General features: G+C 41.1%; 1 protein-coding gene across 1 annotated transcript; it reads right to left on the minus strand.

Moving 5' to 3' along the window:
* Window positions 1–19878: 19878 nt before the first annotated feature.
* Window positions 19879–26469, minus strand: slitrk4 (SLIT and NTRK-like family, member 4). The gene is made up of 2 exons (XM_032555219.1): window positions 25293–26469; window positions 19879–24661 (listed from the first exon to the last, which is right to left on the minus strand). Exon 2 carries the CDS (start codon window positions 24617–24619, stop codon window positions 22058–22060), a length of 2562 nt encoding a protein of 853 aa, XP_032411110.1. The 5' UTR covers window positions 24620–24661; window positions 25293–26469; the 3' UTR covers window positions 19879–22057.
* Between the last annotated feature and the right edge of the window lie 45620 nt (window positions 26470–72089).

The raw sequence follows: 72089 nt of genomic DNA on the forward strand, positions 1-72089 counted from the left end.
TCTCGCTGAATATTTTCTTTTCTTTCACACCGTAAGTTGTGTAGATGAACAGTTTCTGAAACACTCAGACCAGCAGCCACAGTCAACGGTGTTCAAACCGCTTCCCTTCCCACTCAGACGGTCGCTTTGGACTTCGGTAAAGCCCTCAACTCATCTGCTCGGCTAAATTGGTCGTGTTGAGTTGTATCTGTGAACGACAGTCGCATATTTTTTTTGTTAAGAATTTGATCTGTTAACAAAAGGAAACATAAAATGTTTTGCTGAATAAGAGAAAACTCCCATTAGCACTTTTTAACCCTGTTCTTGCGAAGCAGAAAGCTGTTTTTGCACAGGGAGCAACACCACGGAGACTGTGAAAACAGTCATGAAGCCGTTTATGAGTCTCTAAAAGAGCTTTGTCAGGTTGGAGGGAAAATAACCCAGGAGATGGAAATTGCTCTATTTTGGACACAGAATTGGAAAGCCTTTATTACCAATTCAGGAGTTTGGAAGCTGTAGAAATCCACCAGGCAGCGGGGGGCGGCAGGGGATCCAATAAGAGAGGCTGTCAGGTTGATTCAGAGTAAAGTGTGGGATCATTTTATTTGGAGCTTCTTCCACTGTGGGGAATAAAAAATAAAAAAAAATCAGGATTTTTCTGCCTGAGTTCCAGCAATTTGAGCAATTATTTTCAAAATGTGTTCCTTCCAACTACCTCTGCTTTACTGAGGAAAATCCTTGGCAGATAGTTAAAAAAAAACAGTTGGACAATGAGCAACGATTTCTCTGAAGGCTCCAACATAGTTAGGTATCTTAGTCAAATAGCTTCCTGAGAAAGAAACATTTGTTTCCTTTGAGTCCTTCTGTAGCGGATATTTTTGGATCTGTGTGGTGCTTAAAGCTGCCTTTCACTTTCTTTTTCGTTCCATCGCTGACTTTTAAAGTGCATTTGTTTTCAGATGCAGCCTTGAAAGTGAAGTTTCTAAGGCAACGAGATTTCTATTTTATCTATTCGGTGCTGGGTGATCAACAGACAGCAGAATGAGAACCGAATGCGAAATTTTTAAAAACGAAAGCTCAACTCTGACACAAACGGACAAAAATAATCTGTTCTGTAGCAATCAGCAGTCAGACTGAAGTCAGTAGCTGAAAAGGACCCAGCAACGTGTTACATACAGTTGGAACCGTAGTTTTCTCTATGTCTAAAGAAGTAATTTTGGTAATTCTAAATAACCTAAAACAAGAGACGTTTGGTCTCATTTAACTTCAGAAAGCGAGGGGAACACAAGGTGTATGTAAACTTGTGGCTGTACATGCCTCAGTTCAATCTGCCTCCAGACTCCAGCAGAGTTTTTATTTTTATTAGGGACTGTCCAGCAGCGCGCCGGGGGAACCGTCACGTCAGGCCGGTGAGTCGAAATCTTTTTGGCCCACTTTGGAAAGTTATAATTTTAGACGCAGCGCTGCAGCGGGATGTGGAAGCCAGAGGCTTGGAGTGGCTGTGAGAGGGAGCTGAAAGCTGAGCCCAGTGAAAACAACAGAGATCGGAACAGAAGCTGCAATATGTCAGATCAGCCCTTACCGAAAACATGACTTCATTTGAAGCTACCAGGGTGTGGATTTCTGCCTGCCGTCATCATAATGAACGGTTTTGTTCGTCGTTCAGCTCTCTGTAGAAGCGGTTTCTGATACAGGGAGAGGTGGGCGGCGGCCCAGGGCGGCTTCTCATCTTGGGCAGCATGAGCTCTGTTTCCATTTAGCTGCTTAGGATGACATAGTTGGTTTTCACCACAATTTTTTTTTTACAGTTTTCAAGATTTTATTTCTTATAAAATACATAAAAGTAAAGCTGTAATTGCTAATGGGAATAATGTTGTGATGTAATATGGACCGTAAATAGCCATTAACTGGAAGAGCTGTTGATTGGTCTCCCAATCTGAATATTTCACAAATTGGAAATATATGCAGGATTGTTTATTGTCTTAGTTTTAAGCAGTTCTCTGTGTCAGTAAAACAGACTTTTAATCACTTCCTATTATTTGGGAGAATTATATTAGCCTGCTGCAACCACTCTATCGCATTAGCCTTCAATAGCAACCATTTTCTAGCCTATTAAATAGTGATACAGCACTATAAAAACTTGGGCGATGGCCAATGTTTACCAATATTATTTCAATTATATCATTTCCATGCACTTTTAACAATGTGAAAGTGACCACACTGCCTGCATTCTCTGCTTCAGAAGAATGGAAGCCGGTCAGATTTGATGGGAAGAGGGATGGTGAAATGGTCTTCCTGGAAATGCTTGCATTTAAAGGAACTCAGGTTGGACCTTATAGGTCTTCAATGTTCTCTGCTTTTCTGACTGACTGAGAGGTGAAGGTTGATGTCTCTAGTAGAGGGTGTCAGATGTAGCAGCAGCTGTGTGCATGGTGGGGGTGTGTGTGTGGGTGTGTGTGTGGGAGGCAGTGAGATGTAGAACACTAGTTTTAACACTGCAATGAAACTAAGCTGATACCAAAACTCTATTTGCTAAGCTTCCTTCCTCTTGCCCGTCTGTCCGAGAGAAGGACTTACTAAGACTCTCTATCTTTCGTTCACAATCCTGCTAACATGAAATTATTACATTACATTGAGGCTGAACTTTTTTTAAACTCTTGAAATTAATCAAATTTAAGAAAGAATGTTTGCTTGTTAATACACTGAATTCAAAAAAATTAAAATGATCTATTTTTTTTTAAAGTGAAACAGATTTATCTAATTTTGTTCTTTCGTTGATCCTACTGATGATTATTTTTCTTCATTAAGGAGTTCACCGACTTTTAACCTTAATTACAACTGAAGTGAGTAACCAGCTGCATACAAACGCCAGCACAGTGCAGAGAGAGATTAGTCATTGAGCGGGGAGCGTTTACAGAGCAACACGTATCACAGTGAATCACTACAGATTGACTTTCAGGCTGAGTGCAGACATTTAATTATCAGGGAACTTGCCATTTAGATTGCTGTGTTTACGGGATCGGGCGCCTGATGTTCTCGTCTTGCCTTTTAACTCTCAATCATACGTTTCCCTCACCGAAACGATGCGGTTTGTGTTTATCTGCCTATAAAGTCAGTAAAACGTTCATTTTGATCATGACCTTTGACGACGTAGGTGGCCGAGGTTTTCAATGGGACCTGCTGAGGATTCGCACTTCTTCCAGTTTTCATACCGGATAGAAAACAAACAAAAAGAAACTACAAATAGAAACACTTTAATAAAATTTCAACAGTGACATTTCAAGACATTTAGGTTGGTCTCTGTTCACCAGTCAGTCTTAAAAATAAGAGTTTTCCAGTCTGTCCTTCATGTCTCAGTTAAACCTTATAACAAGGGCATCTTAATTTGGTCTGACGTCCAAACCAGTTGCGTTTGCCCCCCGGTCCCTGCTGGTTGTGGGGTTGCTGCCGACTGAATTTGAGAAAGCTTTCCCAGCGGAGATTGGCCTGAGGCTTAAAGGATTAAACCACATTAATGACATGTCCAACACTGACAGATTTTTTTTTTTTTCACACACTGAACAGACATAGGAAAACGTATTTTAACTGCAGCCATGTTTGTATTTATTTGAAATCAAAATCCACTGTTGTCTTTGTGATTTACGTTGTTCTTGGAACAAAACAGAGATCAAGAGGAGCTTAATTGTTTTTTTTACAGAGACGTCATAATTCATTTTATTTATGGTTTCGATTGTAAGTGGAGGTTTTTACCATTTTATCTGCTGTTTTTGGTTGCCGTGTTTTATTTTGGAGATTTAAAATATCTTCCAGTTCCAGTGTTTAGTGTTCTTGTCAAGACTAAAGTTTATTGGCCTTTGAGTCCGTGAACTTTGTTTTGTCGAACTTTCAAATAACAAAATGATTGTTTATCGCAAAGAATCCCTGGACAATTTATCGTCCAGAGAAATTTGTTCTTGTGGCAGACCTAATCAGAAGATGTGTTTAAGGTCTAAAGAGATGGAAACCAATCACGTGAGAAGAAGAAGAATCAAGCAGAAGTGGCCGACACAAACTGAACGTCTTCGTTCATTTCCTCCACTGCTATTACCTAACTACAACCTTAGATAGGCAGACTATGATTCTAACGCAGTGCAGAAAAGATGCTTTCACCGGTGTATATACTTTCACTCTGAGGCCAGTGTATTGAGCTAAAGTACAGTGTTATCATTTCCAGCATACAAAACACTCAGCATTTAGCTCAAATTTGATCTCATGTGACTAAATCATCCACATGTTTGATATACTTTCCATAATGCAAACTTCAAAAATTACTCCTCATAGTCTTATTTCAACAGTCTGTCTTCTTTCTGTTTTCCAAGATGGCCATATAGACTTGTAGAGTATGGGCGTGCCGTGGTGGCGTAGGACACAGCGCGACCCATGTTTGGAGGCCTTGAGACCTCGACGCGGCTGTCGTGGGTTCGACTCCGGGACCCGGCGACATTTGTCACATGTCTTCCCCCTTTCCTGTCAGCCTACTTTCAAAACAACATAAGGGACACTAGAGACCACAAAAAGACCCCTGGTGGGGTACAAAATATATATATACTGTATATACACAGTACAGACCAAAAGTTTGGACACACCTTCTAATTCAATGGGTTTTCTTTATTTTCATGACTATTTATAAGGCAAGAAATCCCACTTATTAACCTGACAGGGCTCACCTATGAAGTGAAAACCATTTCAGGTGACTACCTCTTGAAGCTCATCAAGAAAATGCAGAGTGTGTGCAAAGCAGTAATCACAGCAAAAGGTTGCTACTTTGAAGAAACTAGAATATAAGGGGTATTTTCAGTTGTTTTACACTTTTTTGTTTAGTGCATATTTCCACATGTGTTATTCATAGTTTTGATGCCTTCAGTGTGAATCTACAATGTCAATAGTCATGAAAATAAAGGAAACTCATTGAATTAAAAGGTGTGTCCAAACTTTTGGTCTGTACTGTATATATACAGTATATAAGACTTGTAGAGTATAACACAAGTTGATGTACTGTCCTTTTAAGAATTGAACTTAAAAAAAACAACGATTAGCAAAAAGTTTCTTCCACTTTATGATTATGAAGTACACTGTCATTGATCATCGCGTAAAATCCCAATAAGTCAGGTAGATCAGTTCTATCTTCGCCCTTTCTGTCTCCTTGGCAACTGATGTATGGACTGGTCTTAATTATATCACTGCCACATATTTCTTCAGATGACTGTCCGTGCTTTTCTCTCAAAGAGTTCACAACATTTCTACATGAGAAAATCCAATGGCATCTCTCCAAGTACATGGAGTTTTAACACCGTTTCAGACCACTGCAGGCACTACAGTGGACAGACTCTTTGTTGCTATATTATGCAGTCTGTCACCATAGAAATTAGCTTTGCTGAATGTATAATGTAGAGACAAGTCCATGCTGCAACATAACAAAGCTAAAGATTTTTTAGACTCTTTTTTTTTTACTTAACACATGCATAGAGCACCTGCCTGCGTTATCTATATAACCCACATTTAAGCTAAAAATGATTAATTCCCATAGCAATAATAGATCCAAAGTCATCTATTGATTTGCCAAACAGGTTTTTTTTCTGATTGGAAGCTACTGTATATTGCTCCACCAGAGTCAACTAGAATTCAGAGAACTTTTGGGCTGATCTAAGAATTAGGGTGACAGCAAGGAGGCCTGTCAACTTCAAAGATCATTGCATCAAATGAATAACTGCGAGAAATGTCACATGTTTTTACTAAGCACCTTTCAAAACAATAGTTGGCCAAAGTTCTTCACAAACACACCAACCATTGATGCCAATTAGTGCTTTTCTGTCGATTATTAAGGAGGGGATCAATTATTTTAACATGCCAATTTTGATTTCAATTTAAAAGGAATAGAGAAGTCCAAAGACTTCTCCCTGGCATTGTTTTATTATACTCTTAAAGACATTTCAAGAGTCTTCTGTCAGAAACCACTGTGTCAGTTGAGTGAAAATATTCTGCCATGGGGTATGAATAGTTTCAGACTTACCTGTACATCAGACTTAAAGCTTTGATAAGCTGTGTGGAGATCCTGGTCCAGACCCAGAACTAGCTAGACGGTCTGTGTATCTCTACTGGCCTGGGAACACTTCAAACCTTATCATTGCTCAATTAGTTGACCTAACTAAGGTGCTTGTATTTGAGCGCTTAATGGATCCATCTGGCCCAATGCAACTTGGCATATCTGTAAAGACACTACGACAGGCAGCATTAGCGTATTCTGCAAAACATGGGAGCATATGGACACTCTATTATAGAAAACAAGTCAACTGTGCAATGTGTTATTAAACCTAAGGCTTGCAGCTGCACTCAGGAAGAGGTAAAGTGTCTCTGTTTGCAATCAGTAGCATGTTTGGCAGATAATACTAATCTATAATGAAGGAAACAGGCGAAAATATAGAAGTTTGAAGGTTTGTAGAACAGCAGCGAGGAGAAGAAATGGTGATATGATCTACGTCTGTAAACTACACAAAAAACACTTTACAAAGAACCTGTTCACACAAGCACTGCTTTGATGTGTGGGCAAAGACTCACTCACGCACAGAGAGAAGGAGAGAGAGAGAGCATTTGGAAGCTTGTATAATTCTCTCTGTGGGTGTCAATTAAATATCTCAGCTCTGTCAACAGAACAGCATACACACACACACACACACGCGGACACGCCCACCCACACACTAAACAGCTCGTGCTTCGTCAACACCGGCTGGCTTGGCAAACAGGAGAGAGCAAGAGAGCAAAGAGCTGATGGAGAGAGGGAACGAATGATAAGAGATGGAGAACATGAGAGCATGAAAGCACTGCAGGTAAGGAAGAACTGCGCGCGCACACCATCACCCGCGCACACGCCGCAAAGAAAGAGAAAGAGAAATTCTGCTTTTTAGGTTGGAATTATCCTGAGATGTAGATGCTAACTGCAAAGATACCTACTTACACAACTAATAGCATCCCAGAGACACATGCAAACTAGCCGTGTCAAAACTGTGTGGAATAACGCAAACCAGTTATGTCATCTTGTCCCAGTTCAATTAAATCAAAAAACATGACACGGCATAGACACAAAGCTGGATGAATTCACACTGTCACACTCAGGGAAAGCATCACCTGGTCTATTCTCTGAGTTCAACCAAATTGAACTTGTACTGTAGCTTGAAGGCTTCAAGGGTCTGAGGGATTTACAGCAGAATGTTGGCAGGTGTCCTCATAAAGACTCTACCCTCGGCCAGGTGTCGCTCTGAACCAAAGGAACAAAATGGCTCCCTACAGGATGCTGATATTGGAAATCGGTGAAATCAAACGGTGTTTGGTTTAACTGAATGTGCCACCGTCATTAGTCTTAAAAAACCTAAAGCTGTCAATAAAGCCATTGATTCCAAGGGCGTCGATTAGTTCAAAAGCTTGTCTGGATTGTTGAAATTAGAAAATGCAGACATTCATTGAGTCTTTACCAGTCTTTAGTCCAAAATACCGTAATTACATCCAAAAATGAGGCATAGCGTTATGGTTGGTGAAGTGATGAACACCTGGTAGTGGGTGGGATATATTTAATCAGCAAGGAAACATTTTGTGCTCAAGGTTGATGTTTCAGAAGCAGAGAAATGAAAGTAAGGATGTGACAATGACTAGACTGTAATAGAGCCTCTTCAAAATGCCGGCGTCTGTTGGCTGTTCCTAGTCAGAATCCATTGAAAATGGTCCAAGGAAGGCACAGTGTTTGTTGATTTACATGTGATTTGATCCAACATTTGAGCTACTATAGATCAAATTGTTGAAGCAAATCGGGCATCCCAGTTTGTTTTGTGTGGAGTTTCACTGACGTAGACTTGTCTGGGTGCTAATGCTTGTTCAGACACAGTTTTAAGGACAGGTTTGAGGTGTTGTCTAGGCCTCTAAATTTCCTGAATCTCAATCCAGTTCAGCATCTGCAGGACAAGCAAGTACAACCGATGGAGGCCCAACTTCACAACATACAAGACTCAAACGATTTGCTGTGAACAGCTGGACTTTTGGAGGATCTAGCGAAGTCCATGTACGGGGTCATGCCTGTTTTGGCAGGAAAACACATGTCTACACTACTTGTAGTGTCTACACTACAAGATCAGTGTAGACCACTGATCTTGATGTAAATCAGATGATGGACAATAGACTGCTTAGACATTTTTGTTCTGAACGCATGATGGGTTTGATTCTGATTCTTACTGATATCCAAACATGAGTAGGGAGGAACTTTCTCTTTCTTCAAAGAGTCTTTCTCATTCCTTTGGATAGAATTAACTGGTATTAGCTGTATCAGACTATTGTATCAGAACTGGAGCACCAGGGTTAAATGAAGTAGATGGACGACGATTCACTGACTAAAATCAGTTCCTGCCAGCATGATCTTACTGAGAGGACTTCAAAACCACCAAGAGTTGTGGATTGTTTGTTATTTTTAAAAAAAAAAAAAAACATGAAAACCTCAGCCTATGAATATTCAAAAAACAAGTGGAGATGAAATCATGTTGCTCTTTTTTAGAGTTACACCTTCAATATTTACTCCATCAATTGTTCAACAATTAATTAAAAACTCTGAGTTAACCGAGATAGTCAAGTTGGACTTCCTGTTCATTTTCTGCTTTGGAAATTTGAGATCTAATACGTTTCTGCGTGTCATTTATAAAAGCTCAATTAGCATGATGGCAGTGCATCTGGTTCCTGACTATTCTGTGTACTCACACACTTGGTTGAGCATGACGGGCCTTCGCAGCCGGTGCCGACTCAGCTTCCATTCAGCAACGGGGATTAACGCGTAGAACAAGCCGACATAGCCCGGCTTAACGAGAGACAACTGACTGTCAACCGAGGCAACATTTAATACTGGGATCGTATTAAACGTGTCACTTTAAATTAACGGCTAATCAACGTTTTATTTTTCTTAACACAAACTCAAAAGTGAAAAGAAGAGCTGACGGATATCTTTAGATTGTAATTTAAACAATGTTATGCTATGACGGTACTATGTATGGTACTGGGACCATATATCTGCTGCCACTACAAAAGGAACAATGCAAACACAACTGCATGTATTTGTAGATGCCTCTTTTTATGCTGATAATAGTTTTGCTGCAGAAACGGCTGACGAGAAAGAAGAAATTCTGCTCCTCCAAAACGTCTCCGCAATTTCTCAGATCTGGCAAGAAAATGATTCAGAATTTTGCCAATCAAGATGTTTTCACAGTAGCAGCCAATCATTTGGATTGTACACAACCCATACACTGATTAACACAGGACAGATTAACTCTGAGACTAAAACCAAAAAAGAGACATAGGCCCAATCTCAAATCAAATTTCTTTTCAGTCCTATTTGATATACAGTATGCATGGCATTTTTATAACAATGGAAGCAACTCGATTGTGCTACAAAAATATATAATAAACATAATACTGCCCTATAAATGATTAAATGCTGCCCATTTGTTTTTGTTCCTTGCCCCCAATAATACCCCCCCTCCCCATCCTTTCTCAAATGTTTTTTGAATTGATTTATTTTAAGTGTGACATACGACACAACTCTGTATTTAAACAGATGGCGACCTTCGAGAGATGCGTCTTGACGCATGTAGTCCCTTGGGAAGAAATTAAAATGAAGGAAACTTTATATTTTGACATGTTTTGATAGTGTTAAGAGTAGTTAAACTTACAGCTGGCTAAAATAAAACATTTAAATGCAATGACTTGTTTGTTCAACTGGAGCGATGTTAAATCCCAACCGAAAACCACCGCCATGCCTAAAACGCTCAAATTGGCTCTGAGTGGTTTTCAGACTCCCGACGCGTCTCGATGCGAATAACCTTGTTTGCAGTATCTTCATAAAAAAACACAACAAATCGCTGAAATGTGCTCAGAAAAATGAGACAATATCTAAAAAGCAATTAGGATTCCAAATGGAGGCTATTTAAAAAATTACACCTCCCCCCACAGCTCCCCCACCCCCCAACAAGCTCACTGCTAAGACCAAATCCAAATAAACAGTGTAAGCGCTAAATCTGTGGTGTCAGGAGTCTTTAAGCTGCCTTCAGCAGAGTCCACATTATTACCAAAGCTGGCCTGCTGCACGTCCTTGAGGGTCCAATTCATTAGTTAGCTGAAAAGCCCAATCAATCACAATGTATCTGCTAAGACTATGGATCATAATTCAGCTCAGGTACAGCAAAGAGAAAGAGAGAGAGAGAGAGGAAGAAGGATGAATGCAGCTATAACTGGAGGCAGCTCAGGGCGGTTTCCAAGGAGATTCTTGGTGTTGCGGTGATTAAAGATCACCTGTCAAAGAGTCTTTGCGGATCTTCGGACATCTTGCCTAAAAACAGCAGGACATTGCTGCGCCGGCGATAAAAAGGAATATGTAAGAACAAACAGGAACATTTCCCCCGACTTCTCTTGAGGTCACTCTAATTGCTGGCGTGTGCGCGCGTGTGTAAACGTTAACAAGCGGCACACATTACATGTTGACTGTCTTTAGTTCTTTTTTGTTGTTGTTTTTTTTTAGCCATCTCTTTGGGAATGCTTTTGAAGGGTTGGGTTCCATTATGTGATATAAGTTATTGATTAGGGACAGAGGGAGCAAAAAGAAAAAGCCTAAACCCCCCCCACACACACACACACGCCCAGAAGAGGCATGGAGCAACTAGGGGTAGTCTCTAAGGTCTCCTCCACTTGTCTGCGATTGTTCCCTCGTCTCCATCGATCCCTCGCCAATCAATGCAGTGAAACGGAAACAGGTGTACGTTTGCAAGCAGAGAAAACATGAGCAGATTAATCACAACCCTTTTGCCCTCATACACAAATAGTTGCCCTACACCTCACACAAATTGGTTTATCAATGATTTTTCAAGGTCTATCTCCCAAATAATAGGGAGTTTAATGATCTCTTAAAGCATAACCATGACTCTGCGATATAGTTTGGATGTTTTATTATGTCCCGCTTTAGCTGTTCGCTCTGTTTAGCCAAGCCAAATCCACAAAGTAATGAAATGACAACACGAATCAGACAATGTTTAGAGAGAAAAATTAACAACAAAAAGCCTCATATTTCTTTACTTTGCTGGTAAATTTTTACCTGAGAAGTCAGTCAAGAAGAAGAGGAAATTGAACCCAGGACCTTCTTGCTGCAAGGCAACAGCTCTTCCAACTGCGCCACTGTGCAGCCCCGTGATTTTGTCAGTTTCTTTAAAACTACAGACGTTCGCTACAACAAATGGTATATGTCTAATTAGCTTGTTAGCCTACCACTACATGAAGAATGCAAGATACCATTTCCAGCTAGCTCACGGTGATATGACACCATTTTAAAAGCGTCAAGCTAACTATTAGCAATAAAACATCACAGAACCTTTAAAGCATCCAAGCTAACGCACAAAGGAACTATGACCAACAAGACCAATGACAGGTTGACTTCAACCCTCCCTGCTAACTCAGGCTGGTTACTTTCTGTGTTCAGATAGCAAACAAACACATTTTAACGTTCATAAAAGTGCCAAATGTTATCCATCGGTGTTGCTACAAGGTAGCCAAACTAGCAGCTCATGGGTTCTTTGGAAACAGCTGAACAGAAAACACGGCCCATCAGATCCAGTCCTTTTTATCTCGTCTGATTCAGGCAGCTCATCACAGAGCTCTGGAAACAAAAAGATTAGCTTTAAAAAGCCCAGAGATAAAGATGCTACGAGAAAATAAAACGGAAGATACATTGTACATTCGTGCCAATTCGATGTAATGAAATGAATCATTACAGTCCCAGATTACACATTTAGTATCTTTAGATTTTCTTTTCCCCCTGGAATGTCAATGTTGAAAGTGTGTGTGTGTGTGTGTGGGGGGGGGAAATAGAAGGATCTGGTGACTGAATGGAATTATGCCCACTAAAGAAATGTCGGCTTCATTCAATTATTTGGCCGTAGAAGGTGTCACTCCTTAAGCAGGAGAATATCTCCCCTTTGGTCACAATCTCATTGTCCTTTACAGACCTCCAAGTTTAAAAAAGAAATAAGAGCGGGGGGTCGGGAGGAATCTCATTTACAGGGCAGAGCTAGAATGAAAAATTAAATTAAATTAATAGCGTCGACATGGAGCAAAAAGAGGCCCTGGAGGAGCGGTGTGAACGCTCTCTCTCTTCCGCTGTGTTCAATTAAAAGGCAGGACAGGAAGAAGGAAATGGAAGACTTTTAAAACGTGTCGCATTGCTGATGCTCTGCAGAACCAGTTCAAAACTTCTTTCTTTTTTTTCTTTTTTTTTACAATGTCGCTTGAGTAAGACAGAGAAGACATAAATCAGAATCTACGTTTCAAAGGCTGCGACGGCTTCTTCTAATATGAGGTAACAGGTGACTTCCTGAAATTGGGCTTCCACTGACGGCGCAGCGTTAAACTCGTCCGTCTGTCTGTTTCTAACAAAGAGGCCGACAGAGAGGAAATTGCTCTTTAGTTTTCCCTTTAAAATGGACACACAATGTAAGGTGAAGCGCCTGGGGGAGATACCGTCGCTGGCATTAGGTGGCCGCCTTAAAGACGGAAACCCGGTTTGGAGTCTCGGTGTCGTCGTTGGGTTTCGGTCGGCGACAGAAGCACTTCAAATGACTTTCTAGTGGCAGCATGACGACACATACTGTCCACAGTCATATTCAGTAAATTAGAATACGTATGGTCCAATGAGGCTCATTTCTCAGTTGGAAAACAACTTTTACCCAGGCATTCAACAGACGTTTCATCAAGGCTACATTTCTGTATTAAAAATGTTTTTTTTAATGGTCTCATGTAATATTCTAATTTTAAGTCATGTCATAATTAATGGACATAAAGGCTTTCAAACATCTATTTGTGTGTATTTAATCTATACAATGTGTCTTGACTTAGTGATAAACTTCCTAAAATAAATGAAGTTTTCAATAATATTCGGATTCATTGAAACGATCTATATGCTAATGTTAATTATTTGCCTGATTAACTCAGGCTGCGTTGATGATGATGAACTGGTAAGTAAGTTTAAATATGGTGAAAATGTTAAACAGTTCATTTTGACACCAGTGCTCTTTGCTAGTTTTGTTCTTATATTTCCACTAAGAGGTTTCCAGCAAACCTGCTGAAATATATATTCATTAACCCATTCAATGTTGCCTCCTTTTAATTCGATTTCACTTATTATTCATTTTCCAAACCATAAAATTGTCGTCTTACCTAAATTTGTTGACAATTATGAATAGGATTTCAGAAGTTTACGAACTCGTTCATTCCTGGCTGTTTTCACGTTTATTGGTCGTTAGTCTCGATGTTTGCAGTTTTCTGGAGCGCAACGCAAAGCTCGACTTCATGCACAGGTATTTATATTAATTTGAAATTAACAAAGACAAGCGCGATGGATCATCCGGAAATGATGGACAGCGAGAGCCTGACTGTAGCTCAGACTAATTCTGGGGCTCATTATGTGTCTCTACTTATTTCCAAGCCCAAATAGGCAACCTCACGTTCAAAAGCAGCCCGCGATTCCTAAGATTTGCGAGCGACTTTAGAAAAAAGCAAGCCCAACGCTGCTTAGAATAATTGGACTTGACGACAGAAACTCAAAATAGTTCCTGTTTTTCCAGCAACAAAATGCGCATCGCGATCCATTGTTTGTTTCTGTCGCTGCTGATACTGTCGCACTGAAACGGCGATAACTCCTCAAGACGCTGGAGGAAATAAAATGAAATTACAAAAGAAAATTGTAACGCACAGCAACACGAAGTGATTGGGATAAGTAACTTTAATCTGATTACTGGATTTGAAATAGTAACGCGTTAGATTACCCGTTACTGACATCTCTGTTCATCAGTTGGTAGAAACTGTTTTTTAAGTAACTCACAATCCTGCTCAGTCCAGCTGCTTTGATTCAACAATATTGGCATCAGATTATTGGTTTATTAGTGGATTTGTTCTGTGAAAATAAGTCATTTAAATTTCCTTTAGAGTACTCGCTCTCTATGATCAACCAAGTAAAACAGTTTGCTTTCACACACCGTGACCTTTCCCTTTTTTACATTTTGTCACATTACAATCACAAATTACAAAAAACAAACAAAAACAAAAAAAAGAATTTAAAAAAAAAAGTAATTTGTTGCAAAGTCCAGCATATTTTAAAGTGGAGGAAAACAATAGACTGTTTTAAATGCTGGGAGCAAATAAAAATCTAGTCAAGTGCAACCGTTCCTACAATGGAATAGCTCAAAAAACACAGGTGTTATTGTTGGCCTATTCAAAGTAAAGACCTAAATCCAATTGAGAATTTGTAGTAAGACTTGGAAATGTATGTTTACAGACTATATCTAACACATATGGTCGAGCTTGAGTGAGGCAAAGCAGGCGGTACAAAACGCTAAGTTTCAAACATTTTTTTAGCTTTTCTTTTGCATAAAACATTAAAAACTATAAATGATTTGCTTTCCAGTTCACAAATATGCAACACTCCGTGTTCAGCTGTGAGGTAAAATCCCATTAAAATAAACTGTAATATTAAAACCAAACAGATATGAATACTCTTGTAGTCACTGTATGCTTTTAGAGATTTTCCTAATCTTCTTACTATTTAATTTTAATAACATATTTTTAAAGACGCTTTTTACATAAATAAAACCGTTTTGCAGGTCATTAGACACATTGAGGATGATTTCCTCAATAAGCGGGACGCAGAATACAACAGAAGATTGAGTTATTAAAAAAAATATTCAGAAAAATAAAGCATTGAAACTTTAGGACAGATGTAAAAAATAAAATGGATAGGCACTGGCAAAAAAAAAAAAAGGAAAAAGAAAGATGTGTGTTGGGATGAGTAGAGTTATTTGGACAGAGATTTTTTTTAAAAAATCCTAAAATTTAAAAAAAAAATTTAAAGTCCACTTACACCAGAAAAATGGAAGGACATTTATACAAATGTCCAGTTGGTACCAAGTTCATGGAGATAATTGAAATAGTAACAATTGGTATTTCAGGACACCAGAATCATAAAAATATTCTCAAACTATTCAAGTATTTGTTGGAAAAATGTATTTTCAAACTGCGTCCATATATGCACATATATCACTAATTGTGCCTAAAACGTCTTGCATTTAAAGTCGTCGATGCTACATATAGGATCTTTCACCTGCCTGTCGTCATGGAGACGGAGGTGGGCTTGGGTTAGAGCACAGCAGGAGTTCAAGGGCCGCGATTATTGTCAACAGCAGCACAAAGAGTCTCGATGTAGAGATTAAAACCCAGAAATGTACATCTTGAAACACAAAAAGTTATTCCTCAGACATCTTTAGCCGACGATAGCGGCCTGATACCGTAATACTGAGATAACAGAGAAAAAGATGGTAATATATGTTGGAATAAAATATACTTGGCTTTTTTTCCTCTTCACTTTTCTGCTGTTGTTGGTTTTGTGTTTTTATCTGCTTTGTTGGCAGCAGATCAGTGTTTGTCCTGCAGTAATCTGTGGTAAACCAACACACTGCTCAATTATCCACACAGAATGAAACTACGACCTTGTCGGTGCATAGAAACAGCGTGTTGTCGAGGCGCATGGGTTTATTTGAAACGTTTTGCACATCTTGACACCAAATGGATTAGATAAGAGTGCATAAAATGTCAGGGTAGTCGCTTCTTATATAAACACATGAAGTGGAAAACCATGTTAAAAATGTTCATGAAAAGACCTAAGAAGTAAATGAATTGAACATCAACGGTGAGCGTATGCAAACTTCTGACTGGGACCATGATTCGGAACATTTTCACCACGACAAAAAGACGGAAAGAAACTAGCTGTACTCCACATGACACTGAGAAAATTCACTGAGTCTTTTCTCATTATGGTTCATTATTGTCAGAACAATGTCTTTTTAACACATTTTAAGGGTGAAATTAAACAGCAACTTTTTACAGTAACATAATGAAATTTAGCTGCTGGTTAAAAAGGATTTATATTTGGTTGGCATGTTTGGTTGCTTCCTGCTACGACGGTTCATACAATCTGCACTCAGAGTTCCTGTGTAGCGCTGGAAAGTCTGGAAAAGAAACACATTTGATTTTGCTGTTTTTTTAAGTCTGAACAGCTACAGAAGTTGGTTTTATTTTCCGGACTTGTTTCGTTGTCCAAAGATTTTTTGCAGTGGGGGGTCAAAGGCCCCAACATAATTATTTACTTTTCTTCAAATTAATCTTTTTGGCAATGAGCTAACAGGCAGCATTTCAGTAAAACAGGCAAAAAAATAGTAATGTCTTTTTTTGAAAGGGAATCTTTAAACAGGCACAGATTCAAACCTGAAAAAAAGCTCAAGCATGTTAGTCATTAGGAAAGTAAAGCATACATGTTTCTAATTGATATCATTTATAATATTCAGTCATAACCCTAAAACCTTTGATCCAAACATAAAACATATGACCTCTGAAAGGATTTTCTTTTTAATCTTAACATATTTAGATAATGTTTTTTTACCCACTCTAGCAATAATGTTTTGATCAAGATCTTGATTGTTTTGTGTTATTTAATTTGGTCACAAAAGGTCTACAGACAAATACAGTCGTACAAAAAAGGAAATAATCATTTCACTGCTTTCTGGGCCGCCAGGTTTGTTTGGATCAGGTTTTTAAACTGATCTGAACCCGGCGGTTCCTAAACCGGATCCAGTTTAGATGTTTGACAAATCACTAACACGATAACAAAACCACAAGTCACAATGTGAAGAAATAATAATAATAATAATAATAAAAAAAAAAACAGCTTGCCGTAAACATGTAAAGTTTTACGCCGTTTCTTTGGGACTTCATCTGAAAGCAGTAATCAGCTGTATTTATTTTTTACATAAATACCTGGAAATTAAAATGAGCTTCATAGAAAATAAATAAATAAAAACCATTAAAACTGTTTAAAAAGAGAGTTAAAGTCACAAAAGCAACATAAATGTGCTTTTCATTCTTCGGCTAAAAGCTTTTCTAGCTGAAACTTCTTCAGCTCAGCTGCTTGGTTCTATATCTAAAGTGCACAGCGCCCCTAGTGGCCGATTCCACATCTCTGTTTCTAGCAGTTCTCCATCAGTTGCTCCCTTTCTGTAACCCTCCAATCAGTCATGATGCCTGTAAAAAAATGACTCTATAGTTAACTAATATGTACTGGTCTGAAACAGGGAGATTTCTTTTTTTTTTTTACAGTAAGCATTCAGTACAGGATTACATAACTGCCTATGCAGCAGGTGGGATGATAAGAGCAGAGAAAAGAGAGAGAAACAAACACAAATAAATGGGAAAAAAAAGCCACAAGGCTTTTCTCCATGTTTTCTGTTTCTACTCCTGTGTAATGAGTTAAATTGGGAATAAAATCATTTCTCCACCCTGCAAGTACCTCTTGATCTCACACAGAAACAAAGTCACTGTGGTAAAAATGCTGGACTCAAAACCCTTTTTTTTTTTTTTTTTTTGCAAAATGCCTATCTTTATTTTATTTTTTTCATTTTTTGCCATTTCTGGATGATTTATCTCGTCTCTGACGAGCGCGGCGTGACCAACGGGTTTGACAGAACGGGAAGGAAAAGGATGAGACAAAAAAGTTTGGACGTATCAGATTCCCTCACCCAACTCCCCACATGGCTTTTTTTAGTTCATAACTGCCAAGGGTTTTAATTATTAACGAGGACAATTCTCTGGCGTGTGGGATGAGTCATGCTTTCTGCTGCCGGGTCTTTCACGAGCCCCGAAAAGGTTGGATCACCACAGACAAGAAGAAGAAGGGAATTTTTAACCCTAAAAAGGCATGAAAGTTTGATAGAAGTGTCTAAAAACGTCCGGCGCTCAGGCGGCGGGACGAGGGCGGCTGGCTGGGAGGAGGAAGTGGCTCCAAAAAGAGGATAGAAGAAATCCCAGTACGAAGCAGGTCAAAGTTGAATACCGCACTGCATTTTTTTAATGTCATTTCTAATGGCTAAATAGGATTTTTGGAGCAGGTGTTTTGTTGGAATCCTGTGAGTTGTCAGTATCTTACCCAGACCCGTTTTAATCTCTTCACTTGGTGGAAATCAGATTCGCCAAAAGAAACTGAACAAAGCAGATTGAACCATCTCAACGCAGCGATTATGATCGCACAAGTCTTGTGAAAGTTTATGTCAACTCTGCTTTTACAGAACTACATGAAATCAGTCAATATTTATTTAATCAAAGGATCCAATCGGTCAGCTCACAATTTGGCCTTTTTAGTGCCCGTTTGGGACAAATGCAATACAATTTGATTCTTCCCTACGTCCATTTTCTTGAAAAGTACGTTTTTGAATAAATTACAGGAATAAATATTTGTAAATCTCACCCAAAATTACTTCTAAAAGTGTTTCATTGTAGTCTCTTTCTCACCCTTTTAGGTCTGACCTCTGTATGGAACTTTCCCTTACTGTAAAATGTAAGCATATAAAAGTTCACGGCCACATGTCGGACCCAAAGAAGTCGGGTACAAAAAGATCAAACTCTACAAACACACAAAATGGAAATGGCCCACATTTTTGCTAATTTACTAAGGATATTCTATGTTGTTTCATTGTTTCAAGCATTAAATGCAAGTTTCAAACAAAATATATAAAAAGTTTATTAGATCTATATTTTCCATATGGTGTTTTAGCTGAGATGATGTAAAAACTGAGGAGATAGGATTTACTAAAACTGCTTGTACACTGTTTACCTTATTAGCAAGAAGCTAATAAGACCCAGGAAGCTTTCACCACCACTGGCTTCTATGTAAATAACAATTCAGTGGTGCAGGTTGCAAAACAACATTTTGTGCCACCTGCTTTGACATTTTTGAAATTTTATTAGTTTAAAAAATGTAATAAATAAATAGAACATAAAAATAAAAAAAATCACTACATTATGTCTTGTCTGTTCAACTGACCCAACAGCTTCAGTGTTTGAGAAAATAAAATCAGTTTCTTCCGAATACAAGAATTATATTCCCTGCTAAGTTATAAACTGTTCTTAATCTCAAAAATTCCCATAAAAAAACTTAAATGAACAGTTTGGATAGTGTTAGCTCCCATTCCTGTAGCAGAGACCCTCATTTTAAGCCATGTTTAGCTCCTTATGATAATCTAAACTGAAAATATTAATATTTTCGCATTTTAGTGGGTAGTAATTGGAATACATTTACAAGAGACCATGAGGTTTGTTGCTATTTCCTCAGACTTACACCTTCTGTATTATTATGCTAAAGCTACATGAGGAGAGACTGTAGCTGCATCATTTTCCCAGTTTGTTCATGTGAAACCAGCTAGGATCATTTTCTCAAAACTATTGAAAAATCACAAGAACATGACTTTTTACATAAATATCATGTTTACGCAACACCTGCTGGAGTTGGAGGGGACTAGCGAGTCACAGCTTACAAGCTAACACAGCTAACGAGGTCAACTGACACTACCAGTAGCTTTAGCTAACGTACAGCTAAAGAAAAGTAACTTTTGACTTGAAAAGTGAGAAAACACCAATACATTTAAATCAAATTAGTCTCTGTTTGAGCCATAAAAACATAAAGATATGACCATTTTTTCACCACAGATTACTGCTAATAACTTCTCAGAACAAGCTTTAAAGAGTCTAAATAATCAGTTGAATAGCATTTTATGGAAATTTGTGTGACAAGTAGTTCTAAATAATGCTTCCAGCCGAGCACACACACTTGAAAATGTTCCAGATGTAACAAGCAGCAGCGCATTAGCATCGACAGCGTTTTTCAGTCTAATAGAACCATGAGGACCGTTTCCATCAAGCACCATAAAAAGGTAACCAGGATTTTAACTCCAAGAAAAAAGGGGGACACGGTGCAAATAGGTGCTCATTTTAATACCTTGATTTCAACATGATTATACAAGAGAAAATGAACCAATATACAGGAGATTTCTGACCAATAGAAAATTGTATTTATTATACTTTTCTTGATACATTCTACTCAGTTGTAATGTCAAAAACACTCAGAAATTTAACTTAATAATGCTTTTTAAATAAGGACCAAATAGAGTTAAGCTGATAAAAGAATTTTAAAATAGAACTTGTCCTGACAACATAACCCCAAACTAAATAAAATTATTTGAAGCCGTCATGTCTGAGCGTTTTTTTTGTTTGTTTTTTTACTACTAATATTGCACATGGTGTTTTACGATATGATTCTGTCCAAGTCTAATAATTCAGAGCCTCAATTTGTTCGCCTCAGAACGCCTCCTCTCCCCAAGCCCAACAATGCCAGAAGCACATCAAGTTTAATGCACATTTATTTTGGTTGCATAATGTTGATAAGAAACCTTTTTTTTTTTAACTTTTTTTTTTCACAACATACTGTGGGAGATAGAAGAATCGGGAAAACTGCTCAGGAGTTTTGCAGACTACCAGGCCTCGTTCTGTCATCTTTCGAGAAGAAACGCTAAAGATTACATTTCACACTTTGTGTTTCTGCAGGTTCAAGCTGCTCAGCAAAATGGAAAGAAGCAAAGACCCACTTAGAACAACAGAACAGTCGACTCTTTGTGGCCTGAAATAGCTCTGAAGTGTTTTGTCAAGTCCTCTCTGCTCCTTTTCTTACCCCCTTTGAAATAAAACCAATACCTCTTAAATAATCCTGCATAGAAAAATAAATGAACTATGTTGTTAATTCTTTTAACTAAGAATTGAGAGCTGGCGAGGGGTGCAGGATCGCTGATTGAAATATATTATGGGTTGGTTTCAACACTCTGACTCAAAGTCTCTCGAAGATGCTCCGTCGCAAAGTATCAGTGTGGAGATATTAGTCTGTCCTTGTAATTTACAAATCAGTCCCACAGATACAAACAATGTAAGACTTACAAAATAAATTCCAGGTTACGCTTACATGGCAAGCAGCTTTGTAACTTTTTTTTTTTCCTTCGGGTTTATTTTTTCTTTTTTTCTCTCTCTCTTTTTTTCAAGAAATAACGTCTCTGACAGTGTATGTGCCGTTAGATTTCACCCAGAAAAAAAAAAAAAAAGAAAAAAAGAAACGTACGTTTACTGTAAGTAGCAACTTCAAAGAGAAACACAACTCCATTCAGAAGACACTATATTTAACATGGCTCTTTACACAAGAAAGCAAGTCGTTAAATCATTCCCCAAAAAAAAAAAGAAAAGAAAAAAAAAGAAGAGTTTTACAGTGCCGTCAGTTGCCATTAATGCAAAACAGGAGCCGTTTATCTTCCCAGCAAAGAGCAGGTGTGCTGCTGCTGGTGGGTAATCCAGACAAGATGGCAGAGAGTCTGCTGTTGACTTCAGAGAGGATCCCCAGATGTGGACAACCTCACAATAAAAATAATAATAAAAAAAAAAACAAGATGGGGAAAAAAGTAGCATCCATAAAAGTCAGTAAGTGTTCAAAACCTCATTCCAGATTCAACAATCCCTTGATTCTCTCCAAGCGATCAACACCCGACGCTCCCCCTGCTTTTTCCTTTTGTTAAACACGGCCTGATGGCAGTGAGGTATATTCTCAAGCACTGTTTTCAAGACCCTTTGATTTGGTTGAAACAACAAAAGGAGGAGGAAAAGAACAAAAAGAGAACAAAAAAAAGTATCCATTTCAATAGCAGCAAAAATACTACGACTGTAATTTTGATTTTTTTTTTGTTTTTGGGGGATCCTGTTATTAGTTTGCGGGATTCATACAGGTAGTGGAATGGAATATCCAAAAGGTCTCTTACTCTGAAATACATCCGCTCTGATTCTAATAATAGCTTTGTAGTGTGGAGCCATTTTGTCTATCTCTGCATTGGTCATTAAGGATTTCCAGAAGGCACTTTTTTGTTCTGTGTGTGTATGAGCGTGTGTGTGTGTGGATGTGGACATAGAGTTGAAGAAAGAAAGCCAGAGACGAGAGGGTTTGAATGGCGTGTATGTGTGTGTGTGTGAGACTTGAAGAGAGAACAGAAATAAGATAGTTTGCCTGTCTATTGGCTTGATGTGTGTGCAATCAGTGCTGACCATCAAACAAAACCAGTTCCTACATTTTACTCAGGGCAGTCTGCTCCTCGAGCACCTGCAGGTAATCAGGCGTCCCTTGGAGCTTGGCTTTCAACTCATAATACTCACTTTTCCTCTGCTCCACCACGATCTTACTGTGGTTTCCACCTATGAGTGATGATTTCTTCATCTTTTTATCCAGTGTCTTTTCAGGATAGCGGATTTCATACCCGCCCATCCCTATACTGTTAAAATCTCTTTTACTGTCCAAGAAGTTGTGGATGAACAGGCTGGGCTCTCGGTTGGGGAGAAACTCCTCGAGTTCATCGATGGTGCTGAGGCGTTTGTTGCGCTCCAGGGTGGAGAGTAGGTCCTTGTCCTTGTCGGAACAGTTTCGCAGGATGATCTTCTGTCTCTGCGAGTCAGCAAACTTGAAGCCGGCGTCCATGTCTGAGGAGCGTCCAATGCCGCAGGTGTGGCTCTTGCCAATGTGCTCAATGGTCTGGGGAATGAACGTTTCACCTCCCAAGTCATCCCCAGGGATGGACCCTTTCTTGCCGGATTTGTGGCCATGGCGACGAAGCTGTAGAGACAACGAGCCACACTCCTGGTTCCCCAGCCCCTCTTGTCGACCCACAGGCTTTTTATTCCGCCTTAGGACAAAGACTAGAAGGCAGAAGGCCACAAACACAGTTAGGATAAGCACCACAAGTATGCTGAGGATCATAATGGAGAGAGGCACAGGTCCTCCTGGAGGTGCCTTGCCGACTCCTGCGGGTGATACTGAGGTCACAATCGGGGTGGAGCTTGAGATAGGTGGAAGTGTCGTGAGTTTAGGACAGAGAATCTCATTTTTAATCAGACGCAGCTCAATGTTGGCAAACATCACAGGGGAGGCACATTTCACCTCTTTTGCAGCCACTCCATCACTGAGCCTCTGCAGCCAAAGCTTGAGTGCGACCAGATCGCAGGAGCACTCCCATGGGTTGCCCTCTAGATCTATCTGGGTCAGCGACCGCAGATTGTCCAGGACACCACTCACTGGCAATGTCATGAAGTGGTTGTTTTTCAAGTTGAGCCTGGCTAGAGGGACACCAGCAAAGATATAGGCTGGGAGACTCCGAAGGACATTGTTGTTGAGATACAGGAGTTGTAGATTGGGCATAGAGTCAAATGTGCTTGCAAGGATCTCTTTAATGGCATTGTATTCCAAATAAAGGTACTGGAGGTTTGTGAGGCCCAGAAACATCTCTGGGTGTAGCTGTTCAAGTTGATTTCCATTCAAATACAGTCTCCTTAGATTAGTAAGGTTAGCAAACACACCTTTTTGTACCACTGCAATTTGATTACTGCCAAGATGAAGCAAATCTAAGCCCTCAAAGCCTTGGAAATCAGTTGGGCTGATATCACGGATGTAATTCCCACTTAGGTGAAGTTTCTTGGCATTTGGGGGTTTGGAATTAAGATCAGCAAGATTTCTTATACTCCTTTCCTGACAGCTTACGCTAACACCAAAGTCAGAGGGATGGGCCTTACAGCTGCAAGGGAGTGGACACAACATTAGGGGAGTCCGTGGAACAAGCTCTCTGTTTTTGCCAAAAGGGGGTAAACCAGCCACAATGCCGTTTCCATAAAACTTAGACGAGTCAGTTGTTTTTGGCGATTTTGGAGCCCCTGTGGTTGGCGTCATTTTAGATGGCCCCTGCCCATTTTCAGGCTGTGCAGGTGGCATCTTAATATCAAATTCGCTTCCCGTTCCCATGGGACAAAGCTCCTGTCTGTTGGTTTCTTTCAGGAGCCTCCCATATAAGTCACTTGGTGTTTCACATATGGCCTCGCCAATAAAAATATTGTAGGGCATGTTTTCAAGCCACGCCTTCAGAGGTGCTAAATCACAGGTACAGTTCCAGGGGTTGTCGTCAAGCTGCAGCTCTACGATCCGGCCGATATGCTCAAGGACTCCTAAATAAGGAAGGTTCTGGATCCTGTTTCCTCTTATATCCAAGTGTGTGAGAGAGGCAAAGCGGAAAATGTTCTCAGGAAGTGCCTGTATGAGATTATCATTCAGAATCAGCACTTTGAGTTTGTGTAGTTTGTTAAATGCTCCCTTTTCAATGTATTTTATTAGATTGTAGTCAGCCTGAAGGTATTCCAGGTTTTCAATGCCTTGGAAAGTGTCAGCTCGCAGCACCTTCAACTCGTTATTGTTAAGGTGCAGCTGCTTCAACGCGCTCATCCCCATGAACGCGCCACCTTCAATGTTCTGCAGTTTATTGTTCCCCAGCTGCAGTGACACAGCGTGGGTGAAGTTGAGGAACGAGTTAGGGTACAGCACAATCAGAAAATTGTTCTGGAAGTTCAGGTGGTACAGGGAGGAGGCCGGAGGGATGAGCTGCGTGGGCCTATAGACGGTGATCTTCTCGCAGTTGACGTACAGCACGTTCTCCACCGACATGCAAGAGCAGGCAATGCAGGTCTCGGCCATCAGGTCCAAGGCAGTGGGGTCCGTCATCGGAGGTCCGTCTGACATGGAGGAGAGGGATGAGGAGAGGGAGCCCGAGATGGAGGAAAAAAAGGCTGCCAGCAGGGGTACGAGCAGCATCTCGCCGGTTAGAAAACCTCCCCCAGTAAACCATTTAGTAACCTTTGGAAAAAGATAGAAAGAGAGAGGCATGCAAAAAACATTCAATTACTCAGGCGTAGATAGGTGTGGAAGCACACACTCACAAAATGCAGGCCATTTGAGACTCATTATAAAACAATTCTGGCATCTCATTCATTAGAAGACAGTTTCTTCATGTTCCATGAGAAAAATAACACTGCTGTGTATCATTTCTCAATGTTCTGCATTGCCTTACTTTTCATTGGCTGTCTAAAACTATCTTGATTACTTAAACATAATGAATGCTGCAGATCCTCCCGTCTTATTCTGGCACCCAAAGCGTGATGCGTCGCCTTAAAAATGTCAAAGGCATCAGCGTGACTGTTTGGCTCTTTCAACATGATCAAAGTCAAAAAGCTCTCATTTTGCATGAAGTGTCATCTAAACCCTCAGACCTTGAAACAAGGCTTATTTGGCAATGTAAAGCCAAGGGAGAAAGAACTGGGTCTGTGCCCATTGCTGAAATTTTGAGAAGCTTGGATGCGACCGTCCTTCAGTCTTTCAGTCAGAATCTACTGAGGTAATTTAGAACCTTTAAGAGTGACCAATGGAAAAAAAGAGTCTGGGTTATCTTCAAATCATGGAATCTTAATTTAAAAAAAATGTGACTTACCAAAAGCTGCGGTGGCAATGAGCGCGGCTCCCTCTGGAGACTTGGGGCAGCATTGATGGAGACGTGCGCAAAACAGTCCTTCCAGCTCGAGTGTAAGAGCGCAGATGGATTTGAGGGGGTGCAACAAGGTTTCTCTAGCCCCTTTATGCCCCTGTGCAGCTTTAACACAATCCAAGCTAAACTAGAAGGAGGAATAGGGAAGAGGGTAGGGTGGGGAGTAACAGAGGAGGAAAAGGAAGTGGGGTGGATGTATAGGGAGGGTGCGGGGGTCTGATTTCATCCGATGCACCTCTTGCTGACGGGCTCCTTTTGCTTGGAAAAATCTCCCCGCTGGTCATTGGGCCCCCAGAGCGGCTGCACTACCTCCATGGGAGAGGGCTCATTTGCTTATAGAGGAGGTAGAAAAGGCGAGAAGAGAACAGAAGTATGGTGAAGTAGAGATCTTCCCCCTCTTTCCTTTTGCCTTTTTTTTACCTTTAGAGATGTTGACGGCGATTCCAGAGACTCCGAAGCAAGGAAAAGGGTGCAAGGTGGATGCAGCCAGATAAACCTCTCATTCTCAAAGGGTTCTTTTCCCCAACGCAAAACAGGGGAGAAAGGAGGTTCCAACACTGTGTGCCCGGATTCAGATCTGCACCGCAACCTTCAGCGATCCATGGAATAATAAATACTGGGTCGTTACGAGCTGAAGTTGCGCAAAGGGGTAAGGAACAGCCAATGCGCTCCAGTCAGACTGTGGGTTATTTTCCATCCTGGAAACATATTTCCAACGTTGTTCTTGGTGTTTCAGTCAGGGGTTAAAATAAAGAGAAGTCAATACTACACATAAGACATGTTTCAAAAAGAAATTACTTGTCACTGAGCCTTCAGTCCGCTCCGGTGCAACAAAATAGGAGCAGGAAAGTCCGCGCTCTCACCGTCCCTTCCATCCCTCCCCCCCCCCAGTCAGAGAGCACAGCGGATGGGAGGAAATTGGAGGACCGGTAAAGCGTTCCTCTTAGATTAAAAAGGAAAAAAATATATATTTGTATCCAGAAAAAGAGATCGGAGATAGTGGAGGAGGAGAGGAGGTTTGCATTACCTCGTCCTATAGAGGCGCAACGGGATCAGGTGCAGAAGTCTGCTAGTGTGCAGCCGCATTCATGGAGCTTCCCACACGACTGACAGAGGAGAGTGCAGAGATGTGGAGAGAGCGACAGAGAGAGAGAGAGAAGGGAAAGAGGGAAGCAAAGGGAGGGGGAGGGGGGTCTCTCTTAGAAACTGGAGAAAAAAACCCTCAGACCTTGAAACAGATTCATTATGTCAACTGCACACTTCTAATGGCTGCATTTCTTCATCTTTATACATTTAGATCTCAGTTGTTGCTCTTCAGTTTCTCCCTCCACATTAATCTTATTAGTATTATTTAGTTTTCTCCAGCCTACCACAAGAAGCAAGTAGGAAAAAGGGTGAGCGAGTATGCGTCGGTTTGCATGGCTTGGATGGACTTGGTGTTGGGCTAGGAGAGAGAGAAAAGCTGCCACACGGTCACAGCTCCGACTGCGACCACGAAGGGGGTTAGGGGGGGTGTACGCGCGTGCGTGCGTGCATGTGCATGAGCTGCATTTTAAACAGACGAGAGCAGAGAGAGCGAGGAACCGACTGGAGGAGGAGGAGGAGGAGGAAAGGGGACGGTATTGTGGAGTGCTGCAGTCGGAGAAAACTGAGGAGGAGGTGGTGGGATTCAGTCAATCTTCACTGCTCTTTTTTATTCCCTCACTCATTTTTGTGTGTTTTTATAGAAGGAAGACAGGTGCGACAAAGTGAAGAAAGAGAGAGGAGATGACTTCCTTCCAGGTGGGGTTTCCACCTGTCCCCCCCTTCCCCACGATGAGTAAAAGACGCTGCCCCAGCGGAGTGTCGACACCAAAACCCTCTCTCTGCGGGAGCGTACCTGAAACCCAACAGCCTCAGCGGAAGCTCCTTACCTCTGGTTTCCTTTTGCAACAGGTGGCGGAGCCAAATGACGCACAGACAGGAGCCAGGCAGGGAGGCAGGGAGGCAGAGAGGCAGGGATGGAGGGACAGGATGGAAGTAGGGTTTTTACTGGCGTGTTTGTAGATTTGTTTAATGGCGCTGCCTATGATGATGGAGAAGCACTGAGGGTGGAGGGGTGTAGGTCACATTGCAACACTTTCGAGGCAGATGATATTATTTGAAATTTCAAAAGGTCACAGATGATAACTGTGACCTTTAGTAGTTCAACTCCTTCTGGCTCCGACTGCTGTACATGCAGACTTGAGGTAAGTGTGGCAGAAAATTTGGGTTGGAAGGAGGTGGCATGAGTGGATCTCCAGTTGACCAGTAGTTTTACCACACTACCACATGAAATGTTTGACAGTCGCATGAAAACTGAGTTTCAAATTCTATTGAAGTTTTAAATGATTGGATTTGAATTTACCCAATAGCATTACTTGGTTGTGACACAAGTAATGCGCCTGTTCGACCGATGGAGTTTTCTGGAAACTGTGTAACCAACCATCCTCTACTGAGAAGAGAGAAGTGCGGGCCCCCAACAAAATCGTTGCCAACAATAAAACATCTTAAACATTTCTCTTGCTCTGACTTTAATTGTTCAATATTTTGAAGCGTGGCCAAAACAGATTCAACGGCATCATTCACTTCCGCCTCTACCATTGTCATACTACAATCATAGGTAGATTACACTTCTAAAACAGCGCAGAAAATTGATATCATCATTCACAACTCCTGCTTCTGTTCGCTGATTGGAACAGAAGGAGAATAGAGCAGAATTGCGTAGCCAGGCTAGCACTTTTTTTGTCCTAACAGAAACGCTGCAATGGAGAGTTGCAGTGATTTTGAAGCCTTGATATTAGAAACCAGAAAAGGTGGTGTAATACAAACTTTCCTGAAGAATATTATAAAACTAAACTAATTTATAGAATATATCCGAGCATTTTGATGACTGTTATGTCTTCATCCATCCATTGCCTATATGCAAGGCCTTTCTCTAGCTGCCATTGGAGAAGAGACGGAGTACACACTGGACAGGTCACCAGTCCATCCCAGGATGACAACAAGAAAGACAGAACTAAAAACTAAAAGTTTAGAAACCACTCAACCAAAGAAAACCAACACATGGGGAGAACATACAAACTTCATGCAGAAACCTGGATCAGAACCTTCTTTCTGCAAGAAAATTGTGAAAACAACTACACGACCCAGCTACCACTCATGAAAATACATAATTACAAAAAAAATGATACACACCATATCAAATAGATATACAAAATAGTCTAGGGATGAAATTGTAACACTTAGCTACAAGATAGAGATAGGAACGAGCGAATGTGGCAAAATGACCAGAAGTCAATCATTACTGTGCTAACACAATCAAGCTATAAAGACGTGACCCCTCCAAACTAAATGGACACCCATTGATGGACTGCAAAAATCCCCACATGCTAATCCCCAATGCCACATGCTAATGAAGAGCACTCTGTTTCAAATGAAATGGGGCCCCTGTCACTCCAGGAAAGTGTAATTGCTTAATTCTCGAGGGAAATTCACCTTGAACTGCTCCGCTATTTATTGCATGCATATGACCTGTTATAGCAAACAGGAGGCCTGTTTTAGAAGGCTGCAACGATCCCTCAACGGTTAACTGGAGTCGTTCACAGAGCTGGGTAATCACGGCTCCTTCAAGCCAGAAGTGTTTTGATAAAACATTTAAATTGTTCAGAAGAAACACTCTCTGCGATGATTAGTTAATTTATGCAAACTGGGGTGTGTCTGGGCTCTTCATCACCGCTCCTAAAGTAGCCACCTGCACATAGAGAGAGGGAGGAAGAAAAACAGTCCTGGAGCATGTGTGTGGGCGTGGGTGTGTGAGTACAGATTGCTACAGTGAGTGTGTGCTGATATTTGACAGCGTTTGGCCACGTTCCTACGCTGGCTTTGAGTGGCCTGAGGGAGGCAGGGCTTCGAGAGACGGAGCCAGAGAGTTGGCAAAGCCCCTTCTCCCCCAACCACCCTCACTCCCACCATCACCATCCGTTTCCGTCTCAGCTGCCATTGGTAGTCTGGCGGTGAGGATGAGTCGACGCTTCCTCCATCCAAGCACAGACCTTAAGCTCTTGCCTGCTCCAATCCTGTTTGATGGATTAACCTAAAGAGATCTAATGTGTGTTTTATACTGAACCACGCATTTCATCCCTTGTTTGTTCTCTTTTGGAGCAAAACAATGCTGTAATATTTGGGAGTGTTTCCTGTGCTGCAGATTTTAGTGGGTGATGTGTTGCCCTCATGTGGGCAGAAAAGTAACTACACTCCTTTCAGAGGATGAGAGGATAGAAGTTTAGGCCCTCTTGACCTCATGGTTGAGGGCTTTGATTTGTATTTCCTAGACAGATTCATCTGTTTCTCAGCTGCAGATTATTTATTTTTCAAGAATATTTTTAATGTCTATTTTGCTTGTTGCTGTCTACTTGTTTCCTCCATTATGATGTGTGTTGCTGCCTTTCTTGGCCAGGTCATCCTTGTTAAAAAGGTCTTCATCTAAATGGGGTTTCATTTTGTTAAAGGTTAGAAAAATAAATAAATGCTGACCCAAAACAATTTCTATAAAACATTTCTTTCAAATGCAAGTGCTTAAACTTTATTTGTAGATTCTTAATTTTGACATACACGACACACAGAGACATAGGAGATCACAATACGATCATCACAAAGAAAATGAGAAAGCAAAAATTATGACGCATAAAGCACTAAAACAATTAATTACAATGTAGAACGACAAGTGCTTAATATGCAGTTATGGCTAGAATGAAGTAGGAATTGCTTACAACTCATGTCTCTTTACAATTAAACAAAAAATAATCCAAGATCTTCAAATGTTTTTTTCTCAAAGGAAGGAAACCCAAACTTGGAATGATCAGGTTTTAACATCCTGCAGAGTATTGATGTGCAACACAGTCATGGAAGAAAACGCAGTAACAAGGGTCACGCTGGAAAAAAGAAGCTTCCTCTGCAATCTGTCACGCTGCTCTGAGTTCTTTCTCGGTCCAAAACGTGTCTGGCAAACGCAGTGAGGCCTGCAGTCTCTCACTGTAGGTTCTGTCTGCAGTTTATGACAGTCTAATGTAAGCAGTTAAAACAGTCTTGAGTATGAAGCTGCTCTGATTTTCCCTTCAGCTCCAGAGAGAATACACAGGTTTCCCCAAATTTTACTGCAAAAGTATTCACATCCCTGTGCCCTTCTTCGTTTTTTCATGTCAGAATCACAAACTTTAATGTATTTTATCTGAAAGACCAACATATAGTAGTCCATCATTTTGAAGGGAATTGAAGTGAGTTTTAAATGTTTTTTACTGACTAAAATGCATTTATATTTACTGAGACCCCTAAGTGAAATGCAGAGTCCACCTGTGTATAATTTATAACATATCCAGTGGTTCTATGACAGCCTTAAAAGATTTGTTAGAGGATTTTCATGGACAGATAAGCACCATGAAGATCAATGTTGGAGTCAAACTGGACAGTGACATCCACAACAAAAATGCTTCAACATCAGCGTTTTCAGTTTGCCTTTTCGTTTTTTTTATGATTTCATCAGCGTTGGGCACTGCTAACTACAAGTGTGGTTACGCTAACCCTACAGCACTAAACAAAAATGATTTTTGGGGGGGATTCATAATCAACATTATAGAGAGTCTAAATGTTCTATCACAAATCTTTGCAGCAATTTGGCAAACAAATGTTTAAGACAACATAAATATCATCTCTACATTTTCACATTTGTTACAGTATGTCTACTGTATATGACACATTCTGCATTTCCTCTGTTTTGGATTCACGTTATAGAGGCAGATAAATCGTAAATTGGGGTGGAATTGTGCTTACACAGCAAAGAGCAAATTGCCAAGCCTTTCCAAAATAAGCAGAAATAACCCTCATATGTATCGTTTCATTTCAATTTCCTCACAGCAGTGGTCTTGATGTTCTCTCAGGCCGACGCCGAGCAAACAATAACCACGGAGCGTTTGTTCTGGCCTGCTTTTCTTTCCCTCTTTCTTTCTGCTGCGGATTATTATATCGATTGGTTATTTCTAGCCGAGCCGCTGAAGGGTGGCGTGGAGGAACTTATAAAACAAGCTGCCTCATTACTTGTGCCAGAGAAAATCCCACTGATCTGGGGAGAATTTCGAGCTGCAGAGTGTGTGGGACTGAGTTAAAATAAAAAGCGCAGCGTAGGGTCGTGTAATGAGGGAAGGTGTCGGTGCCGCGGAGGGAAGGCTCCGAGGCGTGACGGAAGGAAGGCGCGTGCGAAGAGCCCGCTGCGAAACGTTTAGCGCGTGAAACGTGAAGGGCAGCGTCGCCTGTGGTCCGCGAGAAGACGAAGCGTCCGGTGTTCGTCTGAATACGGTGGCGGTGATTGCCGGATGTTTCCTGACTCATTACGGGCAACTCGGAGCTAGCTGGTTTTGCCAGATGCCCCGGGAAATGTAAATCAGTGTCGGTTTGTGAGGCTTTACAGACGAGCAGCGGGGCTCTGAGTCATGAGGGCGGAGTAGCGCCCGTTGAAGATATTCAGTGTTTAGGTCAGACCTACAGGAAGGCGCTCACACTGACTCCTCAGTGCTCACTGTGGATTGATTAGCATGCGCGGCTGGCTTCGTGGCCGCTGTTTCATGGCAGGTCACCATTCTGAGCTGACCCACGTGCATGATTATAAAGTGGCACCTTTGATGGTGGAAGCCGAGTCAAACGCTTCAACATTAAAGATTAGTTGATAATGTTTTTTAATAGCTCTTCATTGTTTGAAATGGAGCAAAAAATGGTCAGCTTCCTAAAATAATAGAATAAGCTATTTTTTTTTTCAAAAAGTGATTTTTTTTAAATATACTTTTTTCTTTTGCCTGAATCATCTTTTTATTTATTTATTTATTTTTGCCAAAATCACTTTAGTCAAAAAAAAAAAGACTTGCACAGATTTTTTAGGAAGTTGACAGCATGATGAATAAATACGACTAGGACTGGGAACTTAACAAGTTCATTTCAATTAAATACAGATTAAACTTTGCACTAAAACTTTTTAATACAATGTTTTTCTTTTTTTTAAAATACAAAAGTTCAGAGCCGGAATATTTAATCACATTAATCACGCTCTAGCACTGTGATTAAGCACTACACTTAACTTCGTAAGCTTGACATCTAAGAAAATGTTTTATTGTCTCAAGATTAACATCTAAAGTTTTCCAGGTTTTCATACTCAGGAAGGGTTAAAAGAAGCAATTTTGTTTCAAATATTACCTTAGAAATTTTAACAATAACCTGGTTGTGCTTCTTTGGAAGGATAATTCAATGTTGCGGTAAGTGGGCTGCCTTGGTTTTATCCAAACTTCCATTGCAAAGGTGAGTCTGACTTTCCTCACACAGCTTTTTACTCACATTTGCGACTGCAATATAAGACTGTGTAACATTGTGCTGTGAACTTTGTAACTTTGCACGCCAGAGGCTTTTATGTCAGAACAGGTACAGTAATAGCATTAATCTGAGCTGTGTAGATGAACACATTAAAGGGCTGTCAATATTTAAGACCTTAAAAATATGTAGGTGTGGGTATGTTTTCATTCTCACTCATGGAGTAATACGTGTGGCTCCATCACTGAAAATCTGTGGCATGCATTTTGCATTTTAATCTGACACTACTAGCAAGTCTATCCTACCAATAAGTCATATTTATACTAAAGAGTCTAAATGTTATTAAAAAATGAGGATCATTAAATGCTAGCTTTGGACAAAACCTTTGGATCCTTCCTCTTTTCCTTTTGCCCGGGATCGAGCGGCGTTCTCCATGAGCGACCCGCAACCGCGTGCTGTTAAAACGAAACAACAACAAAACGTGTTGACGTCACAGATCACGGAGTTTAATCTCATACAAAGCAATCGACAACAAAGCTGCAGAGGTACAGAGATATACATTTTATACAGACAAGAGAACAGACAACACGAAACACAAAAGACAGACAAAGGCGCCCAAAATGTGGAGGAAAAGATGGAAAAAACCTCTCTTGCTGGCTTGCTGACCTGTACTTTTTTATGAAAGAGGTGTTTCCCTATTTAATATATGCAGTCAAGGCGTTCCGTTCTTTGACCAATTAGAAACTTAGAAACTCCCGGAAACTCCCCTTCTTTACAGCTCCGATGTCTGGTTTTTATCTAACCACTTCGTGCCCATCTCCGTCCGACCTGGCCGAGAGGCGCCAAGAAGTCTGTTCCCCCTTTTCGGAATGCAAATTTATTGCTCTGTCTTCAGCGGGGGAGGCAAAAAGGCCCTGCTTTGTCTGCTGAATTCCCAACTGCTCAACAGAAACTATTCCAAATAAGAGTGTTGGCTATAACTGTTACACATGTCGTGGATTAACTGTATCAAGCATTAAAAATAATAATTTTTCTTTAACAATGTGATATGTGTTATTTGAAGCTTAAAAACAGCTGTTCTGTGACGGCCTCTGAGGTTGTAACGTGACAAAATGTGAAAACGTTCCAAAGTGTGTGAACACTTGCGATGCACTGCAAGGAGAGTAAACTGAGCTGAGAAAATGAAGTAAAATCTGAAAACTTAGGAGTTTAACTAAAGTTTAACAACAGAACTTTAAATAATATTACCTTGCCTGAAAGATTCTCTCGTCTTCATTGATTTTAATGAGAGGTAATGTAATGAGGTGTTCCACAGCATAGGCTACGTCAGGGCGGCTGAGACACATACCTTCCAGCTTTCCACACCAGATTTTCGATAAATCATCTGAAAAGTGTACTGTTCTTGAAACAAATTAAACTGATAAATTGACTTAAGCTCCACTGATCCCTGGGCATTTTAGATCAAAGTCTGTCTGAGGTCCTAATGTTCGCATAACACTTAAGTTAGCACTAATAAAGCCATAATTACTCACATATAGCCAGTTTCTTGTGTGAAGGACATTTAATTTTATGCATGCATGTATACATTCATGTTGTAAAGATTTTGAAATAAACCGGGTCTATATGCAGCCAAATATTGCACCCTGCTAAATATCTTAAGCTTTTTACCTTACAACCTTAAATATATTCTACTAGGATTTTATTCAACAAGCTAACAATAAAGAGTTCCACATCCTTAGCCGTACTTCGTTCCATGGAGGTCCGTGAATCTTCAAAGGTGAGAAGTTTGAATTTTACGTCTGCTTACGGGCATTTGCTGTCGCACAGCAAACTGTTCGGTAGGAAATGATGTTCATGTTGAAATATTCTGTCTGCCACAAGGAGCTGACAAGGTTAAGAGTAAACGCAGCCGAACGTAAGGATGCGTAGCGTCGAGAAAAAATGGGTCTAGGAGCCCAGCTAGCTCAACAAACATGCTAGTATCAATACAGGTTGTGGGAAATTAGTCAATCTGTCATGCGAAATGTAGGCAGTCAAGCGTAGGCTCAACTGTCTTTGGACAGTGCGTGTGGAATACGCATTATTCCGCACGATATTTGAAAATCTTGCAATAATAATACGACAATGTCAAGTGCGATGTAGGACGTTTTTCTTCTTTTCTCTCTTTCTCATCTGTGCCTCCTACTCAAATAACTTAACCAAAAATGCCGAAGGTCACGTTGTGTCCGGTGTGAACTTCTGCCACATTAAGACTCTAGCTCACAGCACGTTTAGTCCTACTGACTAAATATTGCTTCAGCATGAAAAATAAAATTTCATTCTGTCATGCTGTAATGATTGTAATAATGAACACGGTGTGTTATGTGATGCACTGTAGTAAAACAGAATTTTCCACGTTATCAGCATTATTTGGGACATCGTCAACACTGATGACAGCCACTTCTTGCAGCATGCAGCCCATTACTCTCTGAACCAGCGATGAAGGGAAAACAAATGCTTCCAAAGCCAGCAAGTTCGCCATAAATCTGCACTACTTGATAGCTATTTATTTATTTAACAGGAGGCATCGTGGCGTGAGGTACAACTCCCATTTATTACAAACAGCCGAGGTGTGGAGAGCACACCGAAATATGCAAATGGAGTCTCCAAGAGAAAATCAGGAGTGGGAAGGAGAGTTTAATGTCAGAAAGAGGAAGTACAACCACCCTAAATAATACAAGTAGAACAAGAAGAAGAGCCTACTCTCTCTCTTTTTTTTTTTGGATACATAGAGCTGTATTTGATGTCATTTCAGGATGCTGGAGTAGTGTGGGCCTGTCGGGGGTTCAGCGCCGCAAATCATGCACTGTGTCCTTGGAGAGGCAGGAGGATAAAGGCAGATGTTGATCAGACTCAGACGCAACTTGGTCCCAGCCTGGGACACTGGGCAAAGCAAACCCCAGTTTCCGCTTCAAGACACAGGGCCTCCGCTCACACGTGTTCTGTGCAGTGATAAAGGCTCACAGTCTGGTTACAGGGGCACTCTGTTAAACAGCCTGCCAGTGTGAGCACCTCACATATATTGTTGGTTAGAACCAGAGCACAACGCTGGCTGCTATGAAGAGAGCTGGAAAAGTGAGGGACTGAAAGGAGAGCCATGGCAATTCTGGCAAAGTCGACTTCTCAGTCGCTCCGTTCTAAACTCCCATCCTTCACTTCTAACGTCCGTCACGCCGCCTCGCTGTGATTAGGTGTTGTAGTGGCAAACTGTCAATGTTGAACTCTTGGTCGTACCTGAACTATTGGTGTTTCCAAATCCAACTCTGGCATGTATCGTACCGTATTGAGCATCTTGTCATTGGAGTCATTTCTTTCTTAAAATCACCATTTGTATCACAGTTTATCTACTGCAAGTGGAAACTGGCATTATCAATGTATGAGTGTAATTAGATGCCGTTTCTGATTGGAAATGGGAAACAGCTGCAGTCTGCAAGCTTTTGAATATCTATGGGAGCGCCTTGATTGGTGTGATGTATTTGAAAGTTTTTCATATGATAGTTGCGTAGAGTATATATGACAAGGTGACAATTTTTGTAAAAATTTTAATCAAATGAAATGATTTTCTTTTGACAGTGAGACCTGGAGGGGCGTGGTTGGGAGGAACGGCCCGCCCGACCTGAACTCGAGCGGTGTTCTGTTGCTGGACTTCTGTGCTCGCCATGGATTGTCCATAACGAACACCATGTTCAAGCATAAGGGTGTCCATATGTGCACTTGGCACCAGGACACCCTAGGCCGCAGTTCGATGATCGACTTTGTCATCGTTTCATCGGATCTGCGGCCGTATGTCTTGGACACTCGGGTGAAGAGAGGTGCGGAGCTGTCCACTGACCACTACCTGGTGGTGAGTTGGCTCCGGTGGTGGGGGCGAAAGCCGGTCAGACCTGGCAGGCCCAAACGTGTTGTGAGGGTCTGCTGGGAACGTCTGGCGGAATCCCCTGTGAGACGGAGCTTTAACTCCCATCTCCGGCAAAACTTCGAACACGTCCCGGGGGAGGTGGGGGACATGGAGTCTGAGTGGACCGTGTTCCGTGCCTCCATTGTCGAGGCGGCCGATCGGAGCTGTGGCCGCAAGGTTGTCGGTGCCTGTCGCGGCGGCAACCCTCGAACCCGCTGGTGGACACCTTCGGTGAGGGATGCCGTCAGGCTGAAGAAGGAGTCCTATCGGGCCTTTTTGGCCTGTGGGACTCCGGAAGCAGCTGATGGGTACCGGCGGGCGAAGCGGCATGCGGCTCGGGCGGTTGCTGAGGCAAAAACCCGGGCGTGGGAGGAGTTTGGAGAGGCCATGGAGAAAGACTTCCGTACGGCTTCGAGGCGATTCTGGTCCACCATCCGGCGTCTCAGGGGGGGGAAGCGGTGCAGCACCAACACTGTTTATAGTGGGGATGGTGTGCTGCTGACCTCTACTCGGGACGTTGTGGGCCGGTGGGCAGAGTACTTCGAAGACCTCCTCAATCCCACCAACATGCCTTCCACTGAGGAAGCGGAGCCTGGGGACTCTGGGTTAGGCTCTCCAATCTCTGGGGACGAGGTCGCCGAGGTGGTTAAAAAGCTCCTCGGTGGCAGGGCCCCGGGGGTGGATGAGATCCGCCCGGAGTTTCTTAAGGCTCTGGATGTTGTAGGGTTGTGTTGGTTGACGCGACTCTGCAATGTCGCATGGACATCGGGGGCAGTTCCCCTGGATTGGCAGACTGGGGTGGTGGTCCCCCTGTTCAAAAAGGGGGACCGGAGGGTGTGCTCCAATTATAGAGGGGTCACACTCTTAAGCCTCCCTGGCAAGGTCTATTCAGGGGTCCTGGAGAGGAGGGTCCGTCGGATAGTCGAACCTCGGATTCAGGAAGAGCAGTGTGGTTTTCGTCCTGGTCGTGGAACGCTGGACCAGCTCTACACCCTCGGCAGGGTCCTGGAGGGTGCATGGGAGTTCGCCCAACCAGTCTACATGTGTTTTGTGGACCTGGAGAAGGCGTTCGACCGTGTCCCTCGGGGAGCCCTGTGGGGGGTTCTCCGGGAGTATGGGGTACCGGGCCCTTTGATACGGGCTGTCAGGTCCCTGTATGACCGGTGTCAGAGTCTGGTCCGCATTGCCGGCAGTAAGTCGGGCTCGTTTCCGGTGAGAGTTGGACTCCGCCAGGGCTGCCCTTTGTCACCGATTCTGTTCATCACTTTCATGGACAGAATTTCTAGGCGCAGCCAAGGTGTTGAGGGGATCCGATTTGGTGGCCTTAGGATCTCATCTCTGCTTTTTGCAGACGATGTGGTCCTTTTGGCTTCATCAGATCGTGATCTGCAGCTCTCGCTGGAGCGGTTCGCAGCCGAGTGTGACGCGGCCGGGATGAGGATCAGTGCCTCCAAATCCGAGGCCATGGTCTTGAGCCGGAAAAGGGTAGAGTGCCTTCTCCGGGTCAGGGGGGGTGTCCTGCCCCAAGTGGAGGAGTTTAAGTATCTCGGGATCTTGTTCACGAATGGGGGAAGAAGGGAGCGGGAGATCGACAGGCGGATTGGCGCAGCGTCTGCTGTCAAGCGGGCGCTGTACCGGTCCGTCGTGGTGAAGAGAGAGCTGAGCCAAAAAGCGAAGCTCTCGATTTACCGGTCGATCTACGTTCCCACCCTCATCTATGGTCATGAGCTTTGGGTCATGACCGAAAGAACGAGATCGCGGATACAAGCGGCCGAAATGGGTTTTCTCCGTAGGGTGGCTGGGCTCTCCCTTAGAGATAGGGTGAGAAGCTCAGTCATCCGGGAGGGACTCAGAGTAGAGCCGCTGCTCCTTCACATCGAGAGGAGCCAGTTGAGGTGGCTCGGGCATCTGGTCAGGATGCCTCCTAGACGCCTCCCTGGTGAGGTGTTCCAGGCACGTCCCACCGGGAGGAGGCCCCGGGGAAGACCCAGGACACGCTGGAGGGACTATGTCTCTCGGCTGGCCTGGGAACGCCTCGGGATTCCCCCGGAGGAGCTAGAAGAAGTGGCTGGGGAGAGGGAAGTCTGGGCCTCCCTTCTGAAGCTGCTACCCCCGCGACCCGACCTCGGATAAGCGGAAGAAGATGGATGGATGGATGGATGGATGGATGATTTTCTTTTTTAGTTTTCAGGCATGTATATGGCATTGCTTTTATTATTTTTGAAGTATCATCAAATTGTCACTGATAAGGTCTCAAAATATTTTCTAAATGACTTTCATTTGAAGGTTACATTCATTCATACTCCACTAAGAGAAGTTTAATAGTGTTAAGGAAAAATGATTAATTTTAGTGCTTAATACAGTTAATCTTACGACATGTGTTAAAGGTATATTCAGCACTCTTATTTGGAACAGTTTTCTGTTGAGCATTTGGGATTGAGCCAGAATAGCAGGCATTCAGGCAGGCAGGAGCTCCCCGCTGTGAGGCGAAGCCATAAAATTAGCATTTTCCTTGGGAGACAGGGACTTTAGATTTCACAGGTATCTGTGAGATTGTATCTCAGGTCGTTCTGTACTCAGAATGACCGTGGGAGCCACCGGGGGTCAGGGCCAGCTATCCGCTCTTTTGTCTCGGTAGAAGGCAGATGGTCCTTTGATCTTTGCCGTAAATAAAGGGGAGTTCCAAGTTTCTTTGAGTGTTTAAGGGAGTTTCCAGTTGGTCAACAAGAGGAACGCCTAGAATGCATAAATTAAATAGAGAAACACCTCTTTAGTATAAGATTTAGTGTCGGGAGAGAAAATGCAGAAAGTTGCCACTTTTTTGCTTTTTTGCATTGGCTCTCTCTCCAAAGACGTCTTTGCTGTTTGTTTGTCCTTTGTTTTGTGTTTGTCTGTCTTCCCCTTGTTTGTCTTTATTTTTATGAGAAAAATGCATATCTCTGTTCCTCTGCAGCTTTGTTGATTGATTCATGCGTTGCTTTGTATGAGATTAAACTCTGTGATCTGTGACGTCAACACGCTTTGTTGTTGTTTCGTTTTAGCAGCACGCCGCCACTCGCTGAGGATCCGGGAAAATTAAAGAGGAAAGAGCCAAACGCTTTGTCCAAAGTTAACGTTAAATTATCCTCTTTTTTAACAATAGACTTTTTTTTTCTTACAAATATAAAAGCTTTATAGTTACAGCAGCCCTGCGATGGACTGGTGACCTGTCCAGTTTGACCCCGTTGACCTCTGGAGATAGGCACTAGCACCCCTCCTGACCCCACTAGGGATAAGGGCATAAGGAATTGGATGGATGGATAGTTACTGTTGCTGTGCAGTGAAATAAATTCTCAAAGTAAAGATAAGCAACTTTTTGCTTATCTTTACTAGCTTAATAGCTATATTTTATTGTGGAATAGAAATATAGCTGTTAAGGCAAGCTGGTTAGGTATAAACGTACACGTTTAAGACAAAATGTTATAGTACATTTAGTTCAAAGATGCCCAGGAGTTTGGGGTTCATTTTATGACCCATTCTCAGGGTAATACTGAACCCTTTTCTGTCTCACTATTTTCATTTAGCTAATCTTCCTCTTTCTTCGACATGTTTTGGGGTTTCGTTCCGCCTCTTCTGGTTGGTCTGTCTTACTGAAGGACCACAATGGAAGTGAACTCTTGGCTTTCTTGTGTTTTTATCCTCAGTGATGATACTTGACTGTAGTCATGAAGTGCTCTTGCTCATCTCTTCTGTACTATCACCAAATAAATTCAATGCAGTTCAGGTCCATTGGACTCATACTCAGCATCACCATCAGGACATCCCTAGTGAGCACAATACAAATATTCATGTTGACCATTGTTCTCTCTCTCCCTCTCTCGCTCTTTTTTTTTTACCTCTGAACAAACTCGAACTGTTTTTTATACAATGGGAGCAAAAACAGCCTGAAGAGAATGGATGAAAAACAGAATAGTGCCTGGTTCACACGGCAAGATTTTAAAATTGTTGCCTGATTTTCAAAACCATGAGACTCCACATACGGCAATAAGAAATCTTCGGTTTGACAGGTTTGATTGTGTAGTGCGTGTGGTGTTACTCCACACGGCAGGAGTAACACCACAAAAACCGATTTCACTCACCAGCATTTAGATGTCAGATGGGAAGCCTCGCAAAACCTCCCAAGACCAAATGAGTTCGGAGAATACAAAAATGACTGGGAAGAAGCGATGGCAAAACAAAGACGCCCTCAATGCCCACTGGACTTTTTTTTGACGGTTGTTTTGTCTTCTGTGAATTCTTGATTCCCCTCCATGTTTTCGACACCTCGCTTTCTGATTAGCTACGCGTTAAGGTGTGTTCTCATTTGTTTGTTGTGATATTGGGCCTAGACATGGAATATTCAACATGTTCAATATCACAGATTTTAGATTGAAGCAGTCCCGACATTCCTGACTGAGCGCACCAGATTACTTTTAGCACACAATAGATATTGGGCATATCTCTTAAGATTATCTTAAGAGTCACCCAACAATCGGGGTGTCCTTAAGATTGTCATGTGAACTGGGCATAAGACTTTTTCATGCCTTTTTCCAGTTTGAAAGAAACTTGAGCACCAAATTCCAGCTGCTTTTGTAGAATAGAAATATAGCTACTAAGGCAAGCTGATTAGGTTTAAACTTACACGTTTAAGACAAAATGTTATAGTGTTGTACAAATTTGGCGTGCCATGTTTGACTGTTCCATGCTGGTCATTTGGTTGAGCAAACAGCATCTCTGACATAAGAGATCTGTGTAAAATCATGATAGAGAAGGCATTATATCTCTCCTTTAATCAACACAGATAAGATTTTCTGACCTAGATAAAAGCTTTTCAAGGTTTCCGAAGGTTATCTGACATTCCGCTATCGATCAATAGAAAGGTATTGAATCAGGTCGAAAGGAACGGAATACAACTTGTTTTTTCAAGTCAAACGCCTTCAGTTGCTGTGCTCTCTAAACCACGTTAAGCAACTAGTAGATGTCACACTTACATGCTAATAATTAGAAGTTAAAACTTGCACTACAAAGCAGTGTACTACAGTGATCCCTTATGGCAACGCAGGTTGAATGACACCTGAGCTCCATCCATAAACTCTTCTGCCTTGCTCTTCCTTCGTCTTTCAGCGTCTTTTTGTCTCCCTCTCCTCCTGCTTCTCCCCCGTCTCCCTGCCATGGTGTCTTTTGATATGTTAATCTGCACCCTATTTATAAATCATCGTAAAGGAAAACATAGTGGGTTAGGGGACAAATAATGAATGCCCCACGTCTGTTGGGGTGGGGTGGGGGAGAGAAGAGAAAGATGAAAAGAAATGGGAGAGGGGTTGGGCGACGAGAGAGGGGCAACAGCCTGCTATGATGATTTCTGCAAATCGCGTCGCTCAGCATGAATAGAGTCACGTATCGCCGTGGTCCCCGGGTACGCAGCGATAATGACAGAAGACGTAAGAGTATTATCGGTGATAGGTGCAAAGAAAGGATCCATTGTGCGATGATGCTGTGAGTCAGAAAGAGTGGGTGGGTGGGCAAGGAGCCAGGTCTGATTCTGCAGCCTACCAACCTGTTCTCACAGCAGAGAAGGTGGAGCTGCACAACAGAGGTTTTCTTTACTCGCTTTCTACAACACCATTGATTTTGTGTTGGAACTGATGATGATGAGTCTCACTACTGGATGTTGTAAAACATCAACTCTTTCGCTTGGGTTGAAGCTCAAATGAATTAGGGCTGTCATGATTTCCCTGTTCCTGCCATGTTTCATGTTGATCAAACCCTCAGATTCTCTTGCTCCTGTTGACCGTCTGATTGCCTATAGAAACTCCAGCTTGTGTCCAAAGATTCTGGATTTGTTCCGCCCCATCGTCCCACATTGTTTTTGACCTGACTATTGACCTTTGGTTCAAATTTTTTTTACGCTTATGGCAAAATTCAATTCAAGTTGATAGAATACACTCCAATTTGATCCTGATATCTATATAGTTATATATATATATATGACTGTGTATGTTTAGATTGATCTGTATGTCTACCTAGGGGGAGGATTGTGATAGAACGCTACATTATAAAATGAACATTCAGGGTCCTGTGCCAATATCCATTTATTCACAGCAACATTTGGCACCTGCCACATCACACCACCGCAGTTTGTACTGCCAGGTAGAAAATGCAGTTTCCCACACATACACACGCCAGCACAAGTTTGTATTTCTACCCACATTAGGACTTTGCATTGATTTCCATTCATTTTAGTAACTGCAATAATGCCAAACCCTATATAAGGGGGTTTACCCTACCAGGACCAGGCATTGGTCCCCATAAGAACCATCGGTCTTCAGAAGGTTAGTAAATATGCCAGAGATTGTCCTAAATGGAAGTTAAACAAGTACACACACGCACTCATTCGCACATTTCATTTCCATAGGGACTGAAATGTGGATGTTGGCAATGCGTGTTTTCACAATAAATTAATCTTGCAGTGACTTATTATGCTATGAAGGATTCCCGAAATGCTTAAATAAAGAACATTGATGATTAATTCTCGACTTTACTCCGGAGTCAAAACACAGATTTTGCCAAATGTCCATTTTTGTGAGAGTTGTCGTTCTGAAAGGACCTAATAAATAACCCGGCTTTTCATCAAACTGAACAATTCCTGTGCTTCTTAAAGCAATGAGGGAAAAATACAACCATTAAGCTACTGCAAGATAGTTGAGTTGGCCTTTGTCCACATTTCAGGTACAATTTTTAACAAGCTCTGATACCAATAATGCTTTTTTGGGGAGAAAAATATATATGAAAATACATGTATATTTTTTCACCCCAGTATTATTGATATAATAATACCAATAATATTTATAATATTATTGGTACCAATAATATCAAAAAACATTATTGGTATCAGTGAATAACAACAACAACACATATAAGGGAAAATAAATTTAAAAATATGTAGAAGAAAATAACAAATTGTGACATGTGTGCCAAGAAGCCTTATGGAAAAAAATTAAGACAAGTTTTTCCACAATCCCAAGTTGGTAACAGTCCCTACTCTCATTTTTGCTTTTTATTTAGTTGAAGGTCTAATTCTAAAGAAAAGTAACTGACAATAAACAAAAACAGATAAATCTGGATTTATCTTCAAAAATTTGCATTTGTGTGTGCAAATGAAACTCAGCTTTAGTAATTGAACCTTTGGATTCCATTTTGCCACTTTGTTGAAACCCAAACAGGGCCTGTTACCAATACAACTGAAAATCAACAGGTTTTCAATTCTCCTCAACAAAGTGTTGTGCAGGATGTAGACGCGAAACAGCAACAGCACAACGAATAAAATGTCAGAACAGGTTGTGGAGAAATTCCCATCCCAGTCTCTCTCCATTGCCATCCTGGGCACAACTTCTCTCCAAGGGTGGCTGGGGCCCAGGATTGGCTCATGCTGAACTAAAATCTTCAGCCAAGCTCCAGTGCCAAGGTGCTGGATCACCGGAGTCTACGGGAATTGACTACAAGTGGGTTTGTGGCGCGAAGTGACAATCCCTGAATCCTCGTCCAGGTCACACGCTCGGAGAACCAGCAGCACTATCGGGCAAATTGGTAGAGCGCCATTTTCCATCACGAGCCAGTCAGGGAAGAGCGGTCGCAGTGTCTGGGACTATCAATCTTTTTTGGCGAGTTCAAAGTTGACGCGTCTGGAGACAGGTTTTGCCTGAGCGGCTCTGACAGAGAGATCATTTTCTGTCAGCTTCTTCTGCCTGCACAGCCCCTGGATTTCATCTTTCAACTGCCTCAACACGGAGACAAAAAGCCGGTTGACTGACCCGCAAACGGTGAAGCTTGTATTCCAACTCTTCATCTGTAAATGTTTCAGTTTCATCAAGAACAAAAGGAGCGATTGGTACGGATTCATTCCGAAAGAGTCTGATTACACCAGAAAGACTCGTGTATGATAGGAATATTCTGCTACGTACTGTGTAATATATCAGCCTACATTCTTTTGGGTTTAAAGCATTTTTTCTTAAATCCCTCTGATCCATTAAGATCAACCCGTCCCATTCTTTTGCTTTTTCAAAAACAGATAAAGGCGACGGACTAATTAAGCCGTTAAGAGATCCATTTGAGGAGCACACCAGCCTCGTGGCTTTCTCCGCTTTCTATTCTTTATCTCACGTAGCGGGGACATCAAGTGTTTTTGGCAGCGCTCCGTCGCCCGTAGCTCTGGACTAAATTAGGCTTTCGCTGGTTAAAACCCATCAACTGTTGCTGGAAAGAAAATCAAGGATTCAGTTTAATCTTCCTCAGCCCACTCCTTGGGCCGCTTGCCCAGCCAGGCACCGATAAGCACTCTTTTAAATTGGTGCTTTCCAGACATTCTTGTGTTTGAAGACCCTTAAAAAGAAACACCTTCTTTGGTGTGCATAATATGTCCAAATGTTCTTTTGATTGCCATGATTCCATCCTGGCTATCATTTCCTGTTAGCTCGATTAAAGAGTATCTATTTGACAGGAAAGAAATAACACATTCTGTTTGTTTTTAACAGGAGGAGCAATGGATTTGATTTGATGTTAGTCTCATTATAATATTTCTTTTGACGTGAAAAGACATCAAATACAGAAGCTTTGGCGCAAAATAAATTGATCACGTATTACTTTTTACTGCAGAAAACTTATTTATTGCTAACCTACTTATTGGGTCCTTTAAAATGCTTAAATAAAATTAACAGAGTACTTTGCAAATAATTAATATCCCCTTAAACTTCAGAATGTTACAACCTCAAACATCAGCATATTTCATTGGGGGTTCATGTGACAGAGCAAGCACATATTCTTGTTGGAGGTTGGTGGATACTGTGGCAACATGAGGTTGCTGTTGCAACTGGGAGGAGCTTATTAGCATCTCAAACAACATATGAACTATGACCCAAAGTCTCAGAGGGCCTGAAAAAACTTTATTTGCTGCGTTTCCATTACAAATGTGCAAATCTTTGTCTATATTCCACTAATATAAAAAACAAGGGGCGTGCCGTGGTGGCGTAGCGGTTAGCGCGACCCGTATTTGGAGGCCTTGAGTCCTCGACGCGGCCGTCGCGGGTTCGACTCCCGGACCCGACGACATTTGCCGTATGTCTTCCCCCCTCTCCTTCCCCGTTTCCTGTCAGTCTACTGTCGTTTGAGGGACACTAGAGCCCACAAAAAGACCCCCTGGAGGGGTAAAAAAAAAAAAAACACCACTTCCTGTCATTTTTTTTGTCATGTCTGCCAGTAGTAACATCCGACTGTTGATCACGCGAGTCATGTGATGTGAAAACTTTTTTTAAAAATCTAACATGTTTGTTTTTAAATTGCCGCATTTCCATTAAGCAAATTTATTTTCATAATTTCAAGTTGCGCAATGTCATGGTTAACGGAAATGCAGCCGTAGATGCACAGCATCTATAGAGAGGAAGTTCAAGCCATGTCTTCCATCAAAAATGAAGGGCGAGGATCATATCCCCCAAAGAGAAGAGAAGCCACAAAAATGAGGTGGATTAGCAGCAAATCCTGAACAGTGCCATTCAGGATTTGTCTTTATGGAATATTGTCTGTTAGCCAGAAATGAAGCCAATAGCATATCATGACAGTCATGAATCTGTTATATGGCAACAGTCTTCAGTCAGAGGCCTCTTCAGATTAGTCCTTCACCATCCACAGAAAACTCTTTGAAGATGCTTGGATGATACGAATTACGACACCAGTTAAATTACCCTTGGAATTGAATTTTCCTATGGAATAGTACCCGCTATGACACAAAAGGACGATGCACACTAGCATGAAGAGGGAGTGACTTTGAATGTGCCAGAGGGTCTGGCCTCAGCATTTCAGAAACTGTGAGAACTTTTTGTTGAATCTGTTCAACGAAGAATTAAGGCATGCAGGAAGGGAAACGGTCCAAACTTGTTTCTCACACAGTTGTAGACAATTGTAAGCAAAGTCCACCTTTAGTCTATACATCCAACAGTCTCTTTTGGTTGGACATTAATGCTGAGTAATTTGTAAAAGTAAAAAATAAAGGTGCAACAACAGAAACTATTCACCTTCCTGTCTTTGTCTTAAACTGTCTAACAAACCTTACAGTCAAAACACATTTTCTCAAAATAATTTCGGGGTTTCAAAGATACAATTTCCACTAAGCATCTAATTTAAATGATGAAGCTGTATCCGTGTAACATTTACATCAATGCCAAACCAGGCAGGAGCATATACACCAATATGTGTTTTTGTACTCGTGCTTTCTGAGTGTTTTATGCTCCACATTTACTTTATCTCTGCTCATATTCCTCCTTGTCTTTAGATATACATATTTTAAGCCGAGGCATTGGCATCCTCGGAGCAGTTGGAGTTCTTCCAAGCTTTCCTATAACGGCAAGATGTATCTGACCCAGAGGCCAACTCATCTATTTCTCGGGGCCTTGAGACACTCTATAAGATTATCAGGCCGTATATATCTTGATGTTTGAAAGGAAAATCCAGATCTGAGGTTTGGCTGGGGTTGATGGTCTGAAGAGATTATCTGGTGTCTGTGTGTGACAGGGGCTACGCTACACACTCAGACTGAAGAGACAAAAAAAGAAAAGCAGGCTGTAGAAACAGTAGAAATTATCACTTTAATAGAATCCAGAGTGAAATCTGATAGAAACACAAACACAGTTAGTAGGATTCAAGATTACTGAAGAGAACACGTTCTTCTAAGGTTCTCTTCTGTGTCTTTGGCATGTCTGGAAAAAATGCAGATATTATATATATATAAAGATAGAATTTCCTCTGTTTCCCCAGACAGGCATCACTTTCACTTTAGCTGCAGCTAAAACTAAATCCGACACAACGATCTAGACTTTCTCTCCACATTTGACTCTTCCTTTCCCTCCCCACATCCTCCATTTCTGTTTTGCTTGTATAGAGAGCGCCACACCTTTCTGCAGACAATCTCCTTCGTGGACGACAACGTTGCAATTTCCGTTCTGTAGTTTTTAGCCACTTGGCCTTTCGTAGTTATTTAGTGAAGAATTGTAACAAACGTACACAATTCCTCATTGCCTCACATAGAGGTTCCTCAGAACGTCTTTGGAAGTCCGCCATACCTTCTCCACCACAGGGCATGGCTTACCTTGGCTCAGCTGTTGCTTGGTTGTGTGTACTTCTGTTGTTCCCGAAGTGTGAACCTTCGAATCTCATGCCCAGCTTGGTCTTCCTTAGCCTGGCAAGAGTTTATCCTACTCTTGCTTCTAATTCAAGTGAGTGGGATTTTTTCCCCATCCCATCCAGTCAGTGAACAGAAGGAGAAGTTGTGAACGATGACGTCGATTTTCTGCTCTGTTTTACAATTGTAGTTAGCCCGTAGTTTTAGCGATGGCAGCGGAGGAAGTGAACAAAGTCGTTCAGTCCGAATATTAAATTAACATCAACAACCGCCTCATTCGGCTTGGTGTTTTGTTCTTCGCAGTGGAGAATGGTTGTTTACATCAAACAGGAAATCCAGAAAGCAGACGAAGAGTTCATCTCACAGCCGAGAGGAAGTTTGTCATGGTTAACAAAATCCAGATAACCTTAAAGCTCTACACATCACCAGCAACTGTTTTCGCACTAAAGTTTTAATTGCTTACATTCAGAAGAACTCAGTCCAATGGCTGTCCATAGTTTGCTTTCCATTCTCTTTGTGCTTTCTAAGTCATTGCTTCTGTCTTAATCTATGCTGTTGCATCTGCTTTGCTATAAATGACTCGTGGGATGTGAATTTCATCTGGGTTTCATCAAGCTTTAATCATGTTAAAGTGTTAGCTCGTTGTTTGATAAACACTCTTCGGCTCGGGTTTGAAGGCTGGCGCTTGCCTTTCCATCTCTGCTGAAATTTTCGTCAAAAATATGGCTAATTATAGTCATGAAAATCAAATTACCATCAATGTCTTCATTAAGTACCCCCACCACTCTCTCTCTTCCTCTCTCAGTCTCTTTGGCTCTTCATCCCTTATTGCTATGCAACAATGTCCCAAATATGTCATCTAGGTGCTTAAAACCAATATTCCTCTCTCAAGTATTGTCTCGTGTTCCCATCAGCCTCTCCCTCTCTTCTTCTTGTCAGTCTTTTGTCCAGCCACAATGTAACTGAAATGAAATGTGCATTAATCACTGTAAAGCCTACTACCATAACTGTCTCATTTATGGCACATTCCTAATCAAGCTACATCCCCTCCCCTCCTCTCTCTCTCTCTTTTCCTCTTTTCCTCTGAAAATCTCACATTATGCATTAATCAAATTTCTATCTCCCAGAATGTCTTCCTTAAACGCGCCTGTCCCCCTTTTCCTAATCAGCGCCCCACACTTCTCAATCCAAACAACCTTAGAGACGCAACGTCAGTCGAAACAATGGCGCTGTTGGTTTTATTAGTGCGAAGCAGCGCATCACATCAAATATTAACAACGCGCCTGCTGGGCAGTTGCAACTTGATAACGTGAGTGAGGAAATTGAGTTGGAAGGGCTGATGTTTTCTGTTGGAATTGTAATCAGTGTCTGACTTCATCAGGTTGAGATGTGCTGGGGATGAATTACAAAGAGCTACATGCCATGTTCAGGGGGTTTTTCTCCTTACATTGTTTAATCTGCATTCCAGCGCTGGATTTTAAATATACAACACTTCCTCCTTTGCTAAATCCCAACCAAGTGATGTTAAACAGATGGCTTTCCACAGGTTTCAGCTTGTTCCAAAACTGGACTCTTAAGTGTAAGTTACAAAGTTTTAGTGGCTGGCTACTAAGTAAAATTCACTTTTCTGAAATTTACCATTTTTTTTATGTTATTCCATCATCAAAAACATACCTGGAGTGTTGCTTTGACTCAGTCAAGCATGTTTGAGGAATCCATGAATATCCTGTGGCCGCCGTTTGGAGCAGTCTAACAAGGTTGGGCATTTGGACGAATATATCAAGTAGCAACAATCGTTTTTTAAAAGCAATTTTCTGTCCTGTTTTTTTTTTTGTTATGTTTTTTGGGCCAATGTGTTACTCTTCATCACGATAATAACAATGCTTGATTGAAGCCAAAAGACACAGCGCACATAATAAAAAACAACAACAAATGCCGATTTTAACTTAATTATTACAAAACGTATTATGTTGTACCTCACATCTTTAAGATATTACTTTTTTTTGGCTATAGTTTTGCCAAAAGTAAGAAAAAAAGTCTCCATCTCCATCAACACTTGTGTTGCTGGGCAATATTTGCATAACTGCTGGATACAGTCAACAATGCGAACATGCTAATTGCCATAAGATGCTAAAGTAAGTTTTAAAAAGTCAGTTCAATAACTTCTTTTGTCTCCATTTTATATTTGAAGAACTATTAGTAATATTGACCTAGAACTAAAATAGATTGAATACTGACTGTAGTTCTTCAAGAGGAATCCAAATTGGCATCGGCAAGTGATAGATTTTCAAAAACTGTAAATTGGACATTAGCCCCAAAATTGTGACTCTGCACCCTGAGATAGGTGGAAAGAAGAGTTCACTAATCACTAAAAGACTGGAACGGCACAATTATAATCTGATTGTTCATAATGTCAACACTCAGAACTCAGATTTCCGAGATCAGTTTGGGTTTATTTAAATTCTGCAATGGTAATCACCTCTAGAACCAAGTCGATGTAGTTTTATAACAAAACAAACAAGCCCAACACGTCACAAGCTACATCAAACTGAAGTCTCAAATCTTCTTGAAGTCTTCCTCTAAAAATGAACTGTATATGTAAGTATGTATGAGTATTTATATATGTATATACAGTGTATACCAGTCGCCAAGATGCCTAGAAAAAGAACAGAATCAGCCATAGGAACCTAAATTACAGCACTTCACCTACTCTTTACATCAAGCATGGAGAATCAATGCCGCGAATGCGTCCGATTTAAACACTGAATGGATTCGTTTTTAAAATATGTATGCAAATGCAAATCTCACAAACATACGTGTACAAATGGGAAGCGTCTTTTTTCCTCTTCTCTCTCACCAGCCCCTTCAGGGTGAAGGCACATCAAGCACGCATGAAAGCATGTAGTGTCGATGTGTTCGTTATTTACACGTTTCTCCCACTCACAGCAACTCAAACACCGCAGTGTGTTCATGCTACATGCCAATTAAAATGGAAATCCCTGGAAGCATGGGAGGCAGAAATCAGTTCAACTGTAAACGTGCAGAGAGAGTATTCTGGAGAAATACCTGATGAAAAATGAAAAACAAGGATTACTTGACCTTTATATATATATATATATATATATAATATTATGTTTACCACAGCTGACTAGTTACGGAGTGCCAATTAGCAGCACTGTTCTACAGTATCATAATAGTTTTAACCTGAAAACATAAATATGTTTTGTTACTTGATTAATGAGGATTTTTGTTGGCAACTTAGTTTAATGAGTTTGTGTGTTGTTCACTATCCTGACCTTTGCTTTACAGAGGCAAAGGCATTGCCATCTTTTCAGTCTCTAGCAAGATCGAATTTACTTACCAACAATTTTACATTTAACCCTTGATCTCATTTATTCACAAATTCTTCAAAAGCTATCTTCTTCTTTTAAGACTGCGAAGAAAACCAGAGTCCAATCTTGTTTTACTTGTTGTCTTTAAATACTTCAACGCTCATTTCCAAAGCCTGAATCCAGATGTGCTCTGCAGGCTTTGCTACGTGTTGTGGAAGCGCTGATGCAGACTGGTACGTTCACTTTAACCCATCAATGTTACACGTCTGAACTGTCAAGAAGGTGTAAAGCGACAGCAGCTTCCTTCATGTAAAGCACACGTTGTTGTCTGATGGGTTGAGTTTTGAAAACCCAAGTTGAAAGTTTTGCGTGTCTTGTGTGTAACTTGACACTGATTCATTTCCAAATAACATCAAAATAGCACAACTATTACCAGACATGATTTTACAGATTACAGGCCTGTTTTTTGTTATCTCACTTCCTAAATGGTTTGCTGACTACGACCTTTGAAAAGTGAAAGAAAAGATGACATATGGCTGTAATAAGCCGCTACGCAATGTAAGTGTTGCAGAAATGTATGTTCTATAACCACAGATTTCCTCTAACACACAGGTCATAGTGAGTCGAGATGAATTAAAGGTCAAATTTTTTCTCTTGGACCTTCAACTTTCTGACGTTTTCTGTCCAGCCTGGAAGGAAAACGGCAAGCGGTTGTTTCCAGAGAATTCTGTCCTTGAACAAGATGTTCAGACTTTCTGTATTTGAGCATCAGCATGCCTGCCGGCCATTATCTGCAGCAGATTAATAAATAAATACAGGAAGTGGAGGGGAGACTGCAGTGACTGCACCAAGTGTTTGGAAAGTGTCTTCAATGTGCTTTCCCCGAACTTCCACAATTTGATTATTTGCTGTCTTGAGAACGACGCTTCAGAAAACGCGGTGACAGTGATGGAGAGGCGGAGGGAGAGTCGAGCGCACGACTTCCTCTCCCGCCCGTCGCCCTCACAGGCGAAGACAGTATCTGAAATGTAAAATTAATAGTGAAGAGCCTTCGAGCTGCTTTCCGTCAACTCCCCCTCCTCGAGTGTGACTTATCGCTCCGGCGGAGAGACGTGGAGGGGGATGCAGATAGTTGTTGAAAATGATGAGAAACGATGGCAAGAGGCACATCACTGAGACTATTAGCCATCTCATCAATCACGGGCGTGTCATTTTGCCTTTTCAGAAATGAAAATATGTGCAATAAAACTTTCATACTCCGAGTTAAAAGTTCTGTTAAGCTCACAAAAAAGAAAAAGACTAACTTGTCTTAAACCTTTCAACACCCAAAGCCAGGCTGCTCAATTTCTGATGATTTTTTAGCACAGCAGCATTTTGAACTGTATTTTTTTTTTTGGTAACTTGACTGAATTCACTTCAATGTAAAACATTTGCTATTTCAGTGACTGCCTGCTACTGTGACATTTCAAAATAAGCAACATTTTCAAGTAAAAAATATATATTTTTGGTGCCGAGTCATTAAACACAAATAGACATTTGAGCTTAACTGCAAATATATTTGCTGCTTTATAAAATAAAACTGATCAACAGGACAGAATGTGTACGTATTGATGCGGTGCGTGGAGCTGGCAGTGACCAGCAGTCAGAAGGACTTCCTGCAGCTGTTGCAGGAAAAGTTTCTTTTCCCACCTGCTGTGGAATCACAGATCAGCCCAGAGGAGTGTCGTAATCACTCCATGTGATTACGACAAAGAAAAATAAAATGCCACTCTCTTGCTTTATTCCCACGGCTTCCTGACTTGCATTTGATGAATGCACCAGGGCTGAGTAGGAGGATTCACAGCTGTGCCATTCGCCCTTTTCTTCTTCTTCTGTTTCCTTTCATTTCCTCTCCCCTGTCAGGCTCTTCCTGGTTCCCCTGTTGTCACAAGGTCCCACTCCTGAGTGGGTGTCTCTACTTCCTTCATTCTCCCCCAGCCCAAATCTCTGCTGTATAATCATTGTCTTCCAGGTACATTCAAAGTTTGACAGAGTGCTGTGGTAGCGGAGGGGGCCGGAGGGCTGGCGTGAGGTTTGAACCACACTTCCTGCTCAAACCTTCATGAGGTTCTGAGTGTGTGCGGGGTAAATGCGACGGTGTGTTTACGCCTTGCTGCCTAGTTCAAGTATCACCCAGATGACACACGGAGGCGTGAGGCAGAACTGAACGCTGCAGCTCTACACAGGAGAAGAGAGGATTTGATCCGGATGTGTGGAACATTTTTGAACGACTTGTTTGGTTTTTTTTCCACTGGTCAATGAAGGTGGAGAAAATGATGGAGCTGACTGGATTTTTAGTTCTGATTACTCCACAGCGGCTGGAGTGATGCTCATTCCTTCATTATTTCTTACTGTATTTCACTTTATTTCTTTATCCTTTCATACAATCTCATACCAGACTCTCTTCCTTCCTCTGTCCTATTGTTTTTTACCTTCCTTCCTGTCTGTCATTCTGTCTTTTCATTCTTTCCTTCCACGTTTCTCCTCAGCTTCTCCTCCTTTCCTTTTTTCCCTTATCTTGACTTCCTTCCTTCCTTCCATCCACCCTTTGTTAGTTCCTTTTTTCTCTCTCCCTACATTCATCCCTTAGTTTCTTTGTTTTATTCTCTCCCCTCTTTATCGTTCTGTGTTCTCTCGTTCCATTGTTCCGTCATATTTTCCTTTATTCCCCCCATACGTCCTCCTCCATTAATCTAATTGTCTCTCTCCTCCCTCTCGTTTCCTTTCTTTCTTTTCCCCGTTCCCACCCTTCTCTCTCTCTCTTGTGACATAACCCTTCCTTTGTCTTTACTTTTTTTCTCCATCCCTCCCTCATATTAACTGGCTCCTTCTTTTCCTCCCTTCTTTCCTGTAACTTCCTCCTCCCCTCTTCCTGTCCTCTGACACCGTGCGGTGACCTCCATCTCACTAATGAACACTACTATCTGGGGTCCACTTTCTGAGCTCTTCTGAAGCATACGGCAGATTAGGGAAGTGTTCGTTTCCCGGAGTCAGCTAATGCAGAGTGCTCCGTGTTAGACGCGGTCGGTTTGATGCTCTGTCTTAGATCGTGGCTCCACAGTTGTCAGACCGACTCGGCTGCATAACTTCACCTGCCCTGATGCTGAATATGAGAGGAAAACCAACCTGTTGCTGTTCTTTAAGCCTGACGGCATTTTTTAGTTCTCACTCATACGGAAATGTTAAAAAATGTCACAATGTGATTAGGCTTTACACGGGCCGGTGCGGTCCGGTGAGATATTTCCTGTTGAAGAGACGATATCGTGTCAGATCGACTTGTTTTGAGCTTTACATAATGCTGTGATGTTATTCCCTCACCAAAAAGGCACACAACTTTTTTTTTTTTTGCGATAATGTTGAAAAAACCCCCCACAAATTTCGCAACTGCGGTGTTTCCACTAAATAAGCAACGCTGTTAAAACAGAATAAATAGGTTTGTTCACGTAATAAGTCTTTAAAAAGAACAAGCAGCGCCATCATCCTCCATCCACTTCCTGTCGTTTTCTTGGTGGTTTGTGCCAGCGGCAACATCAGGTCACGTGACTGGTGTGGCGCGAAAAAAGGGTTTCCATTTTTTCCTTTGGGGTTTTGTGAAATAAATCAATTTTGATAAGAAAATAAAAACAGCTTAAATTGCCGTGTTTCCATTAAGCGAATTTGAAATTGCGCAATCATATAATCAGTGCGAATGCAGCAATAGAGACAGCTTAAACAAATATAAAATAAAAAACAACACATTTTCGTAAAAGTTACGCACTGCAGCTTTAAGGTTTCTTTTAGTTAAGAAGGTGAAAGTGAACCGCAGAAGCAGAAAATGTATCAAATGTTACGATTTTGGTCCCAACTTTGTCTGAGTCTACCAGACTATCAGGTGAGCAAACACCCTAACTTTAGTTTCAGTAGTATATGATGTAAAGCATTCTTTTTTATGAATTATGCAATAAAAATGCTTTTACTTTGACATTAACGGTAAGTGTTGAGCAGAATCTCAAGTTCCTCCGTTAGCAGAGCAAACAGGGTGAACTGCAACTTCTTTGTCGCCGTCAAACAGGCTTAAAGTGTTTACGGACAAAAGCTTGTAATTTAAATGTCTAACTTTTATTCCTCACAACTTGTACATTAACTATGACAGGTTGGAGCCCAGCATGACATTTTCTTTCACTCTATAATAATAACTGGAAGCCATTTCTGAGAAGCAGCGACGTCTAAAGAGACTTGAAGAAAAAGTAAGTCCTGCACATTAACAGAGACACAAGGGCCACTGGACATGGAGAGAAAAAGAGGGAGTAAATTTCTGTCAAAAATCTCAGAAGATTTGAGATTAATCTAAAAAATTTTCAGGAAAAAACTTTCAATATTTCTGAGATTAATTTCAAAGTTTCGTTTTTTTTCTAGACAATTTTTCACTTTCCAAACCCAGAAATTTCCATGTTTTTTTTTCTAGAAAAATCAGATGAATTTCAAAATTTCTGATTCTTTGGGCAGAAATGTACTCCTCTTTTTTCTGAGTTTGAATAATGAAAATTGGGCTTGAAAAGAAAAAACCCCTCAAACTTTGAGATGAATCTCAGAAATATTCTCAAAAAAAAAAAAAAAAAAAAAATTCCGTTTTCTTCTTGAGCATTTCTGAGTTTTTTCTAGCAAATTTGTGACTTTTGAAATTTACAAGAGTTTCTCCAAAAATTCTGAGATTAATCTCCAAACTTTCACTTTGTCATGGTAGAATCTTACATTACCTGAAGAACCAAAAGGTCCAAATCCACATTCTACTGACCAGGAAGAGATTCAAAACCTGTTCACAGTTCAGGATATTTCCGCTCAAATCTGCCCAAATAATATAAAACTACACTGTGTGTGTGTTCTGGTGATTGTGAGTTCTATTGTAAATATAATTTGACTTGTCAGTAGGAAAAGAACAACCTCAGTCCAGTCCATTTAGCATTAAGTTCATATATAGAGTTTCTACAGAAATAAAAAGAGAATTCACGTCAGTGTCTGAAATGTGAGAAAAGGTTTCTGGTTGCTGTCGTTTGAAAATATTTTTGTCCTGATTATTTAATCAGAATGTTAAATTGTGGCTTTTTTATTATGCTTTAAAGAAAAGAAAATCCTACTTTTTTTTTTTTTTTGCTAAACCAACCAATTATTTTGAACTATTACTTAGTTTTCATGTTAATGAGGTCCTATTAAAGTTAAAGATGCAACCAAAGGCTCTCAGGACGGTCGCTCTGCTCCCCAAATCACCAGAGACGTGGAACTTGGTGGTTTAAGAGCTTAAAGGTTCCTAATGAGCCAATTATACAGGGATATAGAAACACCACTAAAAATCTCAACCACTATTGCTCCCTTTGACTTCCAGCCAACCAACCAAACGCTTTTATCTTTCAACAATTAAAGGAAAAAAATGAAGCTTTCAGCAGCTGCTTTAGTGGCGAGGTTCTGAAGACTCACCAGCTACAGCCGGTTTCCAAATCCAGCTTTAAACCCGGCTGTCATGGAGTTTTATTCAGGTCTTTTTTTTTTTTTAAAGCTGCTGATCTTCCCACATCACCAAAATACAAGAGGGATGTCATCACCTTTCTAAAAATAATGGCCCAAGTTATTTTTTGCCAAAAGTAATGTTTTTTGGGTTTTTTTTGCCTAAATCACCTCTTGGCATAAAATGACATAAGCAATTATGTCATTTTCCATTCCACTCCTTCCATTATGTTAGGAAGGTGAAAATATGCTAACGTTTAACGCCGTCATCCACACAGAAACGCCCTCTACCCACTTTCTATTTTTGGGTTCCTCAAAGGCCCAAATTTATGTCCTGTATGCTTAATTTTTTTTTAAAACAAAGTTTTATTCATTTTTATTTTCACAAACAAAAAACAAAACATGACATTGGAAGAAAAGGACAAGTAGGTAAAAACTCCTGCTGTACGTCTTCATTGGTCCTGTATGCCTTAGCTACTGGCATAACGCTCACCAAACATTTACATATAGATTTAATGTACAGCAACAAGACAATCAGAGCCAGCAGTGATGGTGATTAAAAAAAAAAAAGGCATAGTAATACAGGAGCAAGACGCTAATTGGTGCTAATGCTAATATAATGTCTATTGTTTGAAAACAACTGTGCTAAAGTTTCAGGTATTTTTGTCAGAAGCTCGTCTGCATCAACAGTATCTAGTTAATCCTGTATGTCTGAGCTGATCCTTTTTCCTTCAAAATAGCAAGATTTTATGTTTAAATAGAAGAAGAAGAAAAAAACAAGCCTCATGCGATTGAAGAGATACAGATCGCTACTTTGCAGGAAAATCCGGTTTGCCGCTTTACCTTGAAGCGTCATGCCGCGGCTAGAACAAACGCGGCGACAGCGGCCGAATCACACAAACGGAAAGAAATGATTGCGAAGAGAATAAGGAGAAGGGGGATAATAAAAAGGAAGAAATCAAATCAGCTCTGTCAGAAATCCAATAAGATGAAAGTCACAGATTAGCGACGGCGTAGAAACCTGAAGAGGAGAACAACAACAACACAGGAGGAGAAACGAGACACCAAAAGAAACAGTGGAGTCGTGAACAACAGGGGGGGGGAAAGAATGTCTGGGAAGACGGGAGAGGGAAGATTGGGTTTCAGCGCCGGTGCCGAGGATTTGCCACCCACAATGTAAACATTATCATTGGCTCTTTATTGGAGACCAAATCAGCAGCAGGTCAAATTGGACGCCCAGCCCAGTGGCCATGAAGGAAAATCCAATCACATTGGGAATCATTAGAGAAGATTGTTTCTGGAGCAGGATGCTGCCCAGAAGTGTGTACGCCTCTGAGTAGGCGTGTGTGTGTGTGGGCGTGCACACGCGTGTGTGTGTGTGTTCCACTTAATTGCCTAGAATTAGACACTATGTACTTTATTTAAATTGATGAAGTGTATTCTGTTAGTAGAGTCTAATGCGCAGCAACAGTTTGGAGCAGTTATTAGTGAAAAATGAGAATGTCAGCCCAAAGAGTTTATTGGATAAATAAACAGAAGTGACATTCAAATGAGGGAGCGGGTGCTGAACTCTGCAGACTATTAGATTTATTAGAAGCAAACAATTGTTAGTCAGAGGCTTTTAATGGTGACTGCTGATGCTTGTAGCACTTAACTAGCGACCTTTACTCAGCCGAATTGGTTTATTTTGTCGTCTCGGCGCCCGAGGAAGGATACGATTGAATCAGCCTTTCGTGCAGAGCAAATTTCAAAGTATAAAATGTTGGTTTAGGCTCCAAAACTCCTAATATCTCATTCTAAAGTGCGTCTCGCTTGGGTGTGGAAATGCTGCCCTCGTTGCTGTGGGATTTAAAAAACAATACGGCTATGGTTATGCTCAGGAAGAGGTCGTGTCCCTTTAATTTTTCTGACAGGAACCAGAGGACGGCTCTCCAGCCCCGCTGGCTGTTTTCCAAAAGGTGATGGAAACGGAGAGTGAAGCATAAAACCGGGAGCCTCGGAACGCCGGAGGGGAAGCCGGCTTTGACAAATAACATACGCTGACTTCTGTAGAACTGAAACTAGCTTTTTTTTTTTTGGAGTTATTTTCCATTTTATAGTTCAAAAGCAACACATTTAACTGAGACTGGAAATTTCTCACCGTGACCGTAAAACTTTTAAAGTTCGGAACCAATCGAACACTCAGAACGGGGTCGACGAGTTCAGGGAGCTTTTTTTTAGGATTTCTACATCCTCCAACGAGAAAGCGTGAGCTGATTTCACTTTCACTGGGTACAACAAGCTGCTGGGAAGCTAATTCTGTTTTAGGACCCATCTGATGTCCAAATCCATCCCAAACCGATGATGAGTAACGTCAGAGCTGGTTGGCAAGGCTGGATTTAGAAAGATGTGGACACCAAGACGTTAGTGTTTCAAGTCCTGAAAGTTTGGGCAGGACATCCTGCAGAGCCTTCATTGGACTGGCGTACCAAGGTAAGTCTGTTTACACACCTGGTATTCCAGGTTGTTGCCGGTGGCACAACCAAGAAGAAGAAAAAGAAGACGACAGGAAATTGCTGGAAGAAGTTTTTGAATGACTTCTTGCCTGAACTAACTTATTCACGTGGGATTTTATTTGTGTTTCTTATTTAACAGAAAGATCGCGATTGTGAAATTGGGTTTTCTCCGACATTAGCAGAATGTTGACAAAGTTTTGCGCACATTCATAATGGAAACGTAGCAACTGTCACCAGTTCACCACTCTGTCTTTCTTGACCCACTTTTGATAAATAGTCACCCTAACCCAGACTGAGAAGAGCTCACTAGAGCTAGATGATCCCAGTCAGCCTTTGTCAAACCTTCACCAGTCCTTACACAGTAACTGTTCCGGTTCTAACATATTATTTTAAGGACAAAAGGTTCCCTGGGTGCCATGAGAATGAGGTAATGAGTATTTTATTTCACCTTTCAGTGGTTTTAATGTGCATAAAAACTGATATTCCATTTCAGCTAACTGATAGACAGATAAACCAATGTTTATGGAGCTACTAATCGTTCTTTAACGGTTATGCAGGAGAGTTTTCAGCTGTCGTTTCAGGAAGGAAGTGACTCTTTTGCCGAGTATAACTTCAGCAGTTTCACTGGAAATCCACGCTGGAAATCCAACGTGGACACTTGGAGCTGTCCATGGTCTTGGCAGTCAGAGTGGCACTAAACAGTTGGTCGCTCTCCATCACTCAATCCTTTAAAAGTCATCGGGTGGTTCAAGGTGTGGAGTGGGTGGAAAATGTCAAAGCAATAAATGGTAAGTGGTTTGCATTTACTTGAACTGTTGAACATCAGTATACTTCACAATCACTTATGTATTTCTCCACTAAATGTGACAAAAGTTGACCATTTCCTGCCGATGGCTGCACAGTCTTGTGGCTGCTCACAGTTAAGCTGCCACTTGCACATTGTTGAACCTGCTTTTGTGACGAATGTCTTCAGTTTGAAACACAGAAACAATAACTTCCACCTGTGTTTTAATTTTATTTAGACAGTCTTGTCATGGTTGCCATCAGCTAACCTGAGTGGCTGCTAAACTTTCTGCGGTTCCCTGTTTTTGTCTGAAGATCGTTTCGAATTTAGGGAACAGCTGATCAGGTGGAGCTGACATCTCTGTAGCGCTCCCAATTACTTTCCCACACATATTCCCTCCTTGGAGCCCTCAACTGTGTGTCGAGTTGTAATAGACACAACTCGTTACACACACACACACGGACGCACACACACACAGAGCCTCATACGCTTGGATATTTCCCAAACCCCTGGGCTGCCCCTGGTGACTGAAGGCTGGCATGTCACTTTAATAGTGAGAAGGAAATTTCGCTCCTTCCAGAACAATGAGTAACACTGGGCTCTGACTGTCTGCTGATGTTCACCTTCTCTGCACAGATGCAGGCTAGAAACGGTGCTGGGGAACAGAGCATCATATCTCAATATGTCATAAATTTAAAAAAAAAAACAAAAAAAACTATGTTTTCAGTGACATAAAAAACAGAATGAATCTGTATGTATTATTTCTTTCTGAGTTTTTTGATGGTTCATAGCACTGAGGAGGCCAACAAAGATAAAGGCTGACTGTGTTCTCACCTCTTTAGGTGTCGTTCTAAAGTGTTCTGGGAGGAGATATTTGAAGCTCTCCAGGTCATTTTCAGAAGAGATGTTCCAACATATACTGTTATATAAGGGACCACTTGTCCCTTATTCTCATTACTGATACATTTACTTTCGGTAGCTGGCCATAATGCTTAAATTGAAACATTAGTTTGCAACTTTGCTTCACTTACTATCCAGGGTTTGTTTGTGTTAGCATTATGTTGCAGTTTCCATCTATTTATATGTTTAGTTTGAAGCTACTACTTCTGGACTATTGGTTGAACTTGTTTATTTTGTTTCAGAGTATATTCATGGTATTTGTGTTCCTTTTTACTTTTTACATTCTTTGTCCCTTGTAGAGCTGCAGCAGGTCAGGAGTATGGGAGGGGCTGGCCCAGCATTTCCTGCTTAAATGGCTGGATGATGTCACTGATCACCTTGCTGGGTTCTACCAATTAGAGGGTTTTCTTTGTAGTATTGCTTTGTTTGTTTTTCTTTAAAGTAACTTTTGAGTTATCTTGTATTACAGGGCTTATATTGCAGACTATCTCATTATGTTGATGAGTTTGTAAATTAGATTAATAATATTATTCTTGTTTCTGTTTAGACTTTGTTTTTTTACCTGTTTAATTGTGGCTTGGTCCTCTCATGTGCAGGTGTGTTGCCAATTGGCTATAAAAACAGTGTTTTTGGAAGCTCAAGGGGAGAAAGGATGGTTGTCAGAGAGTTAAGAAGCAAATAAAATTCATCAGAAGACTCTGGAACTGGTGGCTTGTGCTGTTTGTTTTTGTTCACCTTGTGGATCATTGACCACACTATCTTACAATACATGTCCTACATATAACACATGGATCCAAAAAGTCTGGGACATTTATTTGATGGAAGAAATCACATACTCTTTAAGACTTCAAAAAACAATTTATAATATAAGGTGGAGCCCAACAATGTCCTTATTAATTCAGTGACATACTTAGAGGTTTGCCCTTTTGCTCTCGCTATGTACATTTGGACCGGTAGAAAATACCATTGTGACCGTCTTACCTCAGAAGGGATTTAATTGTGTGGTTAATATTCATTTTATTTTGGTTTTATGTCTATTTTATCATCACTTTGTTTTGTTGTATTGTATTCATTGTTATAATGATGAAGTATTACTGCTGTCTCATTTCCTTTTGTTAGCTTATAATGCAGAAGTTGAGAGAGAAGAATGTAACTGGAAAAGTGTTACTGTTGTTAAAAATAAGTAAAAACTAAGTTAAAAAATGACTATGGGGTACATAACTTATTATTTTATGATTTAAACCAAAAAACAGTTGTTGTTTTTTTTTTTACAGATTATACCAGCAAAAAATCTAATTTATGACAAATATGCCCCAATATCCTTAGTGACAATGACGTATTTTACCTTATATGGTCATATATTTCCTGTCAGGTGTAGAACAGACTAGACATAGACTTTACTGTCCAACAATGGGAAGACTCAGGTGTAACAACAGTGTCAAGATATATAGTTTAACACAACATTTTAAAATGTGTAAATATATATATATATATATATATATATATATATATATATAAACATGAAGAATAATACACTGTACAAGATTTTGGACTAGTTTCTATTTCAAATGTCTTAGTACATCTTAAATAAGACAAAACTAACTTGTAAGTAACTTTTCAGCACATTTAGGAGCTTGTCAATATTTCCTTAATATTGATGAAAAAGTACCAGTTCCATTAGCAGATTATGCCAATTATAACATGGGAAAATGTCCTGTTATAAGTGACTTGTCCTTAACGTACTTTTAAGGAATCATTGAAAACAAGCTCTACTTCTACTCCAGTTCCTCACATCCTGTAGGAACTGACGGGTTTCCATGTAAACATACAATATTACATGAGTCTACCCAAACCAAAGCTTGGCTTTTTGATGAAGCCACTGCAACAAAAGGCAAATTTATTGTAATTAATTAATCCTTCTTTGTTGTTGCTTTTATTAACCAGCAGTACCAGTAATCCTGAAGGGCACTTCCGATAGAATTTTATGACATTCAGCAATTATGTCGTTACGGAGGCTGTATTTCACAGGAGTTAAACAAGAACGCTTCCAGAGAGACTTCACGAGTCGTCGTGGCTCCGCACATTAATAGATTTCCCCTAAATCCCAGCGTTTCTTGAGCAGGCCGGTGGATATAACAAAGGCAAGGAGGAAACGTGACAGGCTCTGGCGACGGAGGACCCGGCCTTTTTCCCTGCGCTCCATCTAACATCTATTTTGGACGCCACTGTCCTGTGTTCACAGTTTGACACTTTGTTCCGAACGCCAGAAGCAAGGCGTGTGGTAATTTCTCGTGGGTCTTCGTTGCGCGCTGCCGTCTTGTCACTCCAGCCGGTCTCGGCGCGTCTCTGCACATCGGCAGACCCGCAGTGACAGATCAACAATGGCGGCAAGGCAAACCTAGAGGACAGCTCTGTCAGCAGCCATTACCCCAGTGCATAGGTAGTCTGAATTTTTTATGCGATCGCTCCCTCCCCCAATGCTTGTCACGACAACAACAATAATTGATTTCTGTGTTAAGCCTGTTAATGCGTTTTCCCTTTCAACGGCGGGCCGTGCGTTTCAGTTAGCTTGGCAGGGAGAGGCTTTACCGCGTAGACGTTCGGGACGGCATTAATGGGAAATATTGTAAAAGACGCTGTCAGAAGAAAAGCAGACATGACACTAGTTGGATGGTGATTAGAAATTTACTAAAAGCAGAATCTCCAAGGAGACTTCAGAGGAGCCATTCAGTGACAAACTTGATGTACATTATTTGGATTAGATGTGATAGTCCAGGGGTGGGCAACTCCAGGCCTGGAGGGCCGGTCTCCTGCAACTTTTAGATGCGTCTCTACTTCAACAGACCTGAGTCAAATAATGAGGTCATTAGCAGAACTCTGGAGAACTTGACTGCACTTAGGAGGTGATTCAGCTGTTGGATTAAAGTGTGTTGGTCCAGGGAGACATCTAAGAGTTGCAGGACACCGGCCCTCGAGGACCAGGATTGCCCACCCCTGTGATAGACCACCACAAAGCCGGGGACGACGGAGGAGGAAGGAGAATGGCACAAGGTTTTCAACCCGTTTTAAACATAAAAATCAAAAACATGAACATTGGACCCCCATGAGTCAGTGCTTTGACTGACTCATGGGGGTAGAATTGTGATGTGAGCTGAAAGTCCTGTGATGTACAGTAGGCCTCCACCAGTTCCTGCTCCTCTTTGTGAAAAAACTCAAGCTGAGGAAGATTTCATGAAAAGTGTCAGTATGACAAGATGACTTCTGAAGTCTTGTCTCGATTAGTTTTTGGCCTGGACTTCGGCCAGGCCGCCCTAACACTAGCTGCATTTCCGTTAACCATAAAACTGCTAGTTGAAATCACCAAAGTGAATTTGCCTAATGGAAACACACCAATTTCAAAAAAACTCACATTTTACTATAAAAGGTTTTTTGAAGAGGATGATGGTTTGTGTGTGCAGCCGGCTCCAGCAGAGTTCTCACAGCATCACACAGGTCATAAAAAGTCTTGTCATTCAAACTTGTTGAATCCATAATGCCTGAAAAAGACGCTGATGTCTCCTATGATAGATGATGGATGATAGAGTGCCATGGTTGAAATATGAAATGGTTGAAATACTTTTCGGATGTGATTTTACATTTTTTTTCTTATTTATTGGAAAGTTATATTTCCATTTCTTGACATTAGCAGAATATTGACAAAGATTTGTGCACATTTTTAGTGGAAATGCAGCTTTTTGCAGTAAATATGTTTTGAACCATGTTTTGTATCAAGTCTTTCATATTTTGTAATAGGTTTTTTCTTTCAGAATTGCTCTATGTTTACCTCTAGTCACCTTCCAACTCCCTGAAACCACCACTATTTAATTTTATACAAATAAACTACACAAAGGTTAACTTTATGACCGGTGTAACTTCTAAAGCTGGTCAATTTTGCTGGAAGAGAGCAGAATACAAAATCAGAATGTTTCCTTCTCCTTCCACTTCACAGATATTATATGTATCTTTGTTTTTGATTACGTATAAGCGATGTAATCAAAAACAGATTTTATGCGTTTTGTTGGGAGAACATCAGTGATGTTTGCGGTTTCAAAATGACCGATGCCGTTACGTGCGCCATCGCGACACGTAACGCGTTACTTAGTAACACTTTACTTAATAACGCGTTACTTTTTACGCGTTAAGTTTTATTGACGTCGGACCACTTTTTTCAGTAACGGGTAATCTAACGCTTTGCTATTTCAAATCCAGTAGCGAGACTACAGTTACTTATCGAAATCACTTTGCGTTATTATTTTGTTTTGTAATTTAATTTTAATTTTCTACGCGTCTTGGGGAGTGACCGCCGTTTCTATGCGACAGTATCAACAGAGAGGGAGATGCGCATTTTGTTGCTGGAAAAACAGGAACTATTTTGAGTTTCGCTCGCCAAGTCCAAGTATTATAAGCGTCTTTGGGCTTGTTTTTTTCTAAAGTCGCTTGCAGATTTAATGAGTCGCGGTCTGCGGGTTTTGGGGCTTGGAAATAAGCAGACATAAACCCCAGAATTGGTCTGACAAAAGTTTTAGTCAGACTCTCCCTGTCCATCTATTCCCGGATGATCCGTCCCGCTGTGTCTTTGTTAATGTCAAGTTAATATATTACCTCTGAATTACGTCAAGCTTTGCGTTGCGCTCCAGAAAACTGCAAACATCAAAATATGACTAGTGCAATAACCGTGAAAACAGCCATGAATTAACAAGTATGTAAAGTTGTGCAACTAAACGCCGTTAATTATTAACATTAAGATAAGTGTCAGAAATCTGTGCAGCCATCTGAGCTGTGGAGCCGCAGGAGGAGATCTGTGAGCTGCGCTGTGACACCAAATGAACCTGGAGGCTGGGGACGGGGTGGGGAGTCTAAAATCCTATTGATGGTTTTCCAGACAATACTGGAACACACAAATTACTAAAGTTTTTTTTTTTTCATACTGTTGTAACCATTAAAGAATCTCCCCTTCAGTTCAACCATATAAGTGGAGATACACACATTGTTGATGTCACCATTATAAAATAACTTGTAACTAAGTATTGACAAAGATCAATGTAATTTTCACAGCGTTGTTGTTAGCAGCTGCTGACAGTAACTAAAAAAGTTACCTTTAATGTAACTTAGTTACTTTCCAAATCAAGTAATCGATAATCTAACTAGGTTACTTTTTCAAGGAGTAATCAGTAATCCGATTAAAGTTACTTTTACAAAGTAACTATGCCATCACTGCTAACACATCACACACATCTGGAATATCTCATAAGATTATCTTTAGAGCCATCCTGATATTTGGAGCTTCCTGAATATTGTAAGAAGAGGAACATTGGAACAAAAGTTGGCATGTCGCCATGTGAACTAGGCATGAATCTCTTCATGAGCTGCTGAGCACCAACAGAAACAAACCCAGTGATACCATAGAGTGAGGGAGATAAACAAGAATGGTTGTCAACAGGGTGACTCCCACTGTGCACTTTTTGCAAAAAACCCTGGCATGTCCTCACACGGTGTGCAGGGTGTCCTTAAAAATTTATGGGAATCTGAACAAAAGGAAGAAGAACGAAGTCACAGGCCTGAAGCAAATAAACAATATCTGAAAGATGCCTCCTTTAGAAATGGTAAATAATCCAGCAAGACCTGCCTGGGATTTGGGAGTGGGATAGCAGAGCATGAATCATTCCTCAAACGTTCTGTCTTCTGAATGCACAATGAAAACCAGAAAAGCCCCACAAACAGGTCTGCAACAACACCAAACTACAGGCTGGCGTTGGGTGACAACAGAAGTTAAAAATTCCAACTATGTTTTGAAGCACAAGTACATCTAAGAGCAGTAAAATAATACAAACTAATGGAAATGTTACAGCTTAACAAAGCAATGTATCAAATACTGAAATCTCAATTCAGAACATCTCCAACAGGAAGTCATTCCTGCTCATACATGAGTAGGAATGACAAGTCTGTCTGTATGACTGAACACTTTTTATTGCAGTTGTTATAAAAAACACTTCATTATTTAATGCCATAATTGGGCTTCTGTCTCTCTAAAGATTCCTGCTCTGTCTTTTGTGTTAACTCTTTATTGTTTTTACCACCTTCTTACTAAAAAGTAGCTGCTAGAATGAGCTCAGCAGGTGCTCAGGTCCATCAGGTGTTTGCTAATTGCTGCTGGCTAGTCTGAAGGAGCTGAGTGGGGGCGCTGCTGGGGAGGGCTGCTCTGTGAAGCCTGGAGGCTGCAGCTCAGCGTGACATCATAGAGTGATATGAGGAGGACCTTCGTCCTTGAAGGTGGAGCTTGTCTTAACCAGGCATTTTCCACAGCTCAATGGTTGCCGTGGAGATTAAAGGATTTCTCAAACATGCATGAAAGAATCAAGGCTCCAGGTGCGTTTAGGATGTAAAGCTGGAAAAAGTTGGTTTCACATAATACTGCCCCTTTAAATACTGGATCTTTACCAGAAGTCGGGATATGGGCGGAGCAAGTTGCTATGGTTTCCATAATTGCACCTGACCAATGATAAAAGTCCATTGCGATTAAAAAAACAATCACAGCAACATGTTTCTTACACGTTCTCCTTACGCTAGCTGAAACTGTAACTGCTCAGACGGGCGGAGCCGAAGTGGATGTTGATTGGTTGATCCAGCCTTGGCTGCTTACTATACAGCAGTCCTTTTTTATTAATTTGAATAATACAGGCAATTGAAATCCATTAGAGAAATAAATGTATTTTTTTTAGGTAAGTTAGTATAAAACCTCGGACCTTCAGTCTCTTCCACTGCCTGGCTGCTTTTGCTTTGTCCGGCAGCCTGGTCGGAGCCGTGGTGTCTTCTCCATAAAAACATTCTTAATCGAATATTAACGATGCTGGCTGGGACAAAGTGTGCCATTATGACCCTGCGCAGCTCATAAAACAGAAATCTGACAATGCGCCTTGATTTTGTTCTGTCACAAAGTGCCCTTCAGTGTTCCCAAGTGGATTCAATGTTAGTTATTAAAACAGAAAGATAAGCAGACAGAGATGCTCCAGGTTGTACAAAATCAGATTGTATCCAAAAGAGAGGCTTTGTAGAGAATACAATGCAGTACCTGGTGTGAACGGCATGTAAAGATTACATTTTAAATTATTTAAATATCTGTCTATTGGCTGCCTAAACTTGTTTTTTCCTAGAATCAAACATGGTTTGCACTCATTTTTACTCATATTACCTATCTATTAAATAGCAAGTCAGCAGACTGATAGATTTGTGTAGCTAAAGTTAAGTAACTTAAGGCTAAAGTTTTGTACAAGCAAAGGAATAAAAGAGCTTGGAGTGAAAGATGGAAATGTGTTCAAGTTAATTCTGTTTATTTTTTTGTGAGGTTTTGTGGTTTGAAATGGACCAATCAGAGCTCTAGCTTTTCAAAAGTTTCAAAATGTTTGTTGTATGATATGTATTATTTTGCTTTTAATGCTTTGGCCAATGCTGGCAAAAATACATTTAGTTCTAAGGAGGAGAAAACATTTTATAAATTGGAGGGTTTGTTTTAGAAGATATAACAATATTGCTTAATCGTTTTTTATTTATATTATATTTAGTCAATAGCTTCCCTTGAGCTAGCCAGTGCTTTGACTAATAACTTCTTATCTTTGACTCTTTTCTTTTTTGGAAACTAACTTTAGCTGAAAGTTTACAAAGTAGACCAGTCATTTTGTACTATACAATTTATCTGGAAAAATTCAGAGCTAGCAAAGTTGGCTAAATGTTTTCAAGATTAGCAAAACTGACAAAATGTTAATCAAAAAATAGCTCCGCTATTAGCACATTGGCGAGTTAGCCAAAATGTGCCCACCACTGTACATATTGTTGTGAGCTAAAAAAAAACCCTGAGACTTGGCCTTATTTAACACAAAATATACAAAATCCTTTCTGTCCAATTAATGTTTTTACGATTCCCTTAAGACCAAACGGAGCACTGACAGAGGCTACATGTATTCAACAGAGCAGAAATGACGGCCGCCGTGTCTGAAGTAAGGAATCAATCGGCTGTGGTGGGAGCACAATTATTAAACCGCTGAAACACTCGGCTGTTGCGTTCTCACAGGCGATCGGCCTCTTCGCAGGAAGATAAATCAGTCGGAACCCTGTGTGAAGGCAGCTGGTCTCAGCTGCTCTCTGATACCGTTCGCAATGTCATCTTCTTCCATTAGCGGTGGGTTAGGCTCTGCCGTGCCGCAGTGATTCAGGCAAATATACTCGTATATCGTTTCTTGACGGTGCATGTCAGCAGGTCTGCAGCGGGGAGGGGAGGGACACGCCCGACAGAAACATGTTCCACTTGCAGATCTCATGTATGTAAAAACGTTTCATTGGAAATCTGATGGATGTGTATTAAAGCCCCAAAAATTAGTGCAGATGGAAGGCTTAAGGATGTATTTGCACCAATGCACAGGTCGTACACACACACACACACACACACAACGTCCTCATCATCATCATAAGGGAGGGCCTCCCTTACATATCTGTTAGGTGTTCAGGAGTCTGCACTTCAAAGTATGCACTCCTTCATCTCTGCGTCTTATCAAGCTGTCACTGGGTTTGCTGATGAGCTGAGACTCTTACGGGTTGAAACTGGAGAGCTCACCCTTCCTGGAACTCCAGTGCTTCAATCAGACCCTCATTAGTACATGTGTGTGTAGGGGTGTGTGTGTGGTTGGGGGGGAGGAGGGGGGGGGGGGGGGGTGTCTGAAATGCGTTGGAAGTAACCATCCTTCAAGGCCCCTCCCTGTTGGTGTTAACTAAGGAAGCTTTGAAGACAGGTCTTTTCAGCATAAACCAGCAAGGTTGAGATCACACAAATGTGTGTGTCGGGGTGTGTGTGTAGATTTGAGACACAAAAACAGTGTACAATGAAAACCATAGCAACAGACCATTATACTTTAATTTGATAAAAAAAAAGAAAACCAAGGGACCGAGGAAGTAACGTTTTGCTGTGGAGTAAATCCTTGACCATTTTGGGCTGAAATCCCAATGCTCTAAAAGCAGTTAACAGGTGCTAATCAGTGGTCAAATACTGTAGTTGTTAGAAATATAACAAGGTAAGTGAATCTTGAGCAATGCAGACCAAGTGTCTGCGTGGTGTAAAGTGAGATTAATTGATGTCATTATGTGATCATTGTTTGGACATTTGTGTAAATCTTGTTTAAATTCCTTAAATTAGCTCTACTGTCTCTGCTAAGAACAATGATCAAACATCCTTAGAGGATGTTTGATCATTGCTGATGGTGACAAACTCGCCATCGGCATGGAAGTGTTTTCATTCAGACATTGTTGCCGTGCATAATCCTTAATCATGTGTGTATCATTTTCACCTTTCACTATTAAGTCAACAACAAATTGACACTTGTGAACCACATTAGTATCAATTCATGGAGTATGGAGATCTCTTGTACATGATTTCTTCTTCACAATGTCTTAAGATGGCTGAGTCTGTCTACCTCTCTTCTCTGAGGTGCAACATCTCAACACATCACTGTGATTTTTATTCACGGATGGGATGGCCTGGTCTGACTACCCAAAGGAACTCCCATTGGTTAACTTTTATGTACAAAGCACTAGTTGGCCTCTGCCCTGCGACAGACTGGCGACCTGTCCAGGGTGACCTCACCTCTCACCCGGATCGGTAGCTGGAGTTTGGCACCAGCACCCCTCCTGACCCCACTAGGAACAAGGGTGTAAAAAATGGATGGATGAATAGATGGATGGATGGATAGTTGGACTCTTGCCGGCCTACGTTTGTACTGCATTTGCATTGATAAATGTTGACTCTTCTACTTTTCACTCACACAATTTGCTTTCTGTGTGTTTTGCTCGGACTCAGTTGGCTAGGAATTGGCTCTCTCTTCTTGGAATTTGCTACAAGAACCTTTGAGACTGACTGAACTCAACTGGTTTAGTGCTTTTGCATTCAAAAGTAAAAGTTCTTGAGGTCGATTCAATGACATGAACCTGTTTTTATAGCTTGCCTTTGTCTTTCAACTGTGTAATGTTTTGAGTTGTATTTGTTGCAGTCTCTCGGCCAGGACTCCCTTGAAGATGAAGGTTTTAATCTCAATGGGTTTTTATCCTGGTAAAATAAAGGTTAAATAAAAAGACTGGTTCAAACACATCAATAACAGGCCCCAAAATGAATATTTATGCCTGTATGTATTCTTCTACCCAGCTGATCCCTGGTAAAAACATGTCCTGCCACATCTCAATGTCTCAGAAATTCTCACACACACATTGTTGTGACTCTCCTCTGCTTGTCTTGCTTTCAATCAAATAATGGAGGCATTTCCCTGACTGTCAACACAGAAACACGATCGTGCAGGAGTGTAGACTATCCCTGTTATTCTTTGTCCCAGGTTAATTTAGCCAGCATGCGGCCATTCCTCATCTAGAGCCTTAATTTAGAGGATCAAAGAGGCCATCAATGTTTTAACCTCCCATTAGACCCGCCATCTTTCACCACACGGACACCTCACACCGACATCCTCCCGCTCCTATACAGTGGATTGTTTTTGCTATAAGGTTTAAGACCAACGACAAGGTATCATGTCACTGGGGCAACAGGAGGTAAAAAGGGGGAGTGGGGGATTGGCTTTAGTTTCACCCATTTGCTCATCTCGGGCTAAGAGCGTGCAACCAGTGCTCGAGCAGAAAGCGTTTTTAAATATTGATGGGGGCAATTGTCTCTTCAGTCAGACCACATGGGGAAACTAGAGAGCAGGAGATGAAACTCGATTAGGGCAAACACTGACTCTGACAGCTCTGAACTTACCGGCTGGTTCATTAATTAAAGTAAAACGTACGGTTCAGAAGACCGAACGGGTTATATGGGAGCATCAGGTAGATGGAGGCTTTAAAAGCTTGTTGAATAGACAAACTATTTATCTAAGAAGATTGTCATGATCACATTAACTAATCTCACTGAGGCTATTATGATTTTGCACATTTACTTACTAATTACCTACCGATGGCAGGATGCCTATTCCCATTGGGGGAGATACGGTTACACACCCAGAAGATACAGTTAAATTTGAACCTGATCTGGTGCTAATGCAGTACTTCATGGAATCTAATATGAGTAGGATTGAGTCTGAGGCCGGTGGTCACTGTTAGCTCTCACCGACCATGTGGTGTGTAGAGTGGTCCCTGTGGTCCCACACTAGAATCAATCAATC

The sequence above is a fragment of the Xiphophorus hellerii genome, chromosome 23 (assembly GCF_003331165.1).
Source record: "Xiphophorus hellerii strain 12219 chromosome 23, Xiphophorus_hellerii-4.1, whole genome shotgun sequence".
In the NCBI taxonomy this organism is placed as follows: domain Eukaryota; kingdom Metazoa; phylum Chordata; class Actinopteri; order Cyprinodontiformes; family Poeciliidae; genus Xiphophorus; species Xiphophorus hellerii.

What these genes read in the sequence shown, in the direction of transcription:
- slitrk4 (XM_032555219.1), bottom strand. Translation starts at nt 24,619, where the DNA reads ATGCTGCTCGTACCCCTGCTGGCAGCCTTTTTTTCCTCCATCTCGGGC.